The following is a 72,089-nucleotide window of genomic DNA, read 5'->3' on the forward strand; positions in this document are numbered from 1 at the left end:
TAGGCACCTTCAAAAAGTTGAGGAAGTACTGCTGAAAATTGCATCATCTCAAGAACAGGCAAATCAGAATCAGCAAACTGCTCAGAGGCAAATTGCCTTTCATTCCTTTATTTACTATTACAAACAGAAAAATACTCATTATTCCATATACAACTTTTCATATGACCTAAGACAAAATACAGGCATTATGCCTGCTGACCCAGGAGTAATTCTATATTCTTCAAGATTTCCATAGGAAAATTGGTTTGTGCTCGACATAGATAATCACAAAACCATCGACTTTTTTTCTTTTATCCTCAAATAGCCTGATTCTCTAAAGAAAAGGAAAAATAATTTACTCTACATTGGGCAGTATATTTTCAGTGTATGGCCAGAAAGTGGAAAATTCATGCTCAGCATGAACCTGTTTTAGAATTCTACACTTCTGTATTCCCAGAAGAAGAAAATCATATCATGCAGCCATTGATGTTCACCATGAAATACTGCAATTCCACATTTTTTTTTTTACAAATTACAGTCAACCTTCTACTCACTTCATGTTTGTAGTGGTTGAGTTGAACCTTTATTTATCTGAATACTGGCTGAACACTATTTCTCTTACCCATGTTGACTTCAGTCCCCAAATACCTGCTTGAAGAATAATACATTACAGTATCACAGAATATATCTGATTGGAAGAGACCTTCAAGACCATCCGGTCCAACCTTCAACCCAGCACTGAAGGGTTAACACTAAACTGTGTCCCTAAGTGCCAGGTCCACATGCCATATAAACACTTCAAGGGATGGTGACTCCACCATTGCCCTAGGCAGACCATTCCAATGTTTGATAATCCTTTCAGTGAAGAAATATTTCCTAATACCCATCTGAAACCTCCCCTGGTGCCCCGTAACCATTTCCTCTAGTCCTGTCATTTGCCACCAAGGAGAAGAGGATGTCTCCCTCCTCACTCCAACCTTCCTTCACATAGTTATAGAGAGCAAGGTCTCAGCCTTCTCATCTCCACATTGAATAACCCCAGCTCCCTCAGATATTCCTCACAGGACATATGCTCCAGGCCCATCACAAGTCTTGTTGCCCTTCTCTGGACATGTTCTCTTCTCAGCAGAAAAGATTGCATATGGTATGAATGTCAGAACATAAATTATTTGGTGGAGGAATGTAACTTCTGAAGTGTGGCCCTTGTCTCTTTGAAGCACTGTTCACATCCACCCGCATCCCATTTTCACATAAAGTCCATGTTTTCCATAGTGGAGCTGGTGGTTTTGTTTTTCAGGCAAAAAATTCTCACTCAAAAATTGTAATTTTCAAACACAGAAGCACTTCACACATAGACACAAAAAAAGTTCTCAGTGAAAATTTCTGAAAGACCACTCAGGGCTGAGATTTTATCTATGGTATCAGGGAGAAAGAACACAGGAAACACATTCAAATAGGCTGAAAAGCCAGTAATAGCTATAAACACAGAGGGAAACACTGCTGGCTAAGGAAGTATCTTCACTGTATATTACTGAAAGCTGGGCCATACTCTGAAGAGGTAGCTTTCCAAATATACTGTTTCTGAACTCCTCCACTGGCAACAGCTATTGACCACTTTTAGTGATCACATGTTGGCCATACTTCTGTTCAGTAGCCCAGGGACAAGATATTTGGTCAAAAGGCAAAATAGGTTCAGATGGCTGATTTAAACAGGGCAAAGCAGGGCTACAAATACTTTCAGTGCAACCTCAAGCCAAACCATCATGTTCTTTCTCTCCATAGCCACCATTTCCATACATTTCAAAACAATTGTTTCACCAGGATGATCAAGTACTATAACTTATCCCAGTGGGAGAAAAGCAAGACAATATTAACCTAGATTATACATGATAAAAAATATTTTAACTCATAAAGGAAGAAGCCATACAGCATGGATAAAGGTATCAGAAATTTATGGAGAGTTTCAATCTCTCTGAAACAGAAATGTAAGGCCAATAGGATGGGCCAAATCCAAATAACTCTTTTTCTGAACTGATCAATTAAAATATATATGCAAAAGAGCATCAATATATGGCAGAGAAAGGCTATTCTTCTAAGCAAATTTCTTCTGCATGTCAGCAATACTTTGTGTTGTATCTAAATTCATGGCTTGAAATTATTCAGGGAATGGTTAAATAACGCAATGCATCAAATCTTCTTTTAAATTAACTGCATTTTCGACTTCCTGGACACTGCAAATTATTCTCAGATGTAATTTACAATAGGCAAGTGTTAATTTACCTAAGACATATTTTATGAATACATATTGACTAATTGCAAGTCCATGGTTCAGGGTAAATAAATACGTGATTTATATTCACACAAGTCACACAATCAATTTTCAATCTACTGCCTCAAACACAGTATCAGACTGTGACAGGTTTATTTGCATTGACACAAGATGTCATAGTTCTATGAAGTGCAAAATGTAAATGTGAAACATTCAACAGCCACCAGTGAATCATGCCCAGCAGTAACATAGACAGAAAAACCTCAGAATGTCAGTGGCCCATCTGCTGCTGCTTGACTGCAAAATTTTAATCTAAGCAGACCAGTCTTCACCCAGGGATCAGCTGTGGTGGCAATTTACTTTCCTATGGTTACTCCTAATTTAATACTTTCTCTCCTCACCTACCCAGAGAGGAAAGCAGCACTTCTTTCATTTGGTAGCAAGAGAAAAGGATGGGACTGTGCCCTCTGCTACTCAGACTTGAACTTTTGGGTCACAATCATTGTTAAGAGCAGTTAATCAAGTTTTCAAATTAGTGCAAAAGGTCTGTCCTGCCTGTTTAAATTTTTATTATTATTATTATTTGAGTGCTAGAGCTCATCTTAATCAAGACTCACTGGACACACTGCATCAGGGATTTTATTGCTAATAAAGCTTCCAAATCACTGGCTGCTTGTTGCACTATATACACTATTACTGAAATTTTTCAATTAAATAGAACATGTTTAAATAACCTTGCATGTTGAAGTACTCCTAACCTTTTCTTTAGCCAAATGTCTTGAGATTCACTTTCTATCACCAAAACTACATCTGAGAAAACCAAACCAAGATACTTTGTGCAAGTGTGCTTCTGAGCCCTGTAGAGAACTAAATTCCTTACTTCATGCAGATTTCCATGTTCCTTGGATGTGGCTCCATTTTTCCTCCTCTTTCTGCTCGATGAGTCCCTGAAGGATGACTGAATTGTCACCTGGGTTTGCATTGTCATTGTTTGACAACAGGCAGTTTTCCTTGTATGAATAATAAATATTAAGAATATCTGGTAAGAATACCTTGTGTTTGCCTACTAGTTTCAGAGCATTGCTTCTTCCCATTTTTTTAATTATTATTTTTGTTACATCACTAAAGGCATTCTGTTTTTGATAGTAGGAAAAGAAACAAACCACTTTTAAAGCCACAATCATTTGTGAGTCAAGAGCGGGAACTCAGCTGCCAAAAATGGGCTCATAATGCTGCTGTAGCTGCTCCAGGGTATTACACATGCCCTATATGTGTTTTCCAAGATGTGAGCTGTTCAGAAACCCTCTGTCATAGCTGCCCTCCATAGAGTGGAGGAGTAAGGGCAACCCTAAATATTTCAGGTGGCTGTTTTAGGCTATGCCTTTAAAAAATTTTCACAGATTTTGAACAGAAAGTGGTAGAATGTAAATAAATCACTATTGGGTGTAAAATGGAAAATAATGATAGTTCTAAACAATCCCATTGGAAACATAAAGGTCTTGAACTAGTTGTACAAAACAATTTCTCTCTCTTCTCACTTCCTCAGGCTGGGAGATACTAACTGGCTTCTGCTTGACCTTGGCTGCACCGATTTGTTGTGACTGGTATTAACTTCTCTGTCTCTCCTCTCTCTTGTCCTTTTTGTGTACAAGGGCATAGTGGAGGAGGCAGGGAGGGAGAAATCATTCGCTTCCCTTGGTCTTTGGCCAGGGGGGTCCTTGTCCTGTTTATTAATTGTAAATACCTGTAAATATTATAAATACTGTATATTTCATACATACTCATTACATTTCATTGTAGATTGTAGTTTTGCTTGTAAATACAGCTTCCATTTGCTTCCATCTGAGCTGGTCTGGCAATGTTGTGGGGAATATTTCAACCCACCAAAGTGGCCATAAACCAGTTATAAGGGAATGAAACTACCTTAATCCATAGAAATCAACAGAAACCCAAAATCTGTGAACGTGATGAAGAAATAGTTAATTTAGTAAACACTGTAAGTTGTTCGTTGAACTACAGCAGTAAAGGTATCTCACATGATGGTATTCTGATTCACTCAATAATTATTTTCTTACCAGCAGCTTTTGAGCTGTTTAATGATGTCATTATACCCGCAAGACCACCTGTCAAAGAAGGGAAATAGAAGGAAAGCAATAAGGTGGTGTAGTAAGACAAGAAAGATTTATTCATTAGAGATGCAAGAAGGCAGCTGGTGTTGTTGGACATAAAAAAGAGGTTGGGGAACCTTGCTAAAAGTTATGTAGTCTACTAAAAGAATTACCAAACAAAACAGCAAAAAAGTTTGATGTTGCAGAAAAGGATTGGCAATTACAGACATTCTTTAATTGTACTTCAAATTAAGGAAGATACAGACAAAAGATTAAGTCACAGTTTTAATCAGTACTAAGACTCGTTAAATTAAAACAAAAAAAGTCTTCTGGTTTCACTTCTTGAGACAGTTCAGTGAGCAGTTTGAATGGAGTCTGCAGGATGAAGTTAATTATTTTAATTAACATTTCAGATGGGCTTCCATGTAAATATCAGCTCTTTGGTGTTCTATGAATCTAGACAAGGTGAGTTAAATGCTTCATTTCCTTTACAGGATCCTAGATTATGTCATTTAATAGGTAGCCAAGAGCATAGGGATTGAATGATACAGGCTTTTGAAAATAGATCTGGGATCTAATTAATTGCAACAAATTATCCAAAGCAGCTTGCATTGAGGAATGAGGACAGACTCAGAGAGAACTGGCAGATGGATGTGCAGAAAAGATGGAGACCTTTCCTACCCTTGAAGGGCTCAGCCAAAAGACCACTCTCATTCCAGCAGAAGAATTTTGCATTATGGTTTTGAGTCATTACTATTTACATGTCCATATTTACAGCTCCTTATGGCCAGAGCTTAGTGCCACATGGATGATCAGACCCAGAAACAAGCAAGTTTTAATGGTAGTTTGGCATACAGTTCCAACTGGTCACACTTTCTTTCAGATTGCACCACTGTACCTAAGTTGTTTGTAACTCTGTGAGTAGACCATTCCAGAAGGGTGAGCCTTGAGCAACATCTCAGGAAACAGGCAACAGCCAGCTACCATGGGAAGTTAAAGCTAATCAGAAATGAGTCTGTTCTATCCCCTCCAATCTTGTATTTGACAGGAGGCACAGACCCTCTGCAATGTGGCCTGAAGGCTCTCAGGAAGGAGGACCTCACGCTCCTCCAGCCTAGACTGCAGTGTCTCCCCATGGGATGTGGAGGCCATTTCACATATTAACATCAAACATATCTGTTTAGGTGTTTAGGGTATCCAAGCCCTTTTGTTTGCTGTCAGTTCAGTCTCCAACCTGTAGGTGTGAGAGGCATCCTGTTCCCACAGACTGCTTAAAGCCCTTTGCAAAGAGCTGAACACACCAACATTAATGGAGACTGAGGAAAATCAGCAGCATACTGATGCATAAACTATGTGATTCATTCATGCCTGGCATGCACAGACATCACTTCGAATTCAGATAATCCAAACAGGAGTCAATGAGGTTCCAGCATTTCTGAGCCTGAGAGAAGGCACTTAGAACTTCCCAGAACTTGAACATATTAGAATAAACCTTTATTAGAATAAACCTTTATTAGAATAAACCAAACCAGGTTGGAAGAGACCTTCAAGATCATCGTGTCCAACCCATCAACCCACCCAAACAGCTAACCCATGGCACCAAGCACCCCATCAAGTCTCCTTCTGAACACCTCCAATGACGGCGACTCCACCACCTCCCCGGGCAGCCCATTCCAATGGGCAATCACTCTTTCTGTATAGAACTTCTTCCTAACATCCAACCTGAACCTCCCCTGGCGCAGCCTGAGACTGTGTCCTCTTGTTCTGGTACTGGGTGCCTGGGAGAAGAGACCATCATCCGCCTGTCTACAACCTCCCTTCAGGAAGTGGTAGAGATTGATAAGGTCACCCCTGAGTCTCCTCTTCTCCAGGCTGAGCAGCCCCAGCTCCCTCAGCCTCTCCTCATAGGGCTTGTGTTCCAAACCCCTCACCAACTTTGTTGCTCTTCTCTGGACTCGTTCCAGCAAGTCAACATCCTTCCTAAACTGAGGGGCCCAGAACTGGACACAGTACTCGAGGTGTGGCCTAACCAGTGTAGTGTACAGGGGCAGAATGACCTCCCTGCTCCTGCTGGCCACACTGTTCTTGATGCAGGCCAGGATGCCATTGGCCCTCTTGGCTGCCTGGGCACACTGCAGGCTCATGTTCAGCCTGCCATCGACCAGTCCCCCCAGGTCCCTCTCTACCTGGCTGCTCTCTAGCCACTCTGACCCCAGCCTGTAGCAGTGCATGGGGTTGTTGTAGCCAATGTGCAGAACCTGGCACTTGGATGTGTTAAATCTCATGCCGTTGGATTCTGCCCATCTGTCCAGCCTGTCGAGGTCTCTCTGCAGAGCCTCTCTACCCTCCAGCAGATCAACTCTTGCCCCCAGCTTGGTGTCGTCAGCAAATTTACTGATGATGGACTCAATGCCCTCATCCAGATCATCACTAAAGATGTTAAAGAGCACAGGGCCCAGCACTGATCCTTGGGGCACACCACTAGTGACTGGCTGCCAGCTGGATGTGGCACCATTCACCACCACTCTCTGAGCTCGGCCCTCCAGCCAGTTCCTAACCCATCGCAGTGTGCTCCCGTCCAAGCCATGGGCTGACAGCTTGGCCAGCAGTTTGCTATGGGGGACGGTGTCAAAGGCCTTGCTGAGGTCCAGGTAGACTACATCAACAGGCCTCCCCACATCCACCAGGCGGGTCACCTGATCATAGAAGGAGATCAGGTTGGTCAGGCAGGACCTGCCCTTCCTAAATCCATGCTGGCTAGGCCTGATCCCTTGGCCATCCTGTAAGTGTTGTGTTATTGAACTCAGGATGACCTGTTCCATGATCTTGCCTGGCACTGAGGTCAGGCTGACAGGCCTGTAATTCCCTGGCTCATCCAACTGGCCCTTCTTATGGATGGGCACCACGTTGGCCAGCTTCCAGTCCTCTGGGACCTCACCAGTGAGCCAGGACTGCTGGAAAATTATGGAGAGTGGCTTGGCCAGCTCATCTGCCAGCTCTCTCAGCACCCTAGGATGAATCCCATCTGGTCCCATGGATGTGTGGAGATCCAAGCTGCTAAGGAGAGTTCCAACCACTGCCTCATGGAACATAGGGAAACTGTGCAGCTCCCTGGCTCCTTCTGCCAGCTCTGCAGGCCAGCTGTCAGGAAGACGTTCTGCCCTTCTAGTAAAAATTGAGGCAAAGAAGGTGTTAAGTATCTCTGCCTTTTCCTTATCCTTGGTTACAATGTTCCCCTCCGTATCCACCAAGGAGTGGAGGTTTTCCTTCCCCTTCCTCTTACTATTAATGTATTTATAGAAGGACTTTTTGTTGTCCTTCACAGCAGAGGCCAGTTTAAGCTCCAAGTGTGCTTTTGCCTCCCTAATTCTCTTCCTACAAGACCTAGCAACATCCTTAAACATTCTGGGGGTTGCCTCCCCTCGCTTCCAAAGGTGATACACCCTCTTTTTTTCCCTTAGTTCCATTAAAAGTTCATGAACCATCCAGGCTGGCCGTCTGCCCCGGCGGCTCATCTTCTGGCACATTGGCACAGCTTGTCCCTGAGCCTTCAACAATTCTTCAGTGAAGTAGGTCCAGCTCTCCTGGACCCCTTTGTTTTTAAGGGCTTTATCCCAAGGAACCCTCTGAATTAGTTCCTTGAGTAACCCAAAGTCTGCCCTCCGGAAGTCCAGAGTGGAGGTCTTCTTGCCGCCCCTCTTGGCTTGACCAAAAACCAAGAATTCAATTATCTCGTGGTCACTGGACCCCAAACACCCTCCAACCACCACATCGCCCACCAGTCCTTCCCTGTTGGTGAAGAGGAGGTCAAGCATAGCCTTGCCCCTGGTAGGCTCTCGCAGCACCTGGGATAAGAATCTGTCCTCCATGCATTCTAAAAACCTTCTAGACTGTCTCCTCTCTGCTGTGTTGAGTTCCCAGCAGATGTCAGGCAGGTTGAAGTCGCCCATGAGAACAAGGTCCGGAGATACCACAAGGCATACCCAAGCACTGTCCAGGAGTCTTACTTCAGCTTGATCTCTTTTGTCTTTACTTTCACAAACACTCTAGCAAGCAAACAAACTTGTGAAATATCAAATCATCTGCTGATCTCTTTTCACTGGCTTTTAATAGAATTTCTTCCAGTAGAAAATTTGGACAGATAATATTTGGCTCATCCAGTTGGCACTCCAGGACACTCAGAGACATTTTCTGAAGTCATGCCTTATGAACACTCACCCCACAGAGCCATGGTCACTGACTCAGGAAGCAACCACAACACAACTTGGCCACAGTTCAGTCTGCACAGATGCGTCACCTTTCTCCTGCCTCCTAGTCATCCAAAACCTGAGGTCCTGATTTGAGTGACATCTTTCATTGCCACCCCACCAGCTGACTATTCATTTAAATTCTGTATTGTTTTCTCCAGGTATGACCAGGCTGCTGTTAAATGCTTCTGTAGACATCCATCTCTTTATAAGGCTGAACAAGACCCACATCCTCAGCCATTCCTCTCAGGACAAGTGCTCCAAACCTTCACCATGTTGGTGGCCATCATGTAAGTTCATTGACATCTTTCTTGTACTGACAGATTTCAATGTGTGCTATCACAAGTGATGATCACAATGATCACTTTCCTTGAACTACTGCCTATGTTCCTACTGATACAGGACTTTCATTTCAGAAGAAAAACTGGAAGAGGTAACAAAAATAAGAGTCCACCATTTGTCAAATATGCATTCCTCTATCTGTCGCAAACTCCATATACACAGCTAGAATTTTTAATCACAACTATCAATAATTAAGTAGTGAAGAATAAGTGGTTTGCAAACACCATCTGCAAAATTAAATATCTGCGAATGTATGAAATGCATTCACAAAAGGCATGGAAGAGACAGAAATTGAACAAATAACTTCCTACAGAATAGTTCATCCACATATACTAGAAATCATAGCTTGTAACAGCAATTTGCTGAATAACACATTGTTTTAATGGGCAAACTATTTATACAATGATATTCTGACTTACGTTGCTGCCCTCAGAAGCATACCTGCACCAACAGAATAGTTTCAAGAAATCAACTTTGCAAACACAGAATGCTTCTTAATGGAGATTCCCAAAACCCTTTTACTACCCAGAGCCCTGTAGTACAAAGCAAACAGTGAGATCATTTTGGAATGAGGTCTGCATATTTGACTAACAGCAATGCCTGTCATTTTCACAGTATTTGTCAAATTGTCATTCTTTTACTTCAAAATAGCAGAGAACAACCACTACCAACGTTTCCAAGAAATATAAAAAAGTTAAAGGATAAGGCCACAAAGAAACTTGGGCACTTGACTGACACTGAAATTAATCCCAGTTACTGCCTATCTTTGGACAATCCCTAGGGTCTAAACAAATGGTGTTTCACCCAGGCAACTTCCCATCAAGCTTCTGCTATAAATGGCTCCATCTTGGCATGACCTGGCAGCTCTATATCTATCTTCCATCCAAGCTTTCTTGAGATTTTTAGGTACAACCCTTAAATAGTCTAACAACACCCTTATCAGTCCAAGATTTATTCCAAAACATGCTGTTATTTCCCTGCTCCTTTCACATGCAAAAGGTCAACAAGAGTGTATCCAGACACTGATATCATGGGTGTAGCTCTACTCTCCTCCAGCAGATAATGCAAAATTATGACTGACTATTCCACCTATGCTGTGGCACATTGCTAGGACAGCCCTTCTGCTTTCAGTGGTCATCCCACTTGAGAGCTAACTTAGGCATCTCTGAACTATGCCATTCACCAGACAGTTGCATAAAGACACCAGACATCTGTGACTGAGCAAGAAATTCTGGTCTCATAGGGCTTACATTAATAAGGTAACTCTTTTCATATTGCTGCAGTTCCAGTTGCAAAATGCCAGTGTTTCTATTTCTATGACACTTCAGAAAGCTAGGGGAGTGAGTCAAGTTTAAGTGAAAAGGGTGCTTGACTGGGTTTGAGATTTTATCTACTCTTTTATTAAATTTTTCTGGGGAAAAAAAATTACATAGTAAGTTTCACTTCCAAGCTTTATGAAGCTTACTGTTAAAAACTGAGCACTGGTGTGGTGATTTCCCTTGATTACAATTACTGGAGCTAAGTTAGTTAATGCCAAGTAGTTGTCTGTGCTTTTGCCAAATAAAGAGTGTTTTAGGGTTATAATGGTCGAAGCATATTGTGAAAATGCATATTTTATTTAGATTTCTTATCCCAAGAGTTAAAAACATGCATTCATTGTAACATAATTTCTTCAGTCTATGCCTTGGGCTAGTAAAAATAAGTTTTACATGGTTTAATTACTCTTTTGAGGCAATAGGTGCACACAAAGCTTTAAAGTTTCCTTTGTTTAAAAATCTTGTATCTACATGATCAGTGTTGTGAGCATTGTCATCTCCCAAAGTACAAAACTATCTTTTGAATGTGAAAAATAACCCCTTTGTCAATATATCTGATATACAAGATATGGCTCAATGCCCAAAATCAAGTGCACTCTGTCCTTCTAAAAAATCATTTGTTTAGTAACCACTAATTGATACAACAGCAAGAATTTGGCCATCCTTTTCGGAACACAGTTCATAGAACGAAACCATCCAAGTGTACTAGCCAAAGCCCTTCAGTTTTAAAAAAAAAAAAAAAAAAAAAAAAAAAAAAAAACAACCTAATGTTCCTCTTCTTATAATGATCCTTTAGGTCCCATCTACACATGAAGTTAATTACTTTAAACTGTCAGAGGGAAAGCCTTGGCGTCAGGCTTACAAATGCAGGTAGCACATTTTCATTCACATACATCTTTGTGGAAAACTTTATGATATTTCCTATCATCAAAACCTACAGAAAAATATTATGCTGAGGGTGTTTAATTGAAAGAGGTTATTGCAATTAATTAAACAGACACTGATATTGGGATAACTGTCCCCTCTATGCAGTTATCTGAAATGTGTCTACTGTGAAGTAATCAACTAAAGCTCTAATGTCAATGCAGAAATATGAGACTCTTCAAAGGGTAATTAATCCTCTGCTAAGACAGGAAGGATGAATCACCCTCTGGAAATACCTTTTTCCATCAACAGTACTTTTTCACAACATGCATAATAAAATCATGAAACTCATTACCACAGGATGCTGTGGAGCCCCAGATGAAAGGCACTAATGCATTTAAAAGCCCTTGACTAATTCATAGAGAACAGGCACAGTAAGCAGATGGTCTGAGAAATAGTCACCAGTTCAGGAAGTTCCATAAACAGTGTATCTGGAAGGTGAGAAGTATCCCTTTTTATAATGCTTGTTTCTTATACTCTAAAAAGAGACAAGAGACACGGATCTGCTGGAGAGAGTCCAATGAAGAGCCATAAGGATGATCAGAGAACTTGAGCATCCTCCCTATGAAGAGAGACTGAGACACCTAGGGCTCTTTAGTCTTGAGAAGACTAAGAGGGGATCTCATCAACGTGTATAAATAACTGAGGGGTGGGTGTCAAGAGGAGGGGACCAATCTCTTTTCAGTGATGTGCACTAATAAGGAACAATGGATACAAACATGAACATAGAAGATTTCATCTCAATGTGTGGAGAAACGTCTTTACAGTGAGGGTGATGGAGCACTGGAACAGGATGCCCAGAGAGGTTGTGGAGTCTCCTTCTCTGGAAGCTTTCAAAACCCATCTGGATGCATTCCTGTACAGACTGCCCTAGGTGATCCTGCTTGCAGGGGGGTTGGACTCGATAATCTCTGGAGGTCCCTTCCAATCTCTAATGTTCTATGATTCTGTGATTCTAAACATCTGGTAGCAGCCTTTGCTTGAAACAGAATAGAATATTAGATGTCTTGTTAGTCCAATTCAGTGGGGTAGCTCTTTTGTTCTGAAGTTACCTTATGTTCTCAGACAACATATATATTCTCCTTAAGAGAAGAAACCATGTATGAAAATATACTAGGTATTTTTTCTTTATATTAAAGGACAGCATTTTATTTAATATTAAGACATTTTATCTTGCTCCAAGGTACTTTGGGGTCTGAAATGTAGCTATTTTGAGTTAGCCAATATATTTCCTTTATAGGCAGTAATTTGCAGAAAATTATGTTCTAAGAATAATACTTCCTCCAAGAAGATGAAATAGTTTCATTTGGGTATAAGGTACTGTTATCTGATATACCAGGTATCTGTAATCAGTCATCTAAAGCTAAGGCTCAGTTTCCATAGAAGACTTTCTACAACATATTTGCTAAATAATTGTAGAGGTTTGGCCCTGGCCAAATGCCAACTAAACCTGCTCTATCATTCCCCTCCTTAAATGGGACAAGGGAGAGGGGAAAAATATAGCAAAACCTAGTAATAAGATAGAAGCAATTTAATAACAATAATAAGCAAAAAGCAATAGACCAAGCAAAAGCAGAGAGAGAGAGATTAGTCTCTACTTCCCATCAGCAGGATGGTGGTCAGTCTCGGGAAGCAGGGCTCTCTAAGCTTGGTGGTTCCTTAGGAGGATAGATGCCATGGACAAGTCCCCCCACTTCCTTCTTTCACTTTATTCTTATATCTGAGCTGGCATCATATGGCATGGAATACCACTTTGGCCAGTCTGGGTCAGCTGGTTCAGCCATGTCCCCGCTCAAGATCTTGCCCACCTCTCAGTGTACTCCTGGGGCAGGGAAATGTTGAAAGACACAGCCTGGATATTTATTCAACAGTAGCCAAAACACTGCTGTGTTATCACAGCAGTAGAAGGATGCTTTGAGGAGAATTAATTTCAGGTCAGCCAAACCCAATACAATAATCAAACACACAGCAAGTACGAGAAACGTTTTCATTTTAAGACACAATTGCAATAAAGACATGTGTGCGAATAGCATTTGTAATAAGACATTACTAGACATGCCCTGCAGAAATACATTGTGACACTCAGCATACCTTCCACCTTTTCATACTGTTATCTTCAGAATTAAGCAGACTTGTTTCCTAGGTTTCATTAGCTTTGTAAGCTTCTAGAGACTGTGATTACATTTCCAAATATATGGGCACATGGTTTTAAAAGCCTGATAACTTTTTAAGAAACTTGTATATGTCCTAAACACCATTTTCAGACTGTAATTAATGAATTATGGGAGTTTGGGCTCATCAGGACCAAGTTGCTGGGAAATCTTAAATCCCAAATTGAAAAGGAAAGACCATCTCTCAGTCTGAGTGGAACTGAGGACCATTTGGTGAGAAACATGTTCCAAATCCCCGAGTCTCACCCTCTTTTATTATTTTTTTTCTTTCTAATTCTTACCAAACAACGTGGTTTATGGCCATCCATGTGACAGGCTGGACAAATGGGCAGGGTCCAATGGCATGAGATTTAACACATCTAAGCACCAGGTTCTACACATTGGCCACAATAATCCCATGCAGTGCTACAGGCTGGGGAGGGGCCAGGTGGAAAGGGACCTAGGGGTACTAGTTGACAGCCAGCTGAACATGAGCCAGCAGGGTGCCCAGGTGGCCAAGAAGGCCAATGGCATCCTAGCTTGCATCAGGAATAGTGTGGCCAGCAGGAACAAGGAAGTCATTCTACTCCTGTACTCAGATCTGGTTATGCCACACCTTGAGTCCTGTGTCCAGTTCTGGGCCCCTCAATTTAAGAAAGACATTGAGACTCTTGAATGCGTCCAGAGAATGGCAACGAGACTGGTGAGAGGCCTCGAGCACAAGCCCTATGAGGAAAGGCTGAGGGAGCTGGGATTGTCTAGCCTGGAGAAGAGGAGGCTCAGGAGAGACCTTATTGCTGTCTACAACTACCTGAAGGGAGGTTGTAGCCAGGAGGGGGTTGGTCTCTTCTCCCAGGCAATCAGCACCAGAACAAGAGGACACAGTCTCAAACTGCACTAGGGTAAGTTTAGGCTCGAGGTGAGGAGAAAGTTCTTCACAGAGAGAGTTGTTAGTGGATGGAATGGGCTGCCCAGGGCGGTGGTGGAGTCACTGTCCCTGGGGGTGTTCAAGAGGGGATTGGACATGGCACTTGGTGCCATGGTTTAGTAGTCGTGAGGTCTATGGTGACAGGTTGGACTTGATGATCTTTGAGGTCTTTTCCAACCTTATTGATTCTATGATGCTATGAACTAGGGAGATCTGAAATCCAGCTAATAACTAGACTGACAACAAGAAGCACTAGCACAGAATAGGTGTTCTGGGCTACATTCAAAGCTTTAGCTTTTATGTACATCTGTGGTCAAAGTCGCCACAAAAATCCATATAATTTGGATTTCTAAAACCTTGTTTGTAAACAGGAATCCAGTGCCTGAGCCACTATGATGCTTTGGATGATATATGCAGGATTAGAGTAATGCCCTAAGAGGCCTAAACTGAGAGTATCTAAATTAGGCAGAAATACCAATCACAACAAATAAAACCAAAGGAGGCATTTCAAATAGATGCACCAAAATCTCCAAATTTTCATTACACAGTTCCTGCCATCTAATGTAGAAATCTACCCAAGCCAAAAAGAAAAACCAAACCCAAACCCAAACCCCCACACAAAAACAAACCACCACACTAAAAAACCACCACCACAAGGACCAAACACAACTTCTCTGGATCTGATGAACCGGACTTTCATATCTGTTTGATTATTCAGAAACTACCCTGGGCAGCAGCCTTTAAGAACAAAAGGGTCCAGGATGGTTGGACCTACTTCAAACAGGAGCTCTTGAAGTTCCCACATGCCGAAAGATGAGCTGGCGGGGAAGGCAACGAGCCTGGATGAGCAAACAGGTCTTGAATGAATAAAGGGAAAAAAAAGAGTATGTATCACCTTTGGAAAGGTGGGAAGGCAACTCATGATACATTTCAGGATGTTGTTAGGTCATGTAGGATAAAAATTAGAGAGGCAAAAGCCCAGTTAGAACGTAAGCTGGCCACCTCTGTGAAAGATAATAAAAAACATTTTTATAAATACATTAATGCTAAAAAGAGGGCAAGAAGAACCTCCACTCCTTATTGGACCTGGAGGGAAACATTGTAACAAAAGATGAGGAAAAGGCTGAGGTTCTAAATACCTTCTTTGCCTCAATTTTCAACAGTAAGGCAGGAGGACTCTGGGATAACTGGCCTCCTGAAATGGTTGATGAAGTCAGGGAGCAGTATATCACCCCAGAAATCCACAAGGAAGTAGTTCAGGACTTGCTGAGCCACTTGGATACTCACAAGTCCATGGGATCGGATGGCATTCATCCTAGGGTGCTGAGAGTGCTGGCAGATGAACAGGCCAAGCCTCTCTCCATCATTTTCCACCAGTCCTGGCTCACTGGAGAGGTCCCAGTTGACTGGAAACTGGCCAATGTGATCCCCATCCACAAGAAGGGCCAGATGGATGAACCTGGAAACTACAGGCCTGTCAGCCTGACCTCAGTGCCAGGAAAGATTGTGGAGCAGATCATCCTAGAGGCTATCACTGTGCACCTGAAGGATGGCCAAGGGATCAGGTCCAGCCAACATGAATTTAGGAAGGGCAGGTCCTGCCTGACCAACCTGATGTCCTTCTATGATCAGGTGACCCGCCTGGTGGATGTGTGGAAGTGTAATGGGTTGGGGCAGATCCCCTCCCCACCACAGGCAGAAATAATGACTCAGACAAATGGATGGCAAAAGTGATGGAAAGTTTAAATGGGAAAACAATAAAAAACAACAATGAAAGGTTTACAGAGAACCACAAGCACCATGACGAAGAGAGAGAGATTCCAAAACATAGCCAAAAACATCCCACCCCCACCTGGGGGTACACCCAACGCCCCGCGCAGGGCTCTTTCCTTCCCCCCCTCCACCCCACCCCAGCCTTGGGCCTGGGCAGGCCCAAGGGAGGCAGCTCATGCCGTTTTACCTAGGCAGCAGCGGGGGGCGAAAGAGGAAGTGAAGACCCCGCACTGATGTATTATAGGAGAGCAGGGCATTATGAGAAATGGAATACCTGGTTTCCTGTGACCACCCTCCCTGGGCTGGGCCCACCCCTTGGGACCTCCCAGGTGTGGTCTGTGTAGTGGCATCCGGGCCAGCACCCAGCCTAAACCAGCACAGGAAGGCTGTGGGTATAGTCTGCCTGGACTTCATCAAGGCCTTTGACACCGTTCCATACAGCAAACTGCTGGCCAAGTTGTCAGCCCATGGCTTGGACAGCAGCATTCTGTGCTGGGTTAGGAACTGGCTGGAGGTCCATGCGCAGAGTGTGGTGGTGAATGGTGCCACATCCAGCTATTGGCCAGTCACTAGTGGTGTCCCCCAGGGATCAGTGCTGGACCCCATCCTGTTTGATGTATTGACTGATGATCTGGATGAAGGGATTGAGTCAGTCATCAGTAAATTTGCAGATGACACCAAATTGGGAGCAGATGTTGATCAGTTAGAGGGTAGAAGGGCTCTCCAGAGGAACCTTGACTGGCTGGACAGATGGGCAGAGTCCAACATCATGGCATTCAATAAGTCCAAGTGCCGGGTGCTGCACGTTGACAACAACCCCATGCAGAGCTACAGATGGGGTTGGAGTGGCTGGAGAGCAGCCAAACAGAGAGGGACCTGGGGGTGCTGATTGACGGCTGGCTGAACATGAGCCAGCAGTGTGCCCAGGTGGCCAAGAAGGCCAACGGCATCCTGGCCTGGATCAGAAATAGCAGAGCCAGCAAGAGCAGGGAAGTCATTCTGCTCCTGTGTGGTGGTGAGAGAAGGTTCAGCTTTCCCTCTCCCACAAAGAAAGAAACCACAGCTAGCTCAGTCGGAGAAGCAAAGCTATATGCTATATTTACAAGCAGGGTGAAATGCAAATCTATATAGACACAATATATACAGTATTTACAATATATACAGAAATACACAGCAAAGAAAGTAATACAGAACAAAACTCCCTCCTCCAGACAGAGGAGGGTTCCCCCCCTGTATCCCCTCTCTCCCCCTACCTCCCTTTTTTCCCAAAAAGGGCTAGAGAGAAAAGGTAATTAATAAGGATGAAATTTTGTTAGGCTTCAAAAGCACATGCAGGGATTAGTTTTCATATCTCTAGGTCAACTCTGGCTGGTTGCTCAGAAGCAGACAGGCTGGAAAAGCAGAACAGACTGGAACTGAGAAAGATTCCAACTGAACTAAAACTTACAGTTGCATTCGTTTAGACCTATCTTTCTTTTCAAAATATTCAGCCATAGTGTTCCAGCAGCTGTCCCTTTCTTAAAGGCACAGCCTAAAACGGTCACACCCTGTACACTGCACTGGTTAGGCCACACCTTGAGTACTGTGTCCAGTTCTGGGCCCCTCAATTTAAGAAGGACATCGAGACACTTGAACATGTCCAGAGAAGGGCAATGAGGCTTTTGAGAGGCCTCGAACACAAGCCCTACGAGGAGAGGCTGAGGGAACTGCGATTGTCTAGCCTGGAGAAGAGGAGGCTCAGGGGAGACCTTATTGCTGTCTACAACTACCTGAAGGGAGGTTGTAGCCAGGAGGGGGTTGGTCTCTTCTCCCAGGCAACCAGCACCAGAACAAGAGGACACAGTCTCAAGCTGAGACAGGGTAAGTTTAGGCTCGAGGTGAGGAGAAAGTTCTTCACAGAGAGATTTGTTAGCTGTTGGAATCAGCTGTCCAGGGAGGTGGTTGAGTCACCCTCCCTGGAGGTGTTCAAGAGAGGTTTGGACATGGCACTTGGTGTCATGGTTTAGTAGTCATGAGGTCTGTGGTGACAGGTTGGACTTGATGATCTTTGAGGTCTTTTCCAACCTTATGGATTCTATGATTCAGTCTAGACATCCTTTGGAATAATGCAAATGTGAGGATTTGGCATTTCCTCCTCTCTGACAGTACCACTGTTTTCCTTTATTCTCATTATTTTTAGTGTTTGTTAATGCTAAGCTCATAGCACAACTCACAAAATGTGAAGTCAGCCATGAAAAAGGTAACACTAAAAATGAACCATTAAGTGAAGAAGAAAGGATACAATATCTAATATTTGTCTAACTCAATACTACATGGGAAATATCTATTTTTTTTCCATAAATTTGAGAACTCAGAAACTAACAGCAGTCCTTTAAGAAGTCCAGCATTCTTAAGAGGTCCTTTCTAACCTTAATTCAGTCACATGTGCACATGCTGATATAGGAACATACCAATATACACAATTTATACTTGGTCATGTAATACTAAATTACCCCAGCCAAGATCACATCTTGTGCTTCATTACAGGCTCCCTGATTCTTCCAAACAAACCTGACTCCTCACCTTATCTTTCTGAACTTCTTCCTGACCTTCTTCCTGACCCTACCTAATTTCTTTCTAATTTCTAATTTCTTATCCCAGCCTAATTGTAAGCTAGTTTCCATCACATTTTAAGACTTTCCCATTTTTCTCTAAGTTGCAACAATCAAAACTTGGGGCTATTTCTTTCTTTCTACTGTCACTCTGTTTCCACTGGGATGCCAGCTCCAGCTCAGCTTGAACCTGCAGATGTAGATAAAATTTAGCAGGCTCACCTGTCACCTCTTCCTTTAAATCACAAATCCCCTATGTATTTTGGCTTATATGAAGGGTGGTGCAGGTCAGATGATGACTATTAGCCAGTGAAGGACTCGAGGTATGTTCAAGGAAGCTGTTAGATTATGTAGGAATAAAATTAGGGAGGCTAAGGCCCAGCTGGAACTGAAGCTGGCCACCTCAGTCAAAGATAATAAAAAGCATTTTTATAAATATATTAACAATAAGAAGAAGGGCAGGAAGAACCTGAACTCCCTAGTGGACCTGGAGGGGAACACAGTTACTGAGGATGAGGATAAAGCTGAGGTCCTGAACACCTTCTTTACCTCAATGTTTAACAGCAAGGCAGGAGTTCAGGACGAGTGGTCTCCGGAGCTGGGCGTTGGGGTCGGGGAGCAGAGTAATACCCTGGAAATCCATGAGGAGTTAGTTCGGGACCTGCTGAGCCACTTGGATATCCACAAGTCCATGGGACCAGATGGGATCCATCCTAGGGTGCTGAGAGAGCTGGCGGATGTGCTAGCTAGGCCACTCTCCATCATTTTCCTCCAGTCCTGGCTCACTGGTGAGGTCCCAGATGACTGGAAACTGGCCAACGTGGTCCCCATCCACAAGAAGGGTCGGATGGAGGAACCTGGAAACTACAGGCCAGTCAGCCTGACCTCAGTGCCAGGGAAAGTGATGGAGCAGATTATCCTGGCAGCAATAACTGCGCACCTGAAGGATGGCCAAGGGCTCAGGTCCAGCCAACATGGATTCAGGAAGGGCAGATCCTGCCTCTCCAACCTGATCTCTTTCTATGATCAGGTGACCCGCCTGGTGGATGTGGGGAGGCCTGTGGATGTGGTCTACCTAGACTTCAGCAAGGCCTTTGACACCGTCCCCCACAGCAAACTGCTGACTAAGCTGTCAGCCTGTGGATTGGACCACTACACTCTGTGCTGGGTTAGGAACTGGCTGGAGGGCCGGGCCCAGAGAGTGGTCGTGAACGGTGCCGCATCCAGCTGGAGGCCAGTCACCAGTGGTGTCCCCCAGGGATCAGTGCTGGGCCCTGTCCTCTTCAACATATTCGTTGATGATCTGGATGAAGGGGTAGAGTCAGTCATCAGCAAGTTTGCAGATGACACAAAGTTAGGGGCAGATGTTAGTCAATTAGAGGGTAGAAAGGCTCTGCAGAGGGACCTCGACCGACTGGAAAGATGGGCAGAGTCCAATGGGATGGCTTTCAACAAGTCCAAGTGCCGAGTGCTGCACTTTGGCTATGGCAATCCCATGCAGAGGTATAGGCTGGGGTCGGAGTGGCTGGAGAGCTCCCAGACAGAGAGGGACCTGGGTGTGCTGATCGACAGCCACCTGAATATGAGCCAGTAGTGTGCTCAGGTGGCCAGGAGGGCCAATAGCATTCTGGCCTGCATTAGGAATAGTGTGGCCAGCAGGAGCAGGGAGGTCATAGTGCCCCTGTACTCTGCTCTGGTTAGGCCGCACCTTGAGTACTGTGTCCAGTTCTGGGCTCCTCAGTTTAAGAAGGACATTGAGACACTTGAGCGTGTCCAGAGAAGGGCAACAAGGCTGGTGAGAGGCCTTGAACACAAGCCCTATGAGGAGAGGCTGAGGGAGCTGGGATTGTTTAGCCTGGAGAAGAGGAGGCTCAGGGGTGACCTTATTGCCCTCTACAACTACCTGAAGGGTGGTTGTAGCCAGGAGGGAGTTGGCCTCTTCTCCCAGGCAACCAGCACCAGAACAAGGGGACACAGTCTCAAGCTGCGCCAGGGGAGGTTCAGACTTGAGGTGAGGAGGAAGTTCTTCACCGAGCGAGTCATTCGGCATTGGAATGGGTTGCCCAGGGAGGTGGTTGAGTCATCGACCCTGGAGGCGTTCAAGGGGAGATTGGACGTGGCACTTGGTGCCATGGTCTAGTCATGGGGTCTGCGGTGTCAGGTTGGACTCGATGATCCTCGAGGTCCTTTCCAACCTAAGTGATACTGTGATACTGTGATACTGTGATAACCACACAGAAGGGAAGGAAGAGGGATTTGTAGGTCTACATTAGGACTAAGAGGAGTCAACAAAAGTCAGCAAATTTCACTGATCTTAAGTATATATCTGTATAATTGGAAATGAATAGTAATTTACAATGTATATAAGGAGTTAAGTTAGAAGACTTCATTTAAAATGTAATTACTTTCTACTGTGAATCAGTTTGTATGCTGTAATTCTGAAAAGAAACATTGACTTGCTGTGACCTTTGTTGGACTTTTCACATTTTTTGGTTAATTTTCTTTGCCTTGTCAAACACATGATGCCTGGATTATTAATAATATTCTAATGTGGCAGGTGCATAGTTGTGTGTGGGAAGGTGTTGTTTTAAAGTGACAGATGAACCTTTTGCTGAAATATAAGGTTTCTTCCCAGGAGAAAGTGATCTTTCTTTTTCTTTTTTTTTTTTTCTCTGGGCATGGTATGCTATATGATAGAAGATGTTAATAATAGAAGTGGAACAGATGGCTCAAGTTGAGACTGGGGGCACAGCTACAGCTCAGAGGTAGGGAAGGAGATTCAAAAAGGAGCCGACAAAAGTAAAAAATTCAATTAAAATGTTCATTTTGAGGAAGCAGGTGTGTGGGGTTTATTATTGAGACCTCCACATTCTCATTTAGAGTAACCCATTTATGAGGCTTGTTATGAACTTGTCTAACCCTGTTGCTGGCATTTTACTGTCTATGACTACTTGAAAAGAATTTTAAATGTCATTGGGTAGCTCTTGCTCTCTCTTCCTCTCTCTTCGGTTACATCTTTGAATCTGATGGCTCTATTTCACTTGGAGGGCTGACAAGCCTGTGATTCTCATTAGGCACAGCAGTATACAGATACTTTGGGACCTTTCTGAACTAACAGCTTTACAAAAACTCAATCCTATATTGCTGTGATCAGTATTATTATACACAGAAAGCACCCACACTGATGTTTGACAAATTTTCAGCAACATCACAATGTGGTTTAACTAGCATATGATGAAACAAATACCAGCTGCATTGCTCTGATCCCTAAGACACTCCTGGGCACTATTCTTGCTAATATATTATTCTAAGCTTTAAACAAAGTACGGCTGAAGATTGACTGGCTTAGTGAGTCTGAACTCCATATCAAAGTAGCCAGATTATATGACCATAAAATAACCCAAAGTCTATCTTAAATTCAGGCTGGAGATTTTTGTCCTAACTTCAATGTCACTTAAGAATCTCACAGCTCTTAAATCCATATTCTCATTCTCAGCTCAGGTTTATGCAGTTCGCTAATTCCATTCTGCTTTCTATTGTTTCCAGACAAGCACCTTCCAGAGCTGTTTGTTTGCAATTATATCTTCTTGCATTCTGTCTCAAAATGTTGAGTTTCTTATTAGTTCACATAAAAGTACCCAATGTAGCAGTGTGTAAAGTAAATCCTCTCTTCCTAATCTTTTCCCCTTCTCTCTCAGACTGCCATCCCCACAAGCAGAAGCCACATGTGGCTTTAACAGAAGATACCAAAAATAAGCAAACGTGGATTCTGAAGAGCTAAGGAGAGAAAAATCCATGGTTTAAAACTCCTTCTTAAGAATTACCTACCAGCATCCTTGTTTGAAGCAGAAATGACCTGTGATAGCTGGAGCATAAGAGATAGGTGCACCTGATACACCCACTGACTGAATTCAGACACACACAGAAAAAGATCAAGAGGGAAGGAAAAACAACTGTTTTTAAACAGCTTTAGTCTCATCCCTCAGTTCTTAACCAGGAAAAACTCTCAAATCCAGACTCGTGACTGCCGGTCCAAATGTAGCAGTGTCACTAGCTGGTTTATGGTGCTCTCATTACATGAAGCAGCTGTGCACCCAGCTTTATTATGTCACTCCCCAGTAAACAGTAGGCCAGCCCATATCCAACCCATGTAATTGTGTCCAGAAGGAGACTCAGTTTGATGAAAAACCTACATATACACCTCATCTAATTAGACTTTTACCTGGGTCATGACTCATGTTCAATCATTGTGGTGCTTTGGCTCTCACTGGGGGCCAAATGCCTGCCAAATCTGCTCTATCACTCCCCAACTAGAAAGATGCTTTGAGGAGAATTAACTCCAGCTCAGCCCAAACCAAATACAATCATGAAATACAAATGGCCATGACTCAGCTTATTCTGTTACACAATAAATAATTGTCTGTCTCCCAGACATCAAATGACCCAGCAGAATTAAAACATGTTCAGGCTCTCCTCAAAATCCTAACATTTGTGATGGAAAACTAAAACAACTAAAACTAAAAGTTGTCTCAAAACTAGTGCACCAATTTTTTATTTCTCTAAAATTGTTCAAAACCACATAAAATATGTCCTCACAATCAAGCAAAGCAGCTCATACCCTTTAATGATTTTTGACTGCTTGTTAAATCAAAGGTGCAAATATGAGTCCTTTGACACCAAGTGTGTTTGAATCATTCTGTCAAAATGTCACATGGTGATGGAACAAGCTGTTAAGACAAAGTGATTGACACATCATCTTAACTACTCTCTCAGGTACTTTTTCTGAGACAATCAATTCAATGTTCTATCTCATTAAATTTCACTATTTTGGAACCTTGTATTAGTTGAAAGAGACAGTCTACAGTGTCCTTGAACTGAAGGTATTTATAAAGATCATCCTCACAGACAGGAATCCTGATCAGTCAGACCTGCTGCAAGCTGTCAAAAGGAAGGCAAAAAAGTGAAAGAAAATTTTCCACCACATAATTGACTGAGGGACACTGAGATCTTCAAAAGGGTGTCAAGTCTTTGTTATATGATATTAAACAGAATCCAGCAGCAGCAGCCTGTAGTCAGTGTAAGGAATGATACAGCCATGCTATGAAAACCAAAATGTACTGACATATAAAGGCATTACAGCAGCAAGGCTAAGCTTATTGCTTTGCTGCTTCTCTACTTGTTAATAATAAATTACTGCATTAATAACCCTTTATACTTATCCTCTTGGAGATTATATGATTACTGATAAAACTTTTAACTGCATTAGCAACACTACACTAATTGTGTTAATTAGCAATTTATATTAACATATAAATATGGTGTCCTTGGTACATCCAGGGTAGGATTGCACATCTCATTAAGATTAATATTGTTGGAATAATGTCACACTATTTTTATCCAAGGCAGTATTACCAAACAACTATGACCTTCTGCCTTGAAGTCTTAAAATTTAATATTAGGTAACAGGATTAAACCACTCTTTTTCACATGCAAACATAAAGGCAAATTTAGAAGTGGTTTAATATAAATCAGAAGTTAATCAAGCAAAGCCAATTTAAGCCCTATGAGATCCTCACCCTGAAAGAGACTGTACCAATGTAAGTGGTCCAGGAAACCTGAAACACTAAATCAGGATATGTTAGTTTGAGCAACTGGCAAACACCAGTTTCCTCATATTTATTCCCTGTTCTATGTGACCTTTGACAAATACCACTGTCTTGTTCTACACTTGCATCTACTTTGACTTTCAGGAGACCTTAATTAAACGAGGCTATGGACTAGAACAAAAATGAGAGAGTAGAAAAATCAGGGTTTTTTTCTACACTTGCCCTCCCATCAATAAAAAAGAACGTATTAAAAAAATACAGACTAGCATAAAATCTGACCAACACCTAATAGGATTAGGCTAGGAATGGAAAGGGATATGTACATCAAATCCAAACAAGTAAAAATTCTCTAATAATTAAGCAGCAGCTTGTAAATAAGCAGCAAGGATACAGTGATAGTTTGGTCAAGACAAGAGGTGATAAAGGTTACGGGCTCTAGATTATGATGTCCTCTCATGATTCTTCTCTCTACACCACAACAGGGGCACCTCTACCCCAGACACCAGTTAGCTCTGGGCCAAGTGTCACATTCTCAGTTGCTCTAAGCCGCATGGCTCTACCTCTCTGAAGTCCATGCTTTGAATGTTGGAGCCAAACATAAGAGCTCCCACATCCTCATTCGGGGCACGAGCAGGGCACCCTGCTGTTTCAGTTAGGTACGTCAGGTTGTTACTGTGAGTACCTGGCCCCTGCTGCAATTCCTCCTTCGGTAAAACAAGAAATCGAGTGTCTATTTTCCTTGTAACAAAGTTGTGAGTAGAATTGAAATGGGGATTGCAGGCACCTGGATGCAACACTTCAACAACAAATGTGCTGAATAACTAGGCAAGAGAAATACTGTTTCCTTTGAGGCCAGTCATATTTTCTAACTGAACGTTCCTTTAAAATATATGACCTTTCTGGCCTGCCAAAGAGCTGCACTAAAGCAGTGAAATTTCTTTCAGTAAAGTTCTGAATGGAACATCAAAATCCAATATTTATTCATGTTTCAGTACAGTAATTTAATATGTAATAAGCATTAAGGTAAATAAAATTCTGTAGCTGACTAAACTAAACTTTGCTCTATAACTCAAATCTCTGGGGGAGACATGATACTTGACATTTAATTTGAAAAGCAAGGTAGCCTGATAGAGAAAAAACCCCTCCATGTCAATAGTAAAAAATGCATTGGTGCATTTTATTTGATGTGGTGGACTTTCACATTTATTTATTTTCACATTTTAATAAGTTCATCTCATAAAAGTATAATGACAACAGAAAGATCATCTATCATAAGAACGGACAGGTACAGATTTTTCTTTGGATTCTTGTGTAGAAGAAAAAGAGGTTTTCTTCTTACTGATAATAAATGTAAATTGAACAGTACAAAATTGCCTAAAACATCACAAGTTGCTAGAGATCATGAAACCTAAATGCCTATACTAAATTAATCAAGGAAACTGAATTTTCATGATGCTTAAAGATGATGATAACATAATTTTGAGTTTGCAATATTAAATACTGTAATGTCAATGCATTGTGAAGTTCATTGGCAAAGAAAATATTGTTCTTGGGGTACAAATCCTATCTACCTTTTTTTATATGAGCAGATGATGTTGGTCCTCACGGGTGAAATAATTTCACATCCACTTGAGCAAAGAACAGGAAAGAGGGGATATAACACATGGAGAATATTATGCAGTCTCACCAGTGATCAGGGGTGGCCCCATCAGGGATCATCACCAGTGTAAGTCAAATCAAAAAAGCTATCCTGCCTGCACAGCTCTGTTTACCTCTCACTTTATTCCTCTGGGCTCCCTACAATTCCCTTACCCCATTTTTATTACCATCAAGCAGAAAAGACCTGCTCTCCCTTTTACAGAGGGGGATCAGAAGCACAAGAAGTCTGGGGCATCTGCTCTAGTGCTTGTTCAAGTTTAGGAATGCATTCTGAGGTGACTCTTCTGACTGTCTCCACTGAACGATGCTTTGCTTCTCAGTCTTCAAGGGCATAAATGGGATCTGTTTCTGGAAAAGAAACCAATGACACTGCTCCAGGAACACTAACTGGTACTCAGTCCTTGAGAAAAGGCCAGAGCAAGTATCAAGTACAGAACCCCAGACCAGTCATCCAGACCTCAGCCTCAGCTGTGTCACTCCATGGACCCACTCCTGTTGCACTCCTGCAACAAACTGATTTCCTGAATTCAATCATACTGGCATCATGGTTCAAATCCTGCTTAAGGGACCTAAAAATAGCTCCATATATTACCACATCCATTGAGACCCCAGATAGAAGTAGTTATTCCGGGGAAAATATTACCCTCAAATAATCACACTGCGAACCTACTGCCTCAAGACTTTCCATAGGTGAGGCATTCCAAAATGCCTCATCGTTCCAAAAATATTGTTCAGAGAGAAATTGTGATGAAGTACATCTTTGCTTGTGTTCATGTTGCCCTTGTAATATACTGATTGACTACATTATTCTCTTGTTTTGTTTTTTTTTTTTGTTCTGTGTATCAATAATATAAATCCAAGCATCTCATAGGAATCATTTGAACCAATGAATATAAAATCAGCTGTCATCTGCACAAAGATTCAATAGCTCCTGCTGTTGTCTTCAAATGGAAAAACAAGAGGTTTCTTGATGATTTCATTAAAGATTATCTCTCTTTTGGGAGACAACCATCTAGAATCTCTAACCTGTATAACTCAGTATAGCAAATTAAGAGAAAGTGGACCTAGTACAGTCAATTCCTATGTGTCAGTTTAATGGAACAGATACACAATGGTTGGAATTAATGATGGTTGTACCACTCTTATCCACAGTAAGGACTATTGACACATTTAGTCCTTCTGGTTTATAAGATAAGATGGTCTATGACAGCCAGTTGTATTCCTACAATGTTAAATCAATAGCTATGCACCACCACAAGGACTGCAGGTGTTCACTGATGAATTCTCCTCACACAATCCTTCACAGCACGACCCCTGTATGGAGAACAGTTCTAGGGCTGCATCTTTCTTCTGCCTACTGTGTCACATCAGGTCAAGAGTACATGTGAGGGTATCATATAGCCCAAAGGTCAGCATTTAGAGTCAAACTTGATGATTTTTATACCAAGGCAGTACTAATATCCTGATAACATCCAGGTCCAGCTGTCTCATCATCTCTGATCTGCAACTGGGAAGAACAGGTTCAGCTGTGGCAGTAATGAGAAGGGTAATAATGCTTCAGCCCACAGAAGGTATGAGGGCTCAATAGCAAGGAAGGGAGTATGGCCTGAGGAGTGCTGACAGACACAAGAGACCCTATAGCTAAAGCCTAATCACAAGTCTGCTTCATTTATGTGTTTATAAGCTGATCTTTTTCAAAGGTAGTGTCCGAGTTTTCTCATCAGCCTCTTCTCGGCAGCTCCTAATTATTCCTCACCTGCTATGAACTTCTCCCTAATTACTCTTTCCCCATCTCTCCAGGGCTTCTGCAAGAATGACAATGCCATTTGAAAATCTGAAGTGATTCTGAGTTCTAAAGTAAACCTTTTGTGCACTTTTTGTTCCTCCAAGATTTTTACCTTCTTATAAAGTCTAAACTTGAAAATGTCTCAGCAAAGTCAGTTAACTAAAAAGCATTCTTCTAAAGATACCTCAAGGATGAAGAGGTAGATTATACAAAAAGCTCTGAAGAAGCTGATTGGATTTTTGTTATATTTAGATTGAAAGGGTGTTAGTAAATGCTTATTTCTGTAAAAGGGTCACAGAAACCAAAATGCCAAGTCATTGACCTTCCTCTAAACAGCTTCTCTAACTACTTAACTTGCAAAGGGAAAAGTCTCTCAGAACTAATAGCTTCCTTCTATTGTATCTGTCCATATACCTCAGTTCCTTCTCAGACCTAAATGTCTAAATGTCTTAATGTCACACTTCATTTTCTCCCTAGAGTGACACTGACAGGGAAGATACCTGACTACATCCATCCTTCCTTCTCTTAATGAAGAGAAGAGCTTTGGAGATAAAATTGCCCTTGCCACTGCTCAAGAACAGTGGTAAGAATTATTTCAGTCCTCCCTGCCTTAGTTCCCACTTTAATTGGATCAAGCCCACCGAGCCTTTTTCTTAGGATGAGTCCAAAATAATTTGTTTGCTCTAAATGGATCAAGCTGCACTCCTGCGTGCTATAAGTAGTGCCATCATCATTTGGCTGGGCTTCTTTCTAATATTTTTTCTGGACTAGAACACCACTGACAATAATTTCAGCCACTGCCAGTCTTTCTGGCAGACCATGATTCTTTTCCTCAGGCACCATTTGTACATGTGGTATGTGAAGGAATGCTCCTGAGGCGCTCTCTTCTGCACAGACTGTGGAAAGTGATTCCACTGCCATTCTTTGTTCATATTTTCTATGGTTTTTTCACTTGTTCTTTGTTCTTCATTGACTTTCATCTGCCAATATTCAAACTTAGCCGGCAGATACTGCTGAGTAAGTAACAGACAGTCAAATAGCAAGCAAGCAATACTGGATCCCATCTGTTTACTTTCAGCAACCCAATTAACTCTCTCTCCAAGACAAAGCCCAGGAGCAATCTGGGAGATCTTTACCTGCCAGCACGGCTTACAAATGGCAGTATGGGGGAGACTTCACCAGCTTTCCTTCCCCCACCCTAGAGTAACTCCACAGCACTTCAGCAAGGTCCCCTACTCTCAAACTTCCTTGCAAGCTCTCATAAAATGTAGTACACAGTATCAGTATAATCCTGTGAAAATGCCATTGAGCCCATAATACTGCTTCTGACATTTTAATAGAAAACAAAATAAAATCATATTTTGGGATCATCAGGACACCACAGGATACCAAGTAGGCCCATCATGCTGAGAACTATGGAGAAAGAACACTGAAACTCTACAGGAAAATATCCTTAAGCATGGGAACAGGAAGCAATTTGTGCTCACAGGCATTTGTGAGCAAACAGAAAATTAAGATTTAATGCAGAGAACCAACTGCTCTCTATAAAAAAAATACATTATTTTTTATAGAGAGTCCAAGTATGGGTAACATCTAGGGCAGCAGATGACTTTTACAATCCAAGAACTCATGAATGTTAATAACTGGGGCAAGCTTTGCTCCTTTAAGAAAAGGAACACATCTTTCAAACATGCATCTTCTAAGCACTATGTAGTCAGCATTCAGACAGCCCAGAAATACTCTTATAGGCACCACATTGCTATTTCCATATATCATCTTTCTGAAAGCGCAAAGGAAACATCAAAAAAATGCCTCCAAAGCAATTTTGGGAAATATTCAAGATTAAGGGAAATGTATCTTTTGACAAATGCAAAGTGCATCCTTGCACTAAGCATTTTAGCAGCAGGAAGAACTGAGTACAAGAGATAGCCCTCCACAGCTGATACATAAGCTATTCTATATCCACAGAAGAAAATAGCAAAGATAGGTTGAAATGCTGGTTTGACACAGGTCATTTCCTAAACCACTTTTGCTCCTCTCAGATTAGGTTGTCACAAGGGAAGGATGCAACTGGACAGACAGGAAAGACTGATTAAACTGTCACGTGCCAACAATACATTAAGCTATTTTGGCAGGACAGGAGAATTAAAGTGGCAAGGTTGCTGTCACTGGTGATGTTTCACTATGTATGGCTGCAAATGAAGCTCCTGAGGATGTCAGGGAACAAACACTAGGACATAAAGCAGGGGAGCAAGTATTATGCATGCACAAGCAGGGAAAATAGTCATTAGTCAAGGAGTTAGCTGTAGGGACACAAAAGATGATACCATAGCTGCCTTCTTCCACAGGACCAGAAAAGCCCAAGAAAAATGTATTAAGCTCAAGAAAAAATTATTCCCTTGAAAAGTAAGGAACTCTTAGAATCTGACTCAAAAAGAAAAAGGAGGTTTACAATACATGGAAAAAAGGCCTGTTCAATTGGGAGGACTATAGAAATATAGCCAGAGAATGCAGGAAGGCCAAGGCCCTCTTGGAACTGAGTCTGGTCAGAGGCGTGAAAGAGAACAGAAGAGTTTTTTCAAATACATCAATGATAAAAGGAAAAGCAGGCAAAAGGTGGGCTCACTACTGAATGATACAGGAGATATGGTAACTGATGATGCAGAGATGGCAAAATTGCTAAATGCCTTCTTTGCCTCAGTCTTTACTCCTAAGACCACTCCTCAGGAACCTCAGTCTCTAGAAGCAAGGGAGCAGAACTGGAGGGAAGAGGACACTGCACTAGCATGACTAGCTAGAGATTTCTTATACCAACTGAAGATACATAAATCCATGGGCCTCGATGGGATGCATCCACGAGTGCTGAGAGAGTTGGCTGATACTGTTGCTGAACCTCTCTCCACCATTTTTGAAAAGTCATGGAGAACAGGAGAGGTGCCTGGTGACTGGAAGAAAGCAAATGTCACTCCAGTCTTCAAAAAAGGCAAGAAGGAGGACCCAGGTAACTACAGACCAGTCAGCCTCACCTCCATCCCTGGAAAAAGGATGGAGCAGCTCATCCTGGAGGTCATCTCTAACCACATCACAGTATCACAGTATCACCAAGGTTGGAAGAGACCTCGAGGATCATCGAGGCCAACCTGTAACCACAGACCTCATGACTAGACCATGGCACCAAGTGCCACATCCAATCTCCTCTTGAACACCTCGAGGAATGGTGACTCCACCACCTCCCTGGGCAGCACATTCCAATGACAAACAACTCGCTCAGTGAAGAACTTTCTCCTCACCTCAAGCCTAAACTTCCCCTGGTGCAGCTTGAGACTGTGTCCCCTTGTTCTGGTGCTGGTTGCCTGGGAGAAGAGGCCAACCCCTTCCTGGCTACAACCACCTTTCAGGTAGTTGTAGAGGACAAAGAGGTCACCCCGAGCCTCCCCTTCTCCAGGCTAAACAATCCCAGCTCCCTCCGCCTCTCCTTATAGGGCTTGTGCTCAAGGCCTCTCACCAGCCTTGTTGCCCTTCTCTGGACACGTTCAAGTGTCTCAATGTCCTTCTTAAACTGAGGGGCCCAGAACTGGACACAGTACTCAAGGTGTGGCCTAACCAATGCAGAGTACAGGGGCACAATGACTTCCCTGCTCCTGCTGGCCACACTATTCCTAATGCAGGCCAGGATGCCATTGGCCCTCTTGGACAACTGGGCACACTGCTGCCTCATGTTTAGGCAGCTGTCGATCAGCACACCCAGGTCCCTCTTTGTTTGGGAGTTCTCCAGCCACTCTGACCCCAGCCTGTATCTCTGCATGGGGTTGCCATGGCCAAAGTGCAGCACCTGGCACTTGGACTTGTTGAATGCCATCCCATTGGACTCCGCCCATCTGTCCAGTTGGTCGAGGTCGAAGACAAGAAGGCTATCAGGAGTAGCCAAGGAGAGATCCTGCCTGACTAATCTGATTGTCTTCTATGAAATTATGACTGAACAGGTAGATGAAGGAAGAGCAGTGGATGTCATATATCTTGAATTCATTAAAGCTTTCAATACTGTCTCCCATAACATCCTCATAGAAAAGCTCAGGAAATGTGGCACAGACAGCTGGTCAGTGAGGTGGATTGAAAACTGGCTTGACAACAGAGTTCAGAGGGTCATCATCAGTGGCACAAAGTCAACTTGGAGGCTTGTGGCCAGCAGTGTTCCCCAGGGATTGGTATTGGGCCCAGTTTTCTTCAATGTCTTTATCAACAACATGGATGAGGGGACTCAGAATACCCTCAGCATGTCCACTGCTGATACAAAACTTGGGGGGGTTGGCTGACACCTCGTCAGGCTGTGCAGCCATCCAATGTGTCCTGGACAGGCTGGAGAGCTAGGTGCAGGCAAACCATACAAAGTGCAGGGTCCTGCATCTGGGAAGGAATAACAGCAGGCACCAGTACAGGTTAGAGGCTGCCCTTCTGGAAAGCAGCTCCATGGAGAAAGACCTTGGAGTTCTGGTGGACAGCAAGTGCTCCATGGGACAGCAATGTGCTCTTGTGGCAAAGAGAACCAATGGTATCTTGGGGTGCATCAAGAAAAGTGTGTCCAGCAGGTCTAGGGAGGTTCTTCTCTCACTCTGCTGTGCCCTGGTGAGACCACACTTGCAATACTGTGTCCAGTTTTGGGCTCCCCAGTTCAAGAGAGACAGAAACCTGACAGAGAGAGTCCAATGGAGAGCCACAAGGATGATTAGGAGACCTGAGCATCTTCTCTATGAAGAGAGACTGAGAGACCTGAGGCTGTATAGTCTGGAGAAGACTGAAAGGGGATCTGATATCAAAATATCTGAGGGGTGGGTGTCAAGTGGAGGGGGCCAAGCTCTTTTTGGTGGTGTGCAATAATAAGACAAGAAACAATAGGTTCAAAATGAATATAAAATATTTCACCTCAACATGAGGAGAAACTTCTTTACAGTGAGGGTGACAGAGCACTGGAACAGGTTGTGGAGTCTCCTTCTCTGGACTCATTTAAAATCCCTCTGGATGAATTCCTGTGTGGAGTACCATTTGTCAGGGATTTGACACAATGATCTCTGGAGATTGTTTCCAACCTCTAACATACTGTGATACTGTGACCTCACTCTTTGTTCTTTGGGGTTTGAACATATCATTTGCTTTAAGCCAGAAAGAATACAAACCATATCCACAAAAGTCAGGTCACTACCACAGGCTCTGTCTTTAAAATCTTATTCATATTAATTTTCCTGACTTACAGAATAAAAGGACAAGACCAAAAATAGCCTTTGTGGCTTTATTTAGTATTTAAGGCAAAGGTAAACAGAGCACAAAAGATCTAGAATTTGGGTTCAACTAAAATGTGCCTCTACAAATGGAAACATTTGTTAAAAAGTTTGCTGAAAACAAAACAAAATCCAGTGTGCAGTAATTGTGCAAGATGACTTTGTATACATAGATTTGTCAGGGGATTTCTTCTTTCCAGTCAGATCCTAACCAGAAACAAAACCTATACATGCCTATGAAAGTATGTGCCATGCACATCTGCTCACTCAATGATCACAGTGTACTACTCCTCTGTTTCTCTTCTTAATTGTACAGTAGAATGTGAGGATCAGAGATGCCAAATCTCATTCACCTCTTCCTTACATTATTTTCATACCAGCAGAAATTCTCTGAACCTGAGGATTTACTCTTAACTGTCTCACCATAAGACCTCCAAGCTTTACCTGAGCTCAGTTTTGCCTGGATACAAAGTCCTACCTCATTGCTTACCTTCTATCTCTAAAATATTTAGCACATTTGGGAGGAATCTTTTCCATGTGGATAACAAAAAGTCAGCAAACACTACTGCAACTGAGCAATATTTACAGGCAGGAGATATTATTATCATTATCATTATCATTATCCTGGCAGAAGGAGCCAGGGAGCTGCACAGTTTCCCTATGTTCCATGAGGAGGTGGTTGGAACTCTCCTTAGCAGCTTGGATCCCCACAAGTCCATGGGGCCAGATGGGATCCATCCTAGGGTGCTGAGAGAGCTGGCAGATGAGCTGGCCAAGCCACTCTCCATCATTTTCCAGCAGTCCTGGCTCACTGGAGAGGTCCCAGAGGACTGGAAGCTGGCCAACGTTGTGCCCATCCATAAGAAGGGCCGGTTGGATGAGCCAGGGAATTATAGGCCTGTCAGCCTGACCTCAGTGCCAGGCAAGATCATGGAACAGGTCATCCTGAGTGCAATCACACAGCACTTACAGGATGGCCAAGGGATCAGGCCTAGCCAGCATGGATTTAGGAAGGGCAGGTCCTGCCTGACCAACCTGATCTCCTTCAGGTGACCCGCCTGGTGGATGTGGGGAGGCCTGTGGATGTAGTCTACCTGGACCTCAGCAAGGCCTTTGACACCGTCCCCCATGGCAAACTCCTGGCCAAGCTGTCAGACCATGACTTGGATGGGAGCACACTCTGCTGGGTTAGGAACTGGCTGGAGTGCCAAGCCCAGAGAGTGGTGGTGAATGGTGCCACATCCAGCTGGCAGCCAGTCACTAGTCGTGTGCCCCAAGGATTAGTGCTGGGCTCCATGCTCTTTAACATCTTTATTGATGATCTGGATGAGGGCATTGAGTCAATCATCAGTAAATTTGCTGATGACACCAAGCTGGGGGCAGGAGTTGATCTGCTGGAGGGTGGAGAGGCTCTGCAGAGGGACCTCGACAGGCTGGACAGATGGGCAGAGTCCAACAGCATGAGATTTAACACATCCAAGTGCCGGGTTCTGCACATTGGCCACAACAACTCCATGCAGTGCTACAAGCTGGGGTCAGAGTGGCTGGAGAGCAGCCAGGTAGAGAGGGACCTGGGGGGACTGGTTGATGGTAGGCTGAACATGAGCCTGCATTGTGCCCAGGCAGCCAAGAGGGCCAATGGCATGCTGGCCTGTATCAGGAACAGTGTGGCCAGCAGGAGCAGGGAGGTCATTCTGTCCCTGTACACTGCACTGGTTAGGCCACACCTCGAGTACTGTGTCCAGTTCTGGGCCCCTCAGTTTAGGAACGATGTTGACTTGCTGGAACGTGTCCAGAGAAGGGCAACAAAGTTGGTGAGGGGTATGGAACACAAGCCCTATGAGGAGAGACTGAGGGAGCTGGGGTTGCTCAGCCTGGAGAAGAGGAGACTCAGGGGTGACCTTATCACTCTCTACAACTTCCTGAAGGGAGGTTGTAGACAGGCGGATGATGGTCTCTTTTCCAAGGCAGCCAGTACCAGAACAAGAGGACACAGTCTCAGGCTGCACCAGGGGAGGTTCAGGTTAGATGTTAGGAATAAGTTCTATACAGAAAGAGTGATTGCCCATTGGAATGGGCTGCCCAAGGAGGTGGTGGAGTCGCCGTCATTGGAGGTGTTCAGGAGGAGACTTGATGGGGTACTTGGTGCCATGGGTTAGCTGTTTGGGTGGGTTGGATTGGTTGATGGGTTGGATGCGATGATCTTGAAGGTCTCTTCCAACCTGGTTTGGTTTATTCTAAATATCATCATCATTATTATATTATTATTGACATTTAGGCCATGCTTTTATTCATGTGTGCAACAGTACCACAGCTGCGCCTACTCTGCAGCAAGACATCCAAACATGTATGTGTCAACATATTGCTCAGGTAAGTGGTGCTCACTTGCTATTTACATTTCAAATTTAGAGTTTATCATAAAAAATAAAGGATGAATCCTGGGTTTGGCTTCATCTACAGCTGAAGACTTGTGCCAGTATAAGCACGGATATGTGCTCTACATGGATATTTCCCTGAACTTGAGCATTCAGCTTCTTCTCATGATGGATCTAACAGAAATTAAACTTTGGTCTGACTTCACTGACTTTGTGTGTCTAAGCAGCCTGCACCACAGATCTCAGCATCACTGTTTATATTACCCTTTCTCTAGCTCATGAACAGTCCAAACCAAAACCCTTAGAAGATTATGAAAGGATTCCCACTGGCTTCAGCTGACTCCAGCAAAGCTGTCTGTAGTACTCAAACAGTAGACTTTTACCAACATTCCCTTCAGGGTTTTTTTACTCCAAACATTATCCATGATTCCCCATTATTTTAAATTTGCTTTGAAATTCTAACAGAAAAGCACAACATATAATCTGTCTGGCCATCAGATTTCACAGCCCAGATGAAAGCTGTTCAAGTTCTGTGCTTGAAAGTTTCTAACTTTTGGGTTTGTTCTGACTTAAAGACCAAAGGTTGAATGTGAAATTATTCTATTTAGTTGCAACCTGACATCTTTTTATATTCTATTTCACAGGATCACAGGATCACAGGATGGTAGGGGTTGGAATGGACCTCTGGACTCTTGAAGTCCAACTCTCCTGCCAGAGCAGGACCATATAATCTACTCTAGGACTCTCCAAGTTTTATTTTAAACAAATAGCTTCTGTAGAGGACATATCATCCCACAGCATCAGAAGAAACAAGACATTCTTGTTAGACAGGCTGGAGTGTTGGGCAGGGAGAAATTTAATGAAATTCAACAAGGACAAATATTGAGTCTTGCACATGGGAAAGAACAACCCCATGGATCAGTATAGGTTGGGGGCTGACCTATTGGAGAACAGTGAAGGGGAAAAGGACCTGGGGGTCCTAGTGGATGGAAGCTTGACCATGAGCTAGGAATGTGATCTTGTGGCCAAGAAGGCAAATACCATTCTGGGGTGTATCAGAAGGGATGTGGTTAGTAGGTCGAGAGAGGTTCTCCTCCCCCTCTACTCTGTCCTGGTGAGGTCACATCTGGAATATTGTGCCTGGTTCTGGGCCCCTCAGTTCAAGGACCTCAGGGAACTGCTTGAAAGAGTCCAGCACAGAGCCATAAAAATTATTAAGGGAGTGGAACATCTTCCTTACAAGGAGAGAATGAGGGAGCTGGGGCTCTTTATCTTGGAGAAGAGGAGATTAAGGGGTGACCTCATTCACGTTTACAAACATATAAAGGGTGAGTCCTGAGAGGATGGAGTCAGGCTCTTCTCAGAGGTGCCCAATGACAGGACAAGGGACAATGGATGGAAGCTGAGGCATAGGAAGTTCTATGTAAACGGTGAGGAACAATGGAATAGGCTGCTCAGGAGGGTTGTGGAGTCTCCTTCTCTGGAAATATTCAAAACCTGTCTGGATGTGTTCCTGTGTGATGTGCTATATGTGATCCTGCTCTGGCAGGGGTGTTGAAGACAATCTTTTGAGGTGCCTTCAACCCCCTAACATTCTATGATTCTGTGACTCTTATCCCATAAAAGTAGGGAAGATGAAGCATGTCTATTCACAGCAGCACCACAACAAGGTACAACCAATTTAGGCTTGCAGTTCCAGACCCCATCTAACAGCCACCTGATTTCTGCATTCCTTAAAACAGAAACCAGAGCAATTTACTGCCTTCCATCTGCCAGCTTTCTGTGATATTAGAAGTAAGGCTGTGCTATCCTTTGAACTGGGTAACAAAGACAAGCAACAAGATGCTATACACACCAAAGAGTGCCTGTTTACACCAAACTACAAACAAATGCCATATTTCTAAGTTATACTGAATTTAAAAGATGCGGGTTTAGTAACTCAGAGGGAAGAGAAACAGCTGACTCATTGTTTCAGGTAAGACTTCGGCAATCAATTAATTGCCTGATCAATGCTGCTTAAGAAGCTTAATTGAAGAGAATCAGTACTTAAGAATCACGTATCTCCAGGGGGGTGCCACTGTCAGTGAAGTTAACAGCCTTTGGAAATGCAGCTGCCTCATTTGATTTAGGATGAAAAATGGTGTGAAATGAGATATAAGGACATCATGGATAACTGACATCCAGAGAGATACCCTTCAACAGGGAGGCTTCAGACTGTGAATTTATTGACATGCACAGACTCTGGTGGCAAGAGCACAAACACATACATGCTCACATTTGGAAATCAACATCAGAAAGTCATGAATTTTTTATGCCATGACAAAGTTGAAGCTGATTTTTCCCTGAAAGGAACAATGCTCTTTTAAAGAATAAAGAACAATCTCCTTATATCTTGTGGGACTTGTTTTTAGTTATACTCATTAAAGCTACTTGTTAGTAACCATGTGAAACTAGTTACATCATAGGAGGCAGAAGGGGGCAGGAGACTGAAGAGATTTTAATGCCAGCAGGGTTACTAAAAAAGGGATTTTCCCTTGTGTATATGTGTGTCATGCACTTTAGAAGGAATGAAGTAACTGACTTTGAACTGTAAAAAACAGCCAGCAAAATACACTACTACTAGCAGAATACTCTGAAAATCTGGATTTCTTACTGTCCTTTCTCAGAGGTGCACACCACCAGTTACTGTGTGGAGTCCATGTAAGACTTACACATGTACAGTGCAGCTGAGGGTCCAGTTTGAGTGGCTGGACCTGAAACCTGAGCTAGATTCCTAAAGGATGTTGCAGACACCACAGTGGCTCTATGCACTCCAGAAAACAGCATTAAGTGTAAAGGGTTTATGTGTCTTGGAGCCAAAGAGATGATGAGTAGCCAACATTGAGGAGACAAATGGGTCAGGTAGAAGCCCTCTGTTTCTCTAGGCACCTATAGCCACTGCTTCCAAAAATTAGCCAGGTGACTCCTTCATTTAGTAGGTGACTGCTGTCTGACTGTATGTGCAGCTCAAGGATTACAGTTTGCACCAGGAGGAAAGAAAGTGATAAAGGTGAACAGAAAATGGCTGCAAAACAGCAATTGAGATGCTAATGTGAATATTCAGTATTCCTAAGGTTGGAAGAGACCTCAAAGATCATCAAGTCCAACCTGTCACCACAGACCTCATGACTAGAGTAGGGAGGACACTACTGCCCACTGCAGGCTTGAACTCACAGCCTTCCCATTAAGGGTCTCATGCGCTACCAACTGAGACACCTGAGAAGTGTACTGGCTATTAATCTCTTGATACAGCAAGTAGTATTTTAGCTATTTAATAAAGCATGTGGGGTATCTTATTCTTAATAGTTGCACTTCAGAAGAAAGCAAGTAGAAAAGTATTTTGCATGTAGTTTGGAATTCATTTAACTCACCTGCCCCAGTGGGCTTCCAGAAGACTTTTTCTGGGTGGTGTTTAATTCCCTATCAGGTTATCATGGAGTTTTGCACAGGCAGAAATGGATTTGGCCTGGGCAATATTCTCTGCATTTAAAATAGCTTGAATTCAAACAGGGCTGTGATTAGTGAGTTAATATATCACAGGGGATTTAGCAAGATGCTTTTATCAGAAATCTGAACGTGATTTTTTAAATTTTGCATACATCCTGCTCACAGTTCTCAGTCACGTATCTGAGCTAGCCTTTACTTGCTAGAGGCAAGAGCATACTTAGAAAATCCAAGGTGCCTCCTATCCTCATCCTGAATCCACCCAGAACTTACCATATAACTTGAGCCACCCACTGCACAGACCGACTGATAGCAGATGAAGAAGTGAAATTAAGTGAACGTGAATGAAGTGAAAGATGTTGTAGGAACCAACAGTAGCAACTTCACTATTCTTCCTCCCCTGGAGACAGGAGCTTTTTCACACAAGATTCCAGCAGGTTACAAGGAAACAAATATTTTGCTTCTCCTTGAATAGTGAAGAATACATTTTGTGGAAAGAAAAGCACATTACAACTCTGATAGGACTCTAAGAGCTACTAATAAATTTTTCTTACTTTATTACTGAAGGCCTGAACTTGCCATTAATTCTACAGCAATGCCACAATTTGCATCTGAACTTGAGCCAGTTACCCCTAAACCCAGGTTTGACCAGCTCCAGGTCTGCATTTCTTTTAACTGAAAATGGATTAATTGTTTGCAGCTGGTGGATCTCCAACGTCTGCCTGTTCCTCATCTCTTATCATCCCCTGTCTGTGTTCCTCTGTGCCATTTTCTGCACCTCCACCTCTCTGCTCTCCTACCAGATTTGTATTCCTCTGTATTACATTATTACACTGAAGTCATAAAACCAGGGAAGTACAACAGAAAGACAAACAAAAGTAAAACAAATTGTCCCTAGACACCTGGTCAGTTAGAAAAACTGCTGTTACAGCTACAGCAAGTGAAAAAAAAAAAAAAAAGACAAAACAAAACAAAACTCAGGCAGGTCACAAAGAGTTCAGACAAGAAAACCTGACATGCCTCAGTCCTGCAGCCTTGCAAGTTCAGCACAAAGCTGATGGCCTGTTACTAGCAGAGGCATTACCCTATTGGAGGTCTACCCAGATACACCTTTTGAAAGAATTGTATCCTCAGTCAACCAAGGATTTGCTGGAGCTCAGGTAGATAAAGCAGTAATGTGTCAGTTTAGTGTAGTCTTCAGAAGCATACAGCACTGGTGAGACTCATACAGATGGATCACTTAGAAAAGTCCATTCTTCTTATAGTGGAATCAGGCTCCCTTTGATTGCTGAGAGCTACAGCTTATTGCCTCTAGCTAGAGATAGAAAGTGAATCAAATGAGAAAAAAATTAAAATAAATGCTCAGCCTACTTTGATTACCCTGCACAATTTTTGCTATGCAGGATTTGTTATAGAAGAAGGAAATCTGGTGTGCAGGAGTTAATGGCTAGTTTTCTTTCTGTGCCATTTCCAGTCAAGGGCTTAGCATCACACATTCAAGTAGTCCCAAGTGAAGTCATAGCTTCAAGCAAAGCTAACGAAAATAGTATGATAAGGGACTTAATTCCCACAGGCTGGATGATCCTGATCCTCAGTTCCTACAGCAAGATGATGCCAGCAAGGAGTGTGATTCCTCCAGCTGGGTGCTGTGCCACCATTCCCTGCTCCAATAACTGCTAACAGAATTGTAAGGCAAGACAGATTTTGTCATTCTGTTGCAGAAAAGGCATCTAGACTTAAGAGATTGTGCCTACACTGTGAGCCATGGTGAAAGAGCTGTGTGCTGGCTTGCTTGGGGCTACCAGAAGCTCATGCAGTCACTAATGTGAACACATTTCCTTAGTATTCAACTGCTTAGCCTGACTCCTCTCTCAGCACATAAGACATTTCCCATGGTAAATAATGGGCTATTGACTGTCAGACTAAATTAAAATTAAATGAGGCCAAATTAACACTTGTGGGTTTTGCTAGTTTCATTTCTGAATAAATGCACTAAAATGTGCATGCTGCTTAAGCAGAAATCAATACATACAGAAAATACTATTTCTGACTGAAATTGCAGTGATAGCTTTCTTCTAGAAAAGTCTGGCAGACATTGTGTGCAGAGGTACTTTAAAATATTCCTCAAACCCCCTTACCATTCAGACACAACTTGCAAGCCACCTACCCTACCTGTGCATTCTTTCCCTAGGGACTTCTTAACCTCCTTGGTTGATACATGACAACATCATAGTTACTGCCTCTGCAAATCACTTTGGTCAAACTGACATCAGCATATTATCATGTCATCATGATTATTGTACATCTGAGCCTTGCTTTGCATTATTAAACAACACCAACTCCAGCAAAGAACCCAGGTATTAAAACTAGAAGAAAATATCCCATCTTCAAGTTGCTTTTTAACAAAGGTCACTTTACTGTTGCTGGAACAGGATGGCTTCTTTTTCTCAGCACCTCAATACTTTAATTCAAGCACTTTTCTTTAGCTTAATGTTTTCCTGCCGTATTTCTGCATAATTAAAGCACTTCAATGTGATCAACAAAGTTAATAATATAAATTTACCCTAGATAAACTGGCAAATATCCAGTAATCACCCACTTGCTTCTACCAGCAGTCCCTGTCTCCCCTTCTGTTTTTTTCACCAAAGGCATTAGAAGCAGAGCCTGAATACGACAGCAGGTAGTAAAACAGTAATAAATATATTCTCAGGAAACCGTGGCTGTAAGGACTCCATTGCCTGCAAAGTCTATTGTAAATTATGCATTGCTGTTTAGTATCCTTGACATTTTTAGTGAGTGCAATAAAACACCTTTATAGAGTTGGAAAGAACTGTATGTCAGCTCAAGGGAGGGGAAAAAAAAAAAAAAAAGAAATAATGAAATACATAATTGTTTTGTCTACAATAGATTTCTTTAGCAGATTACTACTGAAATGCATAGACTTTTTTCCCAGACTGCTAGGCAGGATTAAAACCTGGAAGGCTCCATATGTCATTCAGCCAGTCATTAAATTAGAAAATAAGGTTCAGAAAGGAAAACCAGAGAAAAATTGCAATTTCTAAGTTCAGACCTACAGCAAGGAGTTGCATTTACTACCATTTTAATAGTAAACAGAAGGATAGGAGGGTGAGCACATATCCATCAGCAGCTCTCCAGAGATCAATCAGCATCATTTAAATCCCCAGAAACTTTTCTTTGCTAAAACCTAGGACTTTAAATTCAGCTTTCAGCAAGATGAAATATTCCTTAGAGCCAGAAGAAAGGAACCAACTAACAGGCAAACCTTAGATTTCCAACAACTGTAAAGTATAAGCAAGCTGTGCACTGCCTTCCTCAGTGATTATCGTCCAAAGGACCTCTCTACTTTTACGGTCAGCACTGCAGTGAAGTCCTATAAAGCACTTTTTCATTTTTGCAGGTGTGATGTGAGGTTGTGCTTTCACACCTACTATTTAATACAGGCATCACACTGACTGCATCATTTTCAGCTACCTAATAGCAAAAGCAGACCAGCTTTTTCCTTGTACTTTGGGTCTTTTGGTTTTGCTGATATTAGAGTAAAACAAAATATTAGATTACTGCACATTAAATCAGTATCTTTCCTCAGGTAACTTTATGTTTACCATATCTTTGATAACATCCAGAAATTCACTCTTTTGGCCCCCAAAATAAATGTATATGGTTCAAATTGTTAAACTGAACTTTAGCTGTACTAATAAAACTTATACCTTGAAGACATTTTCGTTTGTTTCCTGTATAGAAAAAAAATACCCTGACTTCTCGTACAAACATCCCTGCAGTAATTTCTTCTACACTTGAGGAATACTTCTGTCCTGCACTCCTATTCTGGCTTGGAAAATACAGCCTTTGACACAGCAAACTGTCCTAAGAAAAAAAAAACAAAACAAAAAAAAAAAACACACCAAACCAAATCATTTTTCTATGTAGATTTCCCCCCTCCCTCAATATTAGTTCTCTTCTGCTTAATAGTATCTGAATGACACAGTGACACCCTCCTGAGTTTACAAAGAAATGAAAGATTTCTATTGTAGCAGAATTCTTTCTGATACAGGAATCCTGACTCCTTCAAGTATAAGAGCATCTTTTTAAGGTGGTGTCCATGAAAACATCAACTTTCCTTCATCCTACTGAAAAGATGCTCACTGAAAAGACATTATTTACCTGCAATATTATGTTGAGTAAGAAAGGCATTGTGAAAAATCTTGTCAATCACCTGCTTCAAGAGCACCTCTTCAGCACCAGAACCTGCAAAACACCTGCCACCTGCTCATAACCATATTTGCAACAGTAAGAGGGACATCTATACAACAGAAACACCTATTTCATGCTGCCATATTCAAAAACTTTATATTCATTGTAGTGCTTGTCATATCAAACCAACCACCCAGATACTGATTCCATGCTTGTTTGCATCCTCCTGGCTTGGCATTCAAGTTGGATGAATATGGGCAAGTCAGAGACTTAGATGTGCAGACTGAGCCTTGCGAGACGCAGGGGATGCAGGCAGATCTAGTGACTCCTTCCTACACCCCTCCATTCCTCTGGTTGGGGATAAGGATATTCAAAACCAAGTGAAAGCTGCCTTCACACTAACATAAAGAGGCCACAATCAGCCCTTTGCTATGGAAAGATTAATGAAAAATTACTCATCTATCATAGATATTTTCGAAGTCAGATAAATGTCAAGTGGTCCTAACAAATGACCTGCATTATGTAGTGAAAACTGGAACATTTCATGTCTAGCATCACTCAGTAGTGCTTTTGCTTTGTTCATGGAGGTTTTCCCCTTTGAAAGGTGTTTGGGATGACCTGTGGATCTGCTGTCCTTTCGTAACATGAATGCTCTTCATTTTAATTGTCATTCACAACTGTGTGTTAATAATTGAGAAGATAAAACCTGGTTATTATTTAAATCAGGTTTTCTTCAGAGAAATTAGTTTTGTCTTAAAGTAAACCAATTTAAATCATTGTTATCTGCACAGAGTCTAAATTAATATCATTATATTAAAATAAATGTTTACCATTTAAATGATTACAGAAATGCAAACTTATGGTTGAAACTACAAACTTATTACCAGAGTTTTCTCAAAGTTATACAACTATTTTTGACATTTGGACTCTCTTTTCCAGGCACAAATACTAATTTTCCAAAGTAAAATAATAATTTTAATCAACTGTCACTTCAATAACTGTTTTTTCCAAAATTGTGGTAGTGTGAAGGTTTAATCCTCCCACCACATAAAGCATAGCTAGACTCAGTCAGAGAAGCAAATCAAAAGCTGTATTTTACGAGCAGAATTAAATGCAATGAATATATATACAAAATATACTGCATTTACAGTATATACAAAAATATACAGGAAAGAACATAACACAGAAAAACCCTCCTGAGGAGAATCCCCCATTGGGTTCCCCCAAAAACCCCTCTCCCTCCCCCCCTTTCTTGTCCAAGCTAATTGGAAGGAAAAAAAAAAAAAAAAAAAAAGGAGAAATGGATATTAAGAGAAAATCATTAGTTCAAAGCAGTTGTTAAGAAAGTTAGTTTTCTTATCTCATCAGTTTCAGTCCAAGGTCAGTTGCATGCAGACTGGCCAAAAATGAAAGACTGAAGACAGACTGAGACTGTAAGTTCTTAAAGCTACGTTCTACTGATCTACCAATGAAATTAGTTTAGAATTATCTCCTTTTGTTTTCCTTTTTACACCAAAACATTCAGCTAGAGAATTCTGCATCTATCTTTCTTAAAGGCACAGCCTAAAACTGTCACAAAAATATAGACAGAAAAAAATAGAACAGTTTCTCTTCTTCCTCTTCCATAGGATGAAGGATATATTCAGAGCAGATGAGATCTAGTAGCTTTAGACTCTTAAAGGGCATTATGAAAAGCAATTACAAAATTTTCTAACTAATCAATGGCAATATTTCATTTGTTTTTTCAATATTTTGAATATGAAACATTTTTTTCTTTTTTTTTTCCATGTTAGACCTACTATAGTGCAGGTAGTTCTAATAAATGAATCATTCAGATGTTTCTGAGCATTTAATTGAATTTTATTCCCATTTCAATGCAATTTGACACAAATTGTGCATAAAACATTAATCATCTGATAGAAAGGGAAGATATCATTCATCACCTCATATAGAGAAAATGTGAGACAAAGAGCAAAGTATGTATATGTCAAACTTACTGATAGATACAGAACCCCACAAATATATCTCTATGGGTATAGTTGTATATCTCAATAACCACACATATCTGGTGTACACATGCTAATATCATCTTGGTTAGCAGAAAAATACCAGATTTATTCTTAAGATCTCTTCAGTCTCAAATGAAGGTGTTTTTATGCTTATTTGTCAGTGTGGACTATGCTGTCTTTGTTAAAATAATTATAAATTCAAAACAAGGTTACAATAGATTATTTAAATCAAGGCTCCAACTTACTGATTTAAATTATTATTAGAATTGGCAATTTGCATAATTTTCAATTAATTCAGTCACACAAGGACATGTTTTGTCATGAAAGTCTTTTAAAGATTTACAGAAAAACGAATGCTATCTATTAAAAAATTCACAACAAAATAACCCAAGTTATTTAGAATGAACATTGAGACACTTGAATGTGTCCAGAGAAGGGCAACAAGGCTGGTGAGAGGCCTTGAGCACAAGCCCTATGAGGAGAGGCTGAGGGAGCTGGGATTGTTTAGCCTGGAGAAGAGGAGGCTCAGGGGTGACCGCATTGCCCTCTACAACTACCTGAAAGGTGGTTGTAGCCAGGAAGGGGTTGGTCTTTCTCCCAGGCAACAAGCACCAGGACAAGGGGACACAGTCTCAAGCTGCACCAGGGAAGGTTTAGACTCGAGGTGAGGAGAAAGTTCTTCACCGAGCAAGTTGTTTGTCATTGGAGTGAGCTGCCCAGGGAGGTGGTGGAGTCACCGTCCCTGGAGGCGTTCAAGAGGAGATTGGACGTGGCACTTGGTGCCATGGTTTAATCCTGAGGTCTGTGTTGATAGGTTGGACTCGATGATCCTCGAGGTCTCTTCCAACCTTAGTTATACTGCGATACTGTGATACTATCTTTGACTTAAACATGCTGTGAAAAGAAAAATCATGTTTTGGATCAAATTAGAATATTCCAGAGCCAAGGTGTGAGATGTTCCTGAAGACCACGCTTTCTGAATCCTATTTGTCCCATGCATTATGTAATATTTTCTACTGGAAACATTATTTAATATATATTTTCTGTTTAAAAGATGGATCTAAACCAAAATAGGAGAATTTAGAACCAAGTAATGAGCTGACTTTTCCCAATATGTGGTGGAAAAGAACTACTGTTGTGGCCTTCCAGTATTTAAGGGGACCTACGAGAAAGCTGCTGATGGACTTTTTAGGATGTTGGGTATTGATAGGACTAGGGGGAATGGAGCAAAACTAGAAGTGGGTAGATTCCAGTTGAATGTTAGAATTGTTCTTCACCATGAGGGTAGTGAGGCCCTGGAACAGGTTGCCCAGAGAGGTGGTAGAAGCCCCATCCCTGGAGGGTTTTAAGGCCAGGCTGGAGGTGGCTCTGAGCAACCTGATCTAGTGAGAGGTGTCCCTGCCCATGGCAGGGGGTTGGAACTGGTTGATCTTTGAGGTCCCTTCCAACCCTGACAATTCTATGATTCTGAGATATTCAAAATAAGAATAATCAACTGTGCTTGTTTCCAAGCTCAGATCTGGCACAAGCAGTTGGGGCTTTAGATCTATCTGACTGTCACATTCATGTCTTGTTTCTGGAACTTTTCTGCTTAAAATTAAACCACACATCAGCATCTGATTAGACTTAGTACTAGGGCTGTACAGGAAGGACCATCTGCAGGCCTTGACTCAGATGCAGCAGTAACTCCTTGGGATAGCCAAACTGAATTTAGATGTTGACATCCCCGCTATCCCCACTGCTACAATCCTCATCACATCTGCATTTTCAGCCTCTGACCAATGAAATTGCTGACTATGATAAAAAAAAAGTCTCACAAACAAAATGCAGAGTATCCCATGCTGTCCAGCGAAGGTTTTCCTTAGGTATCATATTGCTCACCACGGCTAAAGACTTAAATAAAGGATGACAGTGTTTAATAAGCACATGACACTGTGCTGGAAGGAAGAGCCAGTTCACTGAAGGACAGGATTTTTCAAAAAATGGATAAACATGCTGGGAAGGGACAGGGTGAGGCACCCCGGGGGTGAAATTCTGTCATTCAGCAGGGTGAGGCACGTCATTTGGGCAGGAGCCATCAACAGCTCACAAGAAATGGAGAGCAACCACTCACACTGCAGTTCTGCAGAAGCAAGCAGATGCATATTGTAGTGGACCTTGATCTGAAAATGAACCAGCAATGGCATGAGCAAGGCAAACAGTAAGAGAAGACACAAACATGAATATACTCTAAAAATACATTCCATGGTGATAGTTCAGCTGGTCTGTTCACTCCAGGTTTTCATCCCACACTTCAGGAAAGAGGTGGAGTTCTGAAGAAAGGACAAAGGGTAGTAACAGAAAGAATCTAGGTTCAAGAAAAATGAATAAGAGTTGGTAAGTGAGTTGATAACCAGTTCAGCCATCCATTTCTGAGCCCATTCTGGACTCATCCTAGGAGTTACAGATACACTGTCCCATCAGTGACACCATTCGTTCTGTAACATTTGGTAATTCTCAGCATGCTACCAAGTAATTAAGATAAGGTTTACCTGATCAAACACAGACATTACAGTGCAAGCACATTTCAGACTCCTTTGATAATGAAAGGAGGGAAATTCACTCCAGCTGTAGCAGAGGTCCATGTTTGTTCCAAAGAAACATGATTTAGAAATTCCCTACGGGAAACACAGAGTAATTAACTGGGGCATAGGTTCTTAAGTGGTAGATATCCATTAAGTAGAGATGAATCCCACTCTAAGTTATACAAGAGAGCCATACAAGAAGACAACTCCCTTAAAACTACAGTTTTTGCACAATTAGCGATTATGTCTGTCAAAGGAACTGTATTTTTCTGCTATTATTTAGAAAGTGTGTGTTCAGGTCTGGTAGCTCATAAAACACATTCTATTTGCAAAGCAGCCAATACCAGTGCCAGTTGGCCTAAATACAGTTAATAAACAGAAAGAAAGCGTTAATTCTTTGGGAATAAAGAAAACAATAGGATGGAATATGTGGTTCATTTTCTTTTTAGGAAGTACCAGCCAAGTAGCATGAGATGTGCTAAAATGAATGTTAGCTTAAGCATCTTCCATGTTATTAAACTCCAGTGTTTCAAAGCAGAAAAGCCTGGTCTGCTGGGAGTTAAATGGCAGTGCTTCTTATCGGGGAGGCATATTACTAACTGGAACAAATAGGAAGAAACATGCAAGGAAAAAAAAAGGATCTGAGGACATTACAGAAATACTGGGCTTGCTTCTAAGTAAAACAAAGCACACTGTCCTTCAAACATATGAAATACAGCAGAGAGTTTAGTCCTTAGGACCAAAATGCAATTTCCAGAAATCAGTTCCTCTGGAATATATAAATTATCACTTTTCAGTCTCTCCTCACTGAGAATGATCAGTGCAGCCTGACGCTTACTGAAAACAAAAATCTAATGTTTACCTACTACAGCATTTCAGAATTGAGTCACTTTTCACTTCTTGACTGTTGAAGTGATTACATTCTGAAGAAAACAACATGATTTAATAATATCACTTAATAAATAAGAATCTGCTACACATTTGTTTGCCTGTCCTCATTGAGGGTTAGAAAGAATGAGTCTGAAAAAGTGGAGAGACAAGGGAAGATCTGTTTTGAATGTATAATGCTGTTAAGAAGATCAAATGGGCAAAAGACCTCCATCTGCAGAATTCTGAGAGTCATCATTCTCCAGTCTTGTTCTCCTTTTCCCTCATTCTGATATCCTCACCCCTTGAATACTCTCTTTAGTTCTTCATCTGTGGCAGAAACTACATCCATTCAGTAATTTTGCCATGCTTCTTGCTCTTCTAGTTGGCTTTTTTGATCCACTGTATCAATGAAAAGAATGACTGGAACTGAAGGCATCACAGGTTTGCCTGGGGATCTTTCTACTTAGTTTCTTTAACCACATGTTCCTTATCTTTTACTTGACTTTGTACTAACATATTTGAACTGACATCTCCTTTTTCAAACCTTGTCTCTTCTCTATTCATCTGTTTCAATATGTCTGTACTGAAAATTAAATTAAATTAATGAAACCAACCTCAGGTAGGGATTCTGTTATTCACTGGTGGCCAGTCACCAGCGGTGTCCCCCAGGGATCAGTGCTGGGCCCTGTCCTCTTCAACATATTCATCGATGATCTGAATGAAGGGGTAGAGTCAGTCATCAGCAAGTTTGCAGATGACACAAAGTTAGGGGCAGATGTTAGTCAGTTAGAGGGTAGAAAGGCTCTGCAGAGGGACCTCGACCAACTGGACAGATGGGCAGAGTCCAATGGGATGTCATTCAACAAGTCCAAGTGCCGAGTGCTGCACTTTGGCCACGGCAATCCCATGCAGAGCTACAGGCTGGGGTCGGAGTGGCTGGAGAGCTCCCAAACAAAGAGGGACCTGGGTGTGCTGATTGACAGCCACCTGAATATGAGCCAACAGTGTGCCCAGGTGGCCAGGAGGGCCAATAGCATGCTGGCCTGCATCAGGAATAGTGTGGCCAGCAGGAGCAGGGAGGTCATTGTGCCCCTGTACTCTGCATTGGTTAGGCCGCACCTTGAGTACTGTGTCCAGTTCTGGGCCCCTCAGTTTAAGAAGGACATCGAGACACTTGAACGTGTCCAGAGAAGGGCAACAAGGCTGGGGAGAGGCCTTGAACACAAGCCCTATGAGGAGAGGCTGAGGGAGCTGGGATTGTTTAGCCTGGAGAAGAGGAGGCTCAGGGGTGAACTCATTGCCCTCTACAACTACCTGAAAGGTGGCTGTAGCCAGGAAGGGGTTGGCCTCTTCTCCCAGGCAACCAGCACCAGAACAAGGGGACACAGTCTCAAGTTGTGCCAGGGGAGGTTTAAACTCGAGGTGAGGAGGAAGTTCTTCACTGAGCGAGTCATTCGTCATTGGAACGGGTTACCCAGGGAGGTGGTTGAGTCATCGACCCTGGAGGCGTTCAAGGGGAGATTGGACGTGGCACTTGGTGCCATGGTCTAGTCATGGGATCTGTGTTGATAGGTTGGACTTGATGATCCTCGAGGTCCTTTCCAACCTAAGTGATACTGTGATACTGTGATACTCTAAGGCTTTCAACTTTTTATTTTGTGGTCCAAATGGAAACACGGATACCTGGTTAGCAAGTCTAAACCTATTCACAAGGGACCTCAATGTATGGACCTTTTGGATTGAAAATGTTGGCACCAAGGTGATCCTAGATGAAAATTGCCAGTGCAATTAGTAGCTGTTGACTTTTGTCATGATTTACATGACATGACTCTAAACATACAAATGAAAAATATAGACCAAAATCCATATGCTGGTTTTATACATTCTTCACTAAGTGAGAGAAAAATGAAGACTCTGGAAAGACAGAGACTTTCTGATTTGACATATGTATCCTTATTACTTAGAGGAATGATGAGAGCAATGCTTATAGCATAATTCCCACGTGCATGTCCAAGCCATACCAATATTACCAGTCTTTTATTTAATCAAATAAGGCTTTAACTATATGTTTAATCTGAGTATCCTCATTGTATTTGTCCAGAGGCATGGCAGTGGCAGAATCCCAAGTATTTTTCTCTGATGGTAACAGAATGGTTTGCTACAACATGAAAGGTCATTGTTTCCTCTACCTCGCCTATAGTGGTTAAAATATTAACATCACACACTATTTATTGAAAATGTAGTGGAAGAGCATCCCAGTGCAGAAATGTCTACTTTTGGAGACATCTTCTGAGCATCCCCTATCACTGAATGCAACACAAACTTACCAGACCACCTCCGAAAAGCAGCCCTTCAGCTCGTATTGCTGAACAACCATCACAACAGCTATTTTAACAGATAGCTTTGCAAGAGTACCCGGTGCTACATAATGATTGATGAAGCATTCTATAGGCAGCTTAGGGCTGTCTCAAGATCTCTGGACCTTGTTCTCATGGGCGACTTCAACCTGCCTGATATCTGCTGGGATCTCAACACAGCAGAGAGGAGACAGTCTAGGAGGTTCTTAGAATTCATGGAGGACAGCTTCTTATCCCAGGTCCTGCGAGAGCCTACCAGGGTCAAGGCTATGCTTGACCTCCTCTTCACCAACAGGGAAGGGCTGGTGGGTGATGTGGTGGTCGGAGGGTGTTTGGGGTCCAGTGACCATGAGATAATTGAATTCTCGGTTTTTGGTCAAGCTAATAGGGGTAGCAAGAAGATCTCCACTCTGGACTTCCGGAGGGCAGACTTCAGGTTACTCAAGGAACTAATTCAAAGGGTTCCTTGGGATAAAACCCTTAAAAATAAAGGGGTCCAGGAGAGCTGCACCTACTTCAAGGAAGAATTGTTGAAGGCGCAGGGACAGGCTGTGCCAATGTGCCGGAGGATGAGCCGCTGGGGCAGATGGCCAGCCTGGATGGTTAATGAACTTTTAATGGAACTAAGGGAAAAAAAGAGGGTGTATCACCTTTGGAAGAGAGGGGAGGCAACCCACAGAATGTTTAAGGATGTTGCCAAATCATGTAGGAAGAAAATTAGGGAGGCAAAAGCACATTTGGAGCTTAAACTGGCCTCTACTGTGAAGGACAACAAAAAGTCCTTCTATAAATACATTAATAGCAAGAGGAAGGGCAAGGACAACCTCCACTCCTTGGTGGACACGGAGGGGAACATTGTAACAAAGGATGAGGAAAAGGCAGAGATACTTAACACCTTCTTTGCCTCAATTTTTACTACAAGGACAGAACGTCTTCCTGACAGCTGGCCTGCAGAGCTGGCAGAAGGAGCCAGGGAGCTGCACAGTTTCCCTATGTTCCATGAGGCAGTGGTTGGAACTCTCCTTAGCAGCTTGGATCTCCACACATCCATGGGACCAGATGGGATTCATCCTAGGGTGCTGAGAGAGCTGGCAGATGAGCTGGCCAAGCCACTCTCCATCATTTTCCAGCAGTCCTGGCTCACTGGAGAGGTCCCAGAGGACTGGAAGCTGGCCAATGTTGTGCCCATCCATAAGAAGGGCCGGTTGGATGAGCTAGGGAATTATAGGCCTGTCAGCCTGACCTCAGTGCCAGGCAAGATCATGGAACAGGTCATCCTGAGTGCAATCACACAACACTTACAGGATGGCCAAGGGATCAGGCCTAGCCAGCATGGATTTAGGAAGGGCAGGTCCTGCCTGACCAACCTGATCTCCTTCTATGATCAGGTGACCCACCTGGTGGATGTGGGGAGGCCTGTGGATGTAGTCTACCTGGACCTCAGCAAGGCCTTTGACACCGTCCCCCATGGCAAACTGCTGGCCAAGCTGTCAGCCCATGGCTTGGACGGGAGCACACTGCGATGGGTTAGGAATTGGGTGGATGGTCGAGCCCAGAGAGTGGTGGTGAGTGGTGCCACATCCAGCTGGCAACCAGTCACTAGTGGTGTGCCCCAAGGATCAGTGCTGGGCTCCATGCTCTTTAACATCTTTATTGATGATCTGGATGAGGGCATTGAGTCCATCATCAGTAAATTTGCTGATGACACCAAGCTGAGGGCAGGAGTTGATCTGCTGGAGGGTAGAGAGGCTCTGCAGAGGGACCTCGACAGGCTGGACAGATGGGCAGAATCCAACAGCATGAGATTTAACACATCCAAGTGCCGGGTTCTGCACATTGGCCACAACAACCCCAGGCAGTGCTACAGGCTGGGGTCAGAGTGGCTGGAGAGCAGCCAGGTAGAGAGGGACCTGGGAGGACTGGTCGATGGCAGGCTGAACATGAGCCTGCAGTGTGCCCAGGCAGCCAGGAGGGCCAATGGCATCCTGGCCTGCATCAAGAACAGTGTGGCCAGCAGGAGCAGGGAGATGATTCTGCCCCTGTACACTGCACTGGTTAGGCCACACCTTGAGTACTGTGTCCAGTTCTGGGCCCCTCAGTTTAGGAACGATGTTGACTTGCTGGAATGAGTCCAGAGAAGGGCAACGAAGTTGGTGAGGGGTTTGGAACACAAGCCCTATGAGGAAAGACTGAGGGAGCTGGGGTTGCTCAGCCTGGAGAAGAGGAGACTCAGGGGTGACCTTATCACTCTCTACAACTACCTGAAGGGAGGTTGTAGACAGGCGGATCATGGTCTCTTCTCCCAGGCACCCAGTACCAGAACAAGAGGACACAGTCTCAGGCTGCGCCAGGGGAGGTTCAGGTTGGATGTTAGGAAGAAGTTCTATACAGAAAGAGTGATTGCCCACTGGAATGGGCTGCCCAAGGAGGTGGTGGAGTCGCCGTCATTGGAGGTGTTCAGGAGGAGACTTGATGGGGTACTTGGTGCCATGGGTTAGCTGTTTAGGTGGGTTGGATTGGTTGATGGGTTGGATGCGATGACCTTGAAGGTCTCTTCCAACTTGGTTTGGTTTATTCTACAATAATACGTGAGCTGTGCAACACAAATTACAGTGAGTTATGTTCTTTCTGCAGATAACTATAAAATTATATAGGGCTCTCTCCAAAAGGGACTTAACTTGCCTTCTGCAGTGAACAGAGCTGTGTGACATGAATCACAAGGACAAAGATGAAATTGATTCTTAATAGCTAATTGCTTCACAGGGGAGAGATCACCTTTTGGTGGAAATAGGGTCTGTAAATTTTATACAAAGCTGATGCCTCTTAAAGACTTCACACAGAACTGAGCAGAGGATTACTTTCCTCAAACAATATTCTCTGTCCCTTCTTCCTAATCTCTTGTAGTTAAGTTAGTCAGCTGTCTTCCAAGCTCAGGATGCATCCCATCTGTGTTTGAGTTTCTGCCAGGACAGTTTCATTCTGTGATGCAACATAAAGTCAAACAGCTCCAAAATGTCATTTTTTCTTCAGTACTTGTTCTTCTCTTGACATGCTTTTAGGCATCTCAAGCTTGTATATTATTCATGGTTACTGCTACAGTGTTTGGCCATATGAGGGGAGGGACAGCAGAAAATCATAGAATTGTTAGGGTTGGAAAGGACCTCAAGAATCACCCAGTTCCAACCCCACTACCATGGGCAGAGAAACCTCGCACTAGATCAGGTTGCTCAGAGCCACCTCCAGCCTGGCCTTAAAAACCTTCAGGGATGGGGCTTCTACCACCTCCCTGGGCAACCTGTTCCAGTATCTTACCACCCTCATGGTGAAAAATGTCTTCCTAACATCCAGTCTGAATCTACCCCGAGAAGATGGAGCCAGGCTCTTCTCAGTGATGCCCAATGACAGGACAAGGAGGAAAATTTTTTTTGCAGTGAGGTTGACAGAACACTGGAACAGGCTGCCCAGGCAGGTTGTGGAGTCTCCCTCTCTGAAGATATTCAAAACTAGCCTGGATGCGTTCCTGTGTAGTCTGGTGTAGGTGTTCACAGTATCACAGTATCACCAAGGTTGGAAGAGACCTCAAAGGTCATGGAGTCCAACCTGTCACCACAGACCTCATGACCAGACCAATGGCACCAAGTGCCACGTCCAATCCCCTCTTGAACACCTCCAGGGATGGTGACTCCACCACCTCCCTGGGCAGCCCATTTCAATGACGAACGACTCTCTCAGTGAAGAACTTTCTCCTCACCTCAAGCCTAAACTTCCCCTGGTGCAGCTTGAGACTGTGTCCCCTTGTTCTGGTACTGGTTGCCTGGGAGAAGAGACCAACCCCCTCCCGGCTACAACCACCTTTCAGGTAGTTGTAGAGGGCAATGCGGTCACCCCTGAGCCTCCTCTTCTCCAGGCTAAACAATCCCAGCTCCCTCAGCCTCTCCTCATAGGGCCTGTGCTCAAGGCCTCTCACCAGCCTCATTGCTCTTCTCTGGACATGTTCAAGTTTCTCAATGCCCTTCCTAAACTGAGGGGCCCAGAACTGGACACAGTACTCAAGGTGTGGCCTAACCAATGCAGAGTACAGGGGCACAATGACTTCCCTGCTCCTGCTGGCCACACTATTCCTGATGCAGGCCAGCATGCCATTGGCCCTCCTGGCCACCTGGGCACACTGCTGGCTCATGTTTAGGCGGCTGTCAACCAGCACCCCCAGGTCCCTTTCTGTTTGGCTGCTCTCCAGACACTCCAATCCCAGCCTGTAGCTCTGCATGGGGTTGCTGTGGCCAAAGTGCAGCACCCGGCACTTGGACTTGTTGAATGCCATCATATTGGACTCTGCCCATCTGTCCAGTTGGTCAAGGTCCCTCTGGAGAGCCCTTCTACCCTCTAACTGACCACCATCTGCTCCCAACTTGGTGTCATCTGCAAATTTGCTGATGACTGTCTCAATCCCCTCATCCAGATCATCAATGAAGATATTAAACAGGATGGGGCCCAGCACGGATCCCTTGGGGACACCACTGGTGACTGGCTGCCAGCTGGATGTGGCACCATTCACCACCACTCTCTGGGCTCTCCAGCCAGTTCTGATCCTGCTCTGGCAGGGGGTTTGCACTAGATGATTCTATAAGGTCCCTTCCAGACCCTGAAATTCTGTTAAATTCTGTGATTTAGGATCCCTGTTGTGCCTATCTACTCAGTAATTCTATGTGCATAAGGTGTCCTTGGTCACAGACCAGAAGACAGGTCACAACGTTGAAGAAAAGTCAACCATGCTGTTGAGATCTGTTCTGCTCTATCTAGACCCAGAGCTCCCTCTGAAGGTGGCAGATTCCTGTCTTATCAAGACAAACTACAGAAGTTTCCCACACTTTTCTTAGAATAATTAGTTATAAAATCCACAGATCAGCATGGGCCAGTACTAAAACCATGTTCTTGTGTATCCTCTGGCTCCTGTTGCAACACAGAAGAGGCTTGGCTTGGACTTTGCTTTTTCTGTCCACTAAAGGAAACAGTGAGAACTGAGATGTCCTCCCTTTCAACCCTTTCTTTTGCACACACACATGCACAAATATAAATTCATGACCAGCTCATCAGGATCACAACCAAACATCCCACCCACACAGGCTGGTCCAGAGGGAAAGCATAGATTCATTCTACTGATACATGCAGAAGAGCTGATACTAGAGGAAGAGCTACAATAGTTTTCTTCTGGAAGCAAAAGGACCCAGAACACTGGGCCCCACTTCTTTTCCCATGTAACTCCTGGCCTCACACTATCATAAGCCATGCTGTTAAAAAGTAATGCATTTATCATTATTCTTCTAGTTCTGGGTATCTGCTTAAGTATAGTATGAAGATTCTCATGCCCTCCCAAAAAATCAGCTGCTTTCGTTCAAAAATCAGTTTCCTTTAATGACCCAAACAATGGCCTGACCTGAATTCAGCTGGTAAATCTACTGAACTGAGAAATAAAAATAAATAACCAGGGAGCAGAGCAACTCAAAAATTCAATACTCAAGTTTAAAACTACATAACACTTGCTGCTGCCAACAATTTTTATATGTTATGTCTCTAAGGCAAGAGATAGAGACTATAAGGCCTGGGGAAGGAGCAAAAAATTGCACATACTTTTCAATACCTTTTGGTGTATTGGAGGAGACTGTCACTGAACACAAACTTTCCCTTCATTCATCCCTTTAATAACAGCAATTGCTGCAGTTTCAGTTATCCAAATGGCACAAGAGTGGGTATGGTGGCATGAATTTGGCTAATCATAGAAAATTTCTGTGTAATCAAGAAACATGCAGGACCTGGCACTGTTTGAGACAGTAAGAGAGCATTACTGAAAGTGGACTTTTATGGGAGCCATCTGTTGACAATTAAAGGGAGTTGTGAAGTTTAAGTGAAGAGAAACTATTCCTATTTTGATTGTGAGGGAACTGCAGAAGGTCTTTAATATAATCTGCAGAATCAAGAATCAACATTTCTTGCTCCTAGTACAATTACTCCTTTCACTGAGTACAGCTTCTCAGATTTTTGCTACTTGCCACCAACAACTCTTTGATCAGCTTCCCAGCTCATTATTTTCTTTGAAGATTTCTGATAATTTAAAGTCATGCCACTCCTTTTGACGTTCACACAGCCATTCCAGAAAGGAGGACATAAGCCTGCTCACAGTTGAACCTGACATGTAGAACCTTCTCATTTGCATACTGTGAATGGACTTTATTTTTCATTCATTTTTCTTAAGGTAATGTTTCTGCCAAGCCTTGGATTCAGTATGAAAAATCATTTGATCTGCAACTCTCTTTCCATTCAGTGGTCTGGAAAGGATGCACGTCCTTGGAAGTAATAGTGGTCTTTTTATATGCCCCAGCCCAGGAAGCTCTAAATAAATCTGTTGTCTATTTAATCAGATTTAAAGACTCTTTTCTCCCTGTCCTGCCATAGCTCTTTTCTACTACTCTAATTTCTCCAGAACAATTTCTCCAGAACTACATACTGGTGATAAGTCTTGCCTACATTACTGACATCACTGCAGTTACTGCACAAGTACCTCCACCTAGGTATGACTACAGAGTGGCAAGCTGGGCACAAAAGAATTTCACCACAATTGATTATGGTCTCAAGAAATAATCCAGTGTAGTAACAGCTTCATCTTTGCCCTGAAAAAATGTAGAAAACCCCATGTCTTCAGCTCATTTGTATGTGTGCCCACCATTACATTTTAGCTGTATCTTTAATTAAACGTAGAAACCTATAGAAATCTGCATAATCCTTACTCCATCTGGATACAGTGTCTGAGTACAAAGGTGACCTCTTCCTAAAATTATTTCTCGACTCACTGTCTACAGTGATATCCTTCCTAATTTTGTTCTGTTTCACTGCCTATGACTAGCAGAGAAGATGTCACAAAAAACACTGCATTGACTGGAGAATAATCAGATCTGTGTTTTGCAAAAGAAATGAACATTTAACCATTACTATTTCCTCAATAAAACCTTTAGACAGAAAATATTGCAATGCACAGATACAGAGCTCATTACTCATGAAAAGTACCATCATACAAAGGCAATACTAAAGCAGCAGTCACAAAGGCAAAGCTCCATTTTAGGAAGGTCAGTTTGGTCAGGGCAAAATCACAAAACATCCTTTTCCAGCTTTTGTAAGATGATAAATCACCACATCCATTGTGCATAGCAAACATACAAGTAGGGTTTATTTGCTGAGGGCAGATAATCTAGCCAAATCCTCATCAGCAAAACAAAACACACTAGATAACAGCTCCAATGTCTGCACAAAGCCTACAAACCTAAATGCTTTTTGGAACTCCATAAAATTGATAGAACAAGATCCTGCAACCAAATAAAGAACAAAAATAGGTTATGAATGTTTTCCTCTGCCAGAGAATATTAAGAGCAGTATCTGATGGTGTAGCTTTAGAGCAAATAAAGTAGTACATCTATTCTGTTGTGCATCAGCTAGAGCTGTGGATGATGGGAGAGGACCTGAGATGAAGATACAGTTTCAGAACAAAGAAGAGACTGAGGAGAGATCTCAATGCTTTCTACAACTAACTGAAAAGAGGGTAGCCAGCCTGTTCTCCCTGGTAAGAAGTGATAGGATGAGAGGAGATGGTGTTAAATTGCACCAGGGGAGGTTTAGACTAGATGAGGAAAAATTTCTTTACTGAAAGAGTGGAATAGGCTGCTCAGGGAAGTGGTGGAATCACCATCCCTGGAGGTGTTTAAAAGACATCCAAAGGATGAGGTGCTTAGGGGTGCAGTCTAACAGTTGTGTACAGGGAGATACTAGGTTATGGTTGGACTCCGTGATATTAAGGTCTTTTCCAAGCAGGTGATAATACAATTCATTTAACCCTAATCTCTCCCTCCATAAACTAGCTGCAAAACAAATATATTATTCATGTGCAAATTGATCTTCATCTTCAAAATAGGGACAATAGGCTCACTGAAAGATCCTCCAATAGCTGTAGAATCCCTCACATATGGAGGTACCCATGAACACAGAGCTCAAAACAGGACACTGCACGCAGCATATTGCTGGCTCAGTGCAGTTGCCTTTTGGACAGTAAAGTTTGAAAACACTGACAGAAACACTGAAAGAGTAGAAAAGAAAAACAGCTCTGGAAGGCATCTGAAATTCTAGATGACAGTCCATATTGAATATTATGTACATGTTATTCCTGAATGATCTGACCAGCTGCTGACTTGTGTGTGGATTCCACCACTTTCCAAAGAAAGCTCCATGAAGTTTATCTGCAAGTACATTAGATAGTATAATCCTAATTAGAAATATATTTCATGTTTCTCTTGTTTTTTTTTTTTGGGGGGGGTTGGTTTGGTTTGGTTGTTTATTTTGTTTGGCTGCTTGCTTTTGTTTGGTTGGTTTGATTTGGGGGGGTTTGTTGTTGTTTGTTTGTTTGTTTGTTTGATACAATGACTAGCCCTTTGAAATATCTATTTCAAACCTATCCATGAATCACAGAATCAACCAGGCTGGAAGAGACCTCCAAGATTATTGAGTCAAACTGATCACGCAACCCTAACTGATCAACTAGACCATGGAACTAAGTGCCTCATCCAATCTTTTATTAAATTCCTCCAGGGACATTGACCCCACCTCCACACCTGGACTCTGATTCTGTACCAGAAAAACAAGGACAGAAACCAGTGTTGTAGCTTGTAAGCTGCTTAGGAGTCAGAGAGCACAACAGCTAGTGTGTAGAAAGAACAGCACAACAAAACCACAGATGATGGAGGGTTGGCCACAGGAACTTGGCAAAAGCCTGAAAGGAAATCACTCAGCCCAGCCAATGTCTTCTGCATCTGTGGACTTCTCCACTACTCTTGCTCATGGACAGATTATTCAAGGCTCTACATGCACCGTGTGCTTTTCAACTGGCATTCACACATCCCAGCTTTGGAGAGGGCAAACACAAGGACAGCACTGGAATTGCATCTTTTGGTGAACAGGATAAGCTATTTTTCCTAGACTAGGCAAAATTTTACATGTGGTATTCATCACTTCACCCACACAGAGATAGGTAGAAAATGAAAAACCAGCAAATCCTTCTGACTATGCTGCTTATGCTTTCTGAAGTGTCTGCTGCTATTTCTTAGCCATGCTCCAACTGCAGAGTAGAGCAGAATGTTCTGTTCAGATAAAGTTTCAAAAATTGCTCGGAACCAATCTTCATGTTCAAAGCATGTTCAAAGACATGCTTTCCTTTAATTTAGCCATTCTGAATGGCCTCCAGAAGATGTTAGAAAGCACCACAAATGTAAAGAATTACAGCATTTGCTTTAACCATGGAAGCAATTAACTCTCCAGCAGTGTGGAAAAGAGCTTTTGAGCTGTATTTATTGATGCATAGATTTCACCGTAGTGTGATATTTGAAGACAAATTGCTGTGCCCATAATTAAGACCACTGAGGAATTGGCAAGTGAAATATAATGATGAAAGACCAGCTCAAAGGGCAAGTGAGTTAGATTGGTCAGGATGATACGATCTATATGACCTCAGTGCCCGATTTCTGCTCATTGATTTCCCAATTAAATATAACTTTTTATTCAATCAGTTAGAATATACTGCAGGTTATTGATGCACTGCTAGTAGGAAAAAGCAATGGAGTAAAGATAAAACAGTGGGTGAGCACTGTCTCATTTTAACATTTTATTAACCTTAATGGGGTTGTGATGACGATGGTGCTATTCACTTGGATCTTATCCTTTTTTCTTATTTTTTTTTAATACCTTATAGTTCAAAGTTAACTTCTTCTGACCAATCTAGGGAAAAAAAAAAAAGCCAGTTCTGGAAAGTGTAATTCCTTTTTTCTCTCTTTTATGTGAACAATGCTAAGTTCCATCATCAGTACTGCACCTTTACCACATCTCAGTTAAGAGGAGAGACAAACGAGGAATACAGGGAGACAATGAGAGATGTAGAACAGCTTCTGTACAAGGAGAAATTGAATAGACAGTGACCTCAGATTGGAGGGGAAAAAAAAAAAAAAAAAAAAAAAAAAGAGGTAATGATAAGGGCCTATAAAATGAAAAAAATTACATGGAGAACCATAGAATCATAGAATGGTTTGGATTGGAAGCAACCTTAACGATCATCTAGTTGCAAGCCCCCTGACATAGGCAGGCACATGTTCCACTAAACCAGGTTGCTCAAGGCCCTGTCCAACCTGACCTTGAATACATCCAGGGATGGGACAACTTCCCTGAGCAGCCTGTTCCAGACCATCACCACCCTCACTGTAAAGAATTTCTAATAACCAGAATAAATCTACCCTCTTCTAGCTGAAAGCCATTCTCCCTTGTCCTATCACTACAAGCCCTCATAAAAAGGTGCTCAACTTAAGGCTTCATCTGCAGAAAAGAGATGGAAAGACTGGAGAAAAAGACTGTGATAGGACAAGAGGGAACAGCTGGCTCCTCTGTAGGATTGGTGACTTTGGGACATGGTGTAGTGGTGGATTTCACAGTGTTAGATTTATGGTTGGACTTGATGACCTAAAAGGTTTTTCCCATTGTAAATGATTCTATGATTCTCCGATTTGTACATGATCTCTAAAAGTCTCTGAAACCTCATGCAGTGTATATGCAAGAAAATATACTTTTCATAGCAATTTTCATTGGAAAATAGATAATTTAAAACCACAGGACTTAACAGCAGTTTCCTATAGCAGTTGCAAAGATTAGATGCATACAAGCATCAGGCATCAAAGAGCATGACTGAAACCAGGTAGCACTCTTGACTCCAGCTGACCAATGCAGCTTTGTAACAGGAGGGAGCTGCCTCCAAATAGCACATTGTTCAGAGGCCACTGACTAATGTTCTTACAAATGTTTAAGTTAACTTCAGAAAGAGAAATAAAAGAAAATTTGTAATCTCAAAGCAAATGTGGGCTCAAAAATTTCCAAGGAGGATTTCCAACAATGTAGGTGAAGTATCTGTGGGGTTATTTTCCACCAGTCCTGGCTCACCAGGGAGGTCCCAGACAACTGGAAACTGGCCAATGTGATCCCCATCCACAAGAAGGGTAGGATGGAGGAACCTGGAAACTACAGGCCTGTCAGCCTGACCTCAGTGCCAGGGAAAATTATGAAGAAGATTATCTTGGCGGCAATAACTGCGCACCTGAAGGATGGCCAAGGGATCAGGCCCAGCCAACATGGATGTAGGAAGGGCAGATCCTGCCTGACCAACCTGATCTCCTTCTATGATCAGGTGACCTGACTGGTGGATGTGAGGAAGGCTGTGAATGTAGTCCAGCTGGACTTCAGCAGGGCCTTTGACATCGCCCCCACAGCAAACTCCTGGCAAAATTTCCAGCCCATGGCTTGGACAGCAACACTCTGTGCTGGGTTAGGAACTGGCTGGAGGGCCGAGCTCAGAGAGTGGTGGTGAACAGTGCTACATCCAGCTGGCAGCCAGTCACCAGTGGTGTCTCCCAGGGATCAGTGCTGGGCCCCATCCTCTTTAATATCTTCATTGATGATCTGGATGAGGGGATTGAGTCAGTCATCAGCAAACTTGCAGATGACACCAAGTTGGAAGCAGATGTTGTGTAGAAGGGCTCTCCAGAGGGACCTTGACCGACTGGACAGATGGGCAGAGTCTAACATGATGGCATTCAACAAGTCCAAGTGCTGGGTGCTGCACTTTGGCCACAATAACCCCATTCAGAGCTACAGGCTGGGGTCAGAGTGTCTGGAGAGCAGCCAAACAGAAAGGGACCTGGGGGTGCTGATTAACAGCTTGCTGAACATGAGCCAGCAGTGTGCCCAGGTGGCCAGGAGGGCCAATGGCATGCTGGCCTGCATCAGGAATAGTGTGGCCAGCAGGAGCAGGGAAGTCATTGTGCCCCTGTACTCTGCATTGGTTAGGCCACACCTTGAGTACTGTGTCCAGTTCTGGGCCCCTCAGTTTAAGGAGGACATTGACACTCTTGAGCGTGTCCAGAGAAGGGCAACGAGGATGATGAGAGGCCTTGAGCACAAGCCCTACGAGGAGAGGCTGAGGGAGCTGGGATTGTTTAGCCTGAAGGCTCAGGGGAGACCTGATTGCTGCCTACAACTACCTGAGAGTTGATCTCTTCTGTCATGCAACCAGCACCAGAACAAGGGGACACAGTTTCAAGCTATGCCAGGGGAAGTTTAGACTCGAGGTGAGGAGGAAGTTCCTCACTGAGAGAGTCATTAGCCATTGGAATGAGCTGCCCAGGGAGGTGGTGGAGTCACCCTCCCTGGAGGTGTTCAAGAGGGGACTGGACGTGGCACTTGGTGCCATGGTTAATCATGAGGTCTGTGGTGACAGGTTGGACTCCATGATCTTTGAGGTCTCTTCCAACCTTGGTGATTCTGTGATTCTGTTATTTGACCAACAACTTAGCACATTAAAGAAAGACACATTGAAGATCAGAACAAGAGGTGGAGGATCTCCAGTAACCATTGAATCACCTACTGTGAGTCTTCCAGGGAAGCAGAACTAGACCTGGTGTGAAATCCTCCAAGACAACGCAGCCAATGAACACTCCCTGTAAAGCTGAGCAAACTGAAAGGGGTAGGATGTGGGAGGCATGAGGATGGAGAAGAGAAAAATTGAGGACTGAGTAAAATTTATTATAAGGCATTTTAAATGGACTGTGGAACAGTACAAAACTTATTATAGGATGTTTAATGATGGACCAAAGGTGAGGAAGGGGAGGGAACAAGGTGGATCAGGGAGCAGCAAGCATGTAAAAACAGAGGAAAGATGGGACAAAAAGGGACAGCTGCATGTAAAGCAATTGGTGGTCAGTATTTTGATCCAATCCCCGCATCTGATCACAGCAGTGTCACAGAAACTCTTGAAACTCTCTTCTTAACAAGCAGTGTAAGGGTGCTCCCTATTGCCCATGTGTGGGTCTTGCTATAGCCAGGGATACAAGCAATAGCACAGCAGCTGAAAGAAATGCATGTCTCAGTCAGCTGAAAGAAATGCATGTCTCAGTATTTTACCCCTGGGAAGCCTCTGTGTTGGTCCAGTCTAAAATGTCAATGGACAATGGTGATACAAACATCATACACTGGTGATCTAAAACAGAAAGCAATAGCTACACAAGGCTAAGTGCAAGCTGCCATCCCAATTAATCTTCATGACCTGTGTTATTTTCTGTACACTTAAGGAGATTTAGATTTCCTGTATTCTTTCCCAAAATGTACCACAAACTCTGTAACATCTTGACTGAAGTACTTACAGCCTGATACAAAGCTTGCTGCAGCCAAGGAAAATCCTTTTGTATCTCAGTTTTTTCATTTGTAAAATGAAGACAATAGCTCAGATTTATCCCATTGATAATTTCACGTCAACTTGTCATGAGGATCATGAGGATCTTGTCAAGGTAATGAGGAGATAAGAACTGCAGAGATACACATGCACGAATGAATTTAGTTCTAGATACCTGCATGTTCATACTGTCCTATAGACCAATGAATTAAAAGCTGGGTAGACAGATAGACAGATTTCCCCGAGCGGGGGGGGGGGGGGACCAAAACAAAACAAAAACCACCACCACCACCAAAACACCAAACACAAACATTTCTGCTCAGGTAACAAATCACAGCAACTTTTCACACAAAATACCACAGAACACTATTCCACTAATGTCCCTATCAAAATAATGGGGAACTATCAATCAAGTTTTCCACTGGAAAAAAATTTAAAAGGGCAAAAAAAGCACACCCAGTACAGCAGATCCACAAGGACACAGAAGTGAAGCACTGAAGTTAAAATGAATGGCTTAATTACCTGCCATAATTTATTGGACATAGACAACCAATTCCATGAATCTCCAAAACTAATTCATGATGACCTTGAAACAAAGAAACTGTATGAAGGGCTGTCAGATTTTTATTTTTTTTAACTCATACATAAATGTTCAAAAGTTTTCAGGATTTGTTAAGCATTTTTTTCATGATAGAGGATGAGGTAGTCAGAGCCTCTAAATGTTCTGGTCTGGATCCCATCTGTTTAGGAGAGTACTTGATCCATGTTGAGAGTACTTGATCCATGTTCACACTCTTTTATACCCCTTTGAGGATCACAATTTGGAGACATAGGTTCACTATATAAAAGGTATTAAAAGACACTAGAGTTTCAGCCTGCACTCAACTGTAGATATCCTACTGTTTAGATCTGTATCTGAGCTAGTCATGCTGGGTTACCTTTCTAACAAGTGGAAGGAAACAGGCACTTTATCTTTGTGGGGCATCACATTCTATAGAAAATATCTAGAATAGCTCAGATGAAAGTGTGTACTTTCTTCTATTAGCTGTAAAGGCAGTCCACATGTCTACATTTGGTAGTCATGGTGCTCCTGTGCAATCGCCTCAGTTTCCATGTATGTTTCTGCTGGACCCTGTTAAGACCCATTTGTATCTCATTCCTAACGTCATTGTTATCTCATTTCTAACTACAGAAGATAAAGTAGTTTTGACAAGACACTGTACTTTCCTAGTGGAGGAAAGTCACTTCCCTTTTGAAACAGGTGGGGAATCCAACAGGCACAAAAATCAGCAAAACAATCACCATGAGGGAGAGAGAAATCTGAAAAGTGATCATGCTCCTGTACTCAGCTCTGGTGAGGCCACAGCTTGACTACTGTATTCAATTCTGGATGCCACAGTACAAGAAAGACATCAAGGTCCTGGAGGGTGTCCAGAGAAGAGCAAAAAGACTGGTGAGAGGTTTGCAGGGCATGCCATACAAGGACCAGAGGAGTGAGCTGGGGTTGTTTAGTCTGGAGAACAGAAGGCTAAGGGCAGGTCTTACTGATCTCTACATCTACCTGAAAGAAGCCTGTAATGAGGCTGGTGTTGGTCTCTTCTCCCAGGTAACTAGTGATAGGACAAGAGGACATGAGCTTAGGTTGTGCCAGGGGAGGTCTATATTGAATACTAGGAAAAATTTCTTTACTGAAAGAGTGGTGAGATGTTGGAACAGGCTGCACAGGGAGGTGGAGTATTCACCATCCCCGGAGGTGCTCATGAGGCATGTAGATGTGATGCTTCCGGATATCATTTAGTGGTCTTGATAGCTGCGTTATGGTTGGAGGTCTTATCCAACCTTAATGATTCTATAAAGATATATCCATCTGCAAAGTGAAGTTTGGTGGAGACCTAGTCCTTCTAAGTTTTTCTTTTTTCTCTATGCTTGTGTCTGAGAGAAATTTTAACTAGGGTGTCCTCATTTCAGAGCCTGGCAGTATAAAATGCCTAGGAAAGCGAATCTGGTCTATGAAGACAGTTGTCACACTTTCCATATTGTTGCCCCTGTTTTCAATACTTGTGGAGAAAATCTGTTCATATGCAGCTTTCTCAGAGATGCAGCATCCTCCTTATCTGCTAAAGATGATGATTCCCTTGATGCCAATAGAGCTTTAATGATTTGCATCACTTAAGGGTCTTCCTAGCTGTATTTTGCACAGATTAAAATAGAGAGAGAATAAATCCTAAATGACTCAATATTTTTCTGGTGCTCAAGTGAGATAGTTTGAAAACTTCCCTGCCTGTGGGCTCAATGAGATCTGAACAGTTCCCCTTGTAATGGATAAACATTCTTTCATGGGAATTGTCTCTATGAAGGGATCCATCCTTAAATTATTTGTTGATTCTTAATAGCTCAGATACACCAGAGCATTGCATGATAAGCTTTCTCTGATACATGTGTGTCACATCCATGCAGGGCTCTTGGATATGATATCTGGTGGAAAAGTTTCTCTAGCATGGCATTCATGGCTGAGCTGCAGCATAGCCTGCAGAGAACTGTAAAATCTTGCTTTAAAGATTTTTGTACAAATGATCCAGCACAGCCCCAGCAAGGTATTACAGCAACTCAGTGTTAAAAACATGTGCCTTATTTCTCAAAAATGCTTCTTATGCAATGTTTGGCTGCACTAGGTAGAGACCATGGTCAAAGTACAAACAAATTAGCTTTACATCACTACATGGTGTTCTGGCTTTCCCTACAGAAGTTTCCTCATCCAAATATCAATTTTTCACTGAATCTCCTGTATCAGCATTCCTAGAATTAGCTTAGCTTTACATTTCTCTCCCAACCCCCTGCTATAAATAGCTAAGTCTCATATATCATTTAAGGAGAATAAAACATTACTCCTTGCATTCATTTATTTGATTTTACAGCCTTTCTCGTATGTTAATCAAATGCATAAAGTGCTGAGGTGCATAGGTGCCAAGTAAAAGTCAATATTTTATCATGAACCTCATTTATCTACATTAGCCTGAAACAAGGTAGATCTGTAAATTTGGACATTACTGAATTTAATGACAAAGATCAATTACAACATCTTTGACATGACAGGGATTTGTCAGATGAGGGGAAAAAGCATCAATTCTTCTTAATGGAACTTATAAATGATGGCTCCATGGGACTGTCTGTCTCTTCCAGTGGAGCAATGCAGTGAATGATTAAATAATACTAGTTGCATTTGAAATACAGACTCACAGTTTAAAAGGAGTTTAAAACAGAGCCAAGTTATAGCAAGCTCTCTGAGAGACCGCTCAGCAGGACTGGCTTGAGTACAAGAAAAAAGAACCAGAAAGTCTCTTTGTACAAGAGATGGCTGCAAAACACAATTTGGCTGCAAAACTGAAAGCAATTCTGAATTTAGGCTGCTTCTTTCTATGTCCACTACACAAATACCAACCAAACAGCTTTATGAGCACTCTGGTAGTGCAGACTGTTCATCACAAAGCTCCCCAGAAGTACAATCACTACTTCTCTAAAGGAGGCTTGGGAAAACGTGGACAGTAACCTCACTGGATGAAAACTGTCTCATTTCACTGAAGTTAATGTCTAGAGAGATGTAACACTTCCTACCCATCCTTCAACCCTATGCCCTTTCTCCAGCACTAGGTAGGAAGGAATCATTAGTCTGTCCAAATTGCTAGCGCAGTATTTGCCTGACAAATAGTTACTTACAACTGGGCCTTACTGGCATGCAGGTAAGGTTTCCCAAAGGAAGAAGGATTACTTTTTTTTTCCCTTGCCAGTTTTCTGGACTTCCATCCAAGTGCTGCTGGATACTATCACAGTGTTTGACCTTACCAGGAACTGAAGTTCAACAAGTCTCAGGATTGTCATGGAAACCAAGGCTAACTGTATTTTTAATTTTCAGTTAGCAGGCAGGCAGAGACTTGTTATTATCAGGTCTTTGAATCAGCAAATCCTGTAATCCTACAAGGTTGTATTCCATATTTTCACCAGAAAGTGTTAAGTAACTACCCACCAGCAAACCAAAGTCTCTTGTTAAGAAAAGTTCTTTCAGGCTGTATACAACTTTTTTTCTTTTTTTTTTTTTTCCTTCTTTTTTTTCTCTTTTGTTTAAGCTGTAGAGGTTCTAAAATGAACCCCTACTACACAAATCACTTTGCCTCCCTTTCAAACAGCCCAACCCACCCAACAATGAACCTAGCCTGAGATGGCCTAGACAATGCAGCTCAGATGCTGATTCTCCTACATGGAGGAATTCCAGTTTTTAGAAGTACTGCTGTTTCTCACCAGCTCCTTATACATGAAGGCCTTGGATTCAGCCCCTCATCACACATTTGTGCTTACACAGATAGCAGTACATGTGCTCAGTAACACTGATTTATTAGCATGATAATGAGATTAAGAGCTTCTTTTAGCTACACCTGCTCTTTCTGAAGGTATTCTGATGCATATGAAGAGCAAAATGAGATCAAATCCAGGTGCACCTTGGCTTAAGCTTGCACTTATCTCTCTCCAATTCTATCTATTGAGAAGAAACTGAACAAAAAGAACTTGGCTTCTGGACATCCAATTTAGCTCCAACAAGAACGCAGCTGCCTGAAGTCACGACAGGAGACAGAAAAAGCAGTATGAGGAGGGATGGCAGCAAAGCTGCCAAATGACCATGCAGAGAGGTCCTATATTGTGCATGAGGAAGCACAAAATAGTCAGATATGATGAAGAAATATACTACAGTTCTAAGAGCCATAAACTACTAACTGCACAGTGGAAAGGTTTCGTCCATTCCATACACAGTGAGCCAGCTATCTGGCAAGCATCAGCTGAGAAATGTAGCTGTCATGGTCTACCTGACAGCATGCCATCAAGTGAAATACAGGGAGGTTTCCTTCTCACTTGGGGCAGAAGGAGTTCAGAAATGGTCAGCTACAATGCCTCAGTGTCAAGCTGTAAAAGACCAAAACAGATTAATTCAACCATCTACAGTCCTCTGAACAAACCCTCAAGATCAGTTCATGCCTTAAGTTCAAGTAGGTAGGGCATGAACTGATCTTAAGGGTTTGTTCTCACACCTTCTCCCAGCCTCAGTAATGGACACAGTCAATCTGGTTTTATCCATTATTTTCAAACCCATAAGAAAAACAGGTCAGTTCTGCCCATTAAATAGCAACATCAACAGCATGCAAGGTAGAAAATCTGTGCTCCTAGAGAAGCATTTTTCTGCCAGTTAGCAGAGATCTAATATTGAACCTGTTTAAATTAATCTAGCTTACGTTGCCCAAAATGGTTTAGGGGACATGTAGCAGGCAACCTGAAGAAGCAAGAAGCTTTAACAGGAAGAATGATGAACATCTATATTTGGCCGGGCCTAGAAAACTATGTTTGAATAGTATCTTTGGTTGTCATACATCAAAAATATTTGGGAGAATTAGAGTCTTGTTGAAGCTACAAATCAATCAATTTTTTTTTTCCTAAGCTAGTTTCCTTTTATTAATGTATCCAGGAAGCAGGCAGAGCAATGTTAGATGAAACAGCATTAAAGTGATGTTAATAACTTTGGGAAAGCCAGACTTGGCTGTTTGAAGTGTTCAAGAAAAGCCATGCTTGGAGACACTCAGATGGTGGAGGTTTCAATAGGGGTTGTGTAATGAAGAGGATTTTACATAATGCAACAGAACTGTCTTCCAAAATATCCTTACATGGCAAGCTGGGTGAGAGAAAAAAAAAAAAAAAAAAAAAAAAAAAAGTTATTTTGCAGTAAAGCTGATTTCAAATTCAAATTGCAGATGGGAAGTTAAGCACTGAGACAGCACAACCAGAAAAGGTTGGTTCTCTTGTAACCCAGACCTGGGCCAATGTGCAGGGATGGGTATCTGTGTATGTGTCACAACATTTTGTTAGGGTCCACCCCTATGGCTTATCTGCTGTATTACTATTTTGATCCTGAAGGGATATTGACTGGTTGCCATTTAATTACCAGTGATTAATACATTTATCAACTGTTTCGCTCCGATTATGGTTTAAACCGAATGAAGCAATCTTTCTCCTGATGAGCCAGTCAGCTTCCTATACAGTTAGTTTTTCACAGGCCAAACCCTGGTATTTTACCACCATCTGCTGGAGGTAACGTGCCATTCACTTAAAAAATGTAAATTCAGCCTGTCCTAAAACTTTTGACTTCACGGCCAAAATAATCCTCTCTCCACAAATATTCAAAGATCTCAAAGGCAGCAGGGATGCATGAGTCCTCCACGGAACACGTAATCTGAGGAACAGACAGAAATTACACAGTCTCCTATATTCTCCTTCAGCTACCTGTTCTGTCATTGCTAAATCTTTCACTGAACCATAGTCAGGTGCTGTCAGATATCACCAATGGCTTCAAGGCTGTTTGTAAGTGAAATAAAATTCACAGCACAGGCACCAATTTCCTCTGTCACTGGAAAATAAAAGATCATACACAAGCAATGTGCCAGACATTTTTTAATCACTCAGTTGTCCAAAACATCTTAAAACTTTCTGAAACCTAATTTAAAAAAAAAAAAAAAAAGGCACTACTAGAAAGTAAACTATATTCTCCATCCTTACTGCCCCTTTCTGCAACCTGATGCCCTTACAGATTCCCCCAGTCTCACCATTCCTTCTCTTCCCTCTTGTACTTCCAAACACATCTAAACACCACCAATGAGATCTGCAGAAATTATTGGATTTGGCACACTTAAATTCCATGTAATTTGGGCTCCACAGTTAGGAGACTGTACCACCGAGTTGTCTTCTGTAGGTACTGGCAAGTAAGATGCTCTTCCAGGGTAAAATTTCTGTCTTAGAGGAGCCACTATCTAGTAAACACACAAACAAAAAACCAGAAAGAAACCATTGTTTAAATTTATGTGCTTCCTTTAGGTTGTTAAGTCAGGTGAAAAGGCCTTGGCACTTTCTTGTTGGCTTGGTGCACAACCTAGAGGCAGCTACAGAGAAACATCTGCAGTGCCTGGTGAGACCAGTTCAGATGGAATCTGTGGTGTCATCGAGATTTCTCCTGAGCATGTACATAGATGTAGGTGATCTTATTTTCTTGGTATCATTTCTGACTCAAGGCCACCTCTATCAAATTGCAAGTCCCTCCTATAAAGGGACTTAGGGCTTCTGAAAGAACAGGTCATCCTTTTTGTTTTTTGTGTTGTTCTGTTTTAACTTGAGCAAAACAATGTGTTTCTTGACCTGTGTCTTGGCAACAACTGAAATATTCTGTCTGAAACTTTCACATTATACCTGTGTTCACTACTTCTGGATTTCAGTTGTTTCACACAGTTATTTGAACAGCCCCAAAAGAACATCACTGGTCTGCAGCTAAGTTGGGCACTTTAGTTCTTCTTTCCAGTCTCCAAATAAATATTCAACCCCTGAAGATTTATCTGGTAATTCTTCCTGATCACTGTTTCTGTAAACAAACTGTTCACTGGCTCCTAAGAGGTGAAGATTAACACCACTTGGTCAATAACACTGAGCAAAGCAGTAATACAACAAATACCAGCCACTGCCCAGAAGAAAAACAATTAAAATCTCTTTCTGAAATTATCTTGGAATCAATGACCCCAAACCACTCAACATCACATTCCTGCATGCTCCATTTAGCCTTGCTCCTCCTCTGTCCCATGAGGCAGCTCCTTCTTCACAGTTCATAACTGTATCCTTCCTGCCACATAGTACTATTACCCCACATGGCCTCAGCCCTATTACCTGCTGACACTAGGGTGTCTCTATGCAACCTCATCCAAGCTCTCAAGAAGCAGAGCTCTGAGATACATCAGCTACATAGAAGAAACAATTCTTGAAATGACCCAGACCTGTTAAGTTAGGGGTACAGGTCAATAGTCCGCTCTTCAATATCATCTGATCTCATGTAGACATCAAAGAGAGCTTTACCACCTTCCTGAAATGAGAGAGACACACCTATGGGCAGGT

This window comes from Melanerpes formicivorus, unplaced genomic scaffold (assembly GCF_026170545.1).
Source record: "Melanerpes formicivorus ecotype bairdi unplaced genomic scaffold, bMelFor1.0.p_v2 SCAF_1, whole genome shotgun sequence".
NCBI lineage: Eukaryota > Metazoa > Chordata > Aves > Piciformes > Picidae > Melanerpes > Melanerpes formicivorus.